Here is a 71,709-nt window from a genome sequence, read left to right on the forward strand (position 1 = left end):
TATATGGAAAATTTAAGTTTGCCACATGTCCAGCCAGCATGACTCTCGTGGGCTTCCCTTGCACAGCTCCAGTGCCTCCTTTTCCTGGGTGTTGGAGTGTCCTGCTGGGTTGGACATGCTGCCACTGTCCTGTCCAAGCCACCTCGTGACTCCCAGTTCCCTCTTTTCTCCCTTGGGCTTTATTTCATAATCACAGCTATAAACTAAATAATAAAAATAAGATGAAACTAAGAATTGAGGTGAAATTCTCCCTCTTAACCCTGCCAGGAAAGGCTGGACCAGGTTTTGGACAGGAATCTGATTTCATCAGGAATAACTGAACATAATCTGTTCATTTTTTGTATTGAAATGTATTATTTCTGCTTCCAGTTTAAGAAAAAATTTGTGGAGACATAGAACAAGCTGAATTGGGTGGAGCTGTGTACCTTGGGAAAGATTAATGGGTGAGAATACTGCAAAACCGGGCAGAATTTGTGAGAGGATTGTGTGCTGTGCATCACTAGATGTCACCCTCGACCTGAATTTAGTTTCACAGACTGACTTGTCAGAAATTTTAATTTGAAATTACTCGTCTTCTGTTCACTACCCCCACCCTTTTTTCCCCCCTTGCACTTAATGCATAGGGGATCTCCCAGTTCAGTGGAGCATAAACTGTTGTGCATCAGTATTTTGCTGGTTGCTTTAAAAAAGCAACTGAAATAAAATTATTGAGAGCTCCTAAACTATGAAATTTCCATGGCATGAGGAATGAGGTCATTCCTTTCTGCTGATCAGCACCCTTGGTATGCTGGTGGTACAAAATCAAAGCTCCCTTCATGTGATGGAATCACGAGGAGCTCTGCCTTCCTCTCATTTTCAGCATCATTCCACAGAAAAAAGAAAGAACTCTTTTATCAAACAGGTTTTAGGCAGTAATTTTCAGGTAAAACAAGTTTTCAGTGAAAGGCTTTGTTTTTTCAACTCTTAAATACTTTCTGAGAGCATTCCAGCCTTGCTGGAACATTTATGCTTGAATAAGAGGCAAAAATGTTTCTATGAAGTTAATGCTTTATTTATTTATTTAAACAATAATTTCATTCAACTCTTGTTTTTTAGTCTGAAATAACTTATTTCATGATGTCTTTTTCTTAGGTATGAAAATATTTGGGAAAATTCTTTAATAAACTGAAAGAGACACATACATTTTTTTTAGCTTCTGCCAATTAAACATATATTTAGGTTAATTAAAAACATAGTGGTCATGGGAAGTTTTTTTTTTAGTTTAACTTCCACAAAAAGCACCAAACAATGAGTTTGCACAGGGTTGGCCACAGTATACTATTTGGAAAACTCCTGGGGACTTAGCATTTCAGAAAACAGGTAGGGAAGTCCCTAATTTCTGGCATGTGAAGTCACTCCCAGGACTGAGATAACACAAGTAGGAGGCTGGCACAGAGATTTACACCTTGTGGCTGGAAGGAAGTTTGGAAAAAGGTGTTTCAGAATTTCTGTTAGTAAATCTGAGACAAGTCAATCTTTTTAGCCTACAGCCTGGGAGGCTGAGAGAATTGGGATTGTTCAGCCTGGAGAAGAGAAGCTTTGGGATGACCTAACTGTGGCTTTGCAGTGCCTGAAGGAACTACAAGAAAGATGGAGAGAGACTATTTACAAGGGCCTGGAGTGACAGGAAAAGGGAGAATGGCTTCAAACTGACAGAGACTGGGAATAGATTAGAGGTTAGAAGGAAATTGTTCCCTGTGAGGGTGGGGAGGCCCTGGCACAGGTTACCCAGAGAAGCTGTGGCTGCCCCATTTCTGGAAGTCTCCAAGGCCAGGTTGGACAGGGCTTGGAGCAACCTGGGATAGTGGAATGTGTCCCTGCCCATGGTAGGTTGGTGCCTTCCAACTCAGAGCATTCTGTGATTCCGTGAAAGCAGGTCAGGAGGACCCAGGTGGGAGTGGGACCAGCCTGGGGGGTCATGGCTGGTCAGTGATGGGCAGCAGCAGTTTCAGAGGGGTCGGGACAAGGCAAGGCAAGGCACAGGCAAAAGGCCCTTGGCAGCAAACACACCTTGTGCAAGTATTAAAGAAGAGGAGAAAGTAGCTACAAAGTCATGTCTGGCACCAGCTTCATTCCCTATTGCCAGAGTTCACGTTTTTCTAAAGAGAAACATGCACTGCTGGTACAACACATTCCCCTCCTGCGCTGGTCAGACAATGCACAAAGTGCTCTTGTTCTTCCACAATGATTCCAAAACCCTTTCCCCCATATTTTGCATCTTTGTGATGTCGTTTATTAAGGAGAGTATTTTATTTCAGTTTATTCCAGCAGTGAATTTTCCCATGTGTTTGTTGCAGCACATGAGTCTGGCATATGTTTGGATCGATTGACTGAGAGGAGAAAAAGAAAATTACACCCCAGCCTTTATTAAAGGGAGGTGTAATTAACGACTTCAGATTAATTGAAAATGTTTGCTCTAAGAGTAGCAATTGAGCTCTATCCTGATTAACTGCTTTCTCTCAGGCTTTGTAACCTTGCAGAACGTGCTGTTCAGCAGGCAGTGGAGGGGAAAAGACCATGTAATATCTCTGCAGAACCTTTATAAAAGAAACCTGTCATTTTCCCAGTCTGAAATGTTCTGTGCTGCTATAATCACATTATAGAAAGGAGTTTCTTGGGATTGTTTAATTTAAAAAGAAAATCATAGTTCCTTGAGGGCTGAGTACTCTAAGGGGGAATAGGTCAGTACTAGAAATCTGATTCTGAGTGAATTGGTTGCTATTTTATTTTAACCAAATGACTTGAGATAGGTGTCAAAGAAACATGTTTCCTATGATTTCTTTTTCCAGTTTATAAAAAATTTCCATCCTCTCATGCTGGACATAGAATAGTCTGAGAGCATTGAAAGACAATCTTTTATTAAATATTCCTACAGAAGATCTGGGCTTAGCCAGGCCCTGTTACAGTACTGGCCTGTGTTAAGTTAACATTCTTTCCAAGAATAGGACTGAGTTTTAATCAGTTAAAAGGATTAAAATCTGTTTATATTAGCACATAGTGACCTTCCATTTAATTTCTTTTGCCTTAAGTAACCGGAAAGAGTTAATTCCTAATCCTTTCTCTCCCACTTGTTTGCTGTTGGGGTCTCTCTTGGCTCCACTGGGTTCAGTGAGTCTGAGTTTAAAGGCTCTTGACTGTGGGGCTGCCAGGACCAGCTCTGAGGCACAAGTGTGAGCTCTGTGTCTGGAATGCTGGCAACCTGCTGTAAGGTGAATGTGTTGGCCAACTCTGCATTGTGATGTTTTTCTCAGCTTGTCTCTGCCTTCCAGCCTGAATTTGCCTCTTTTGGCAGGTAAATCAGTCCAGCTCCTCAGTGGCGGTCCATAACTACATCAGCTGAAAGAGCAGGTGGGATTTATAGCTGTGGGTGTGCTGGGCTGAGCCAGGGACCACCCTCAGCGCAGAGTAGTCCGTTGGCACCTCTTCTGCACTGAACTTCTCAGCTTCCTGTGTTTCCATTAAAAAGCTGCCTCTAGACCAGCAGAGGAAGGAGACCCATCATCAAACCCAAATGTTTCAGCTCCTGTCACCTCTTCAAACCTGTGCTTTGCAGGAGATATACTTCATAGCTTTGGATTTTCCCTTTTGCCTCCATTTGGAGGAAAAAGAAATGTCAAAATATGAAGAGTCCACCTTTCAGACATGTCTATTCAGAACTTTTAGTCTCCAAATTGGTTTCAATGTGAGTTTGTGATGTCATAGAAGCCGCCTTATTTCAGTGGGAAAACTGAGGTGTATTTTCCCTGTAGCTGCTGAACAATTTTTGTCATAGCCAGGGTTAGATTTCAGGAATGTCTTACTGGAAATTCCCTCTTCTAATCACTAGACTCTCTCCTCCAGTACAAACAGCAAAAGCAAAGTTTAAAATGTTCTTTGTCTTTACAGGAATCTTGTACATTAAGGTGCAGGTGCCTTTGTGCTTTCATCCAGTATGAACATATTCATGCTGGAGTCTGAAGACATGTTAAAGATTGTTGCTGTGCATAAAAACACTGCTGGGAAAATTGAGCACTGTATTTGCAGTTCCTCAGGCAAACTTCATTACATTTAGCACAAAATTTGTTTGGGCAACTAACATGTTGGGCGTTCAGATAGTTTCCATGTACAGTAATAAATCATATTTTCAATATTCATGGCTTGGTGATTTCAGGAAGTCCCGAGAACATAAATATCAGTTCAGGAAAAGCAAACAAACAACTTCTACATTTTTTTGTCTTTTCACAGAGCTGCCATAAGGAAGCAAAGCATCATTATTGTTTCTTTCAGTTCTCAGCATAAAAGGAAGTAACACTTAATAAAAGCCATTGGCTGCAAGATTTCATAAGAGAGAAGCAGAGAGAGAGAACGAGCAGTGTGGTGTGGAAAAGCAGGTGTGATTCATGAACAAACTGTACTTTGCGACCCTATAGGATACTGATGAAACAAATAGAATTTTCACAGACATGGATAATACAAGAACACAAGACACTTTTTCACAGGTAAAGGCAGAAACTGTTATGGCTTGTGTGAAAGTGCTATTTGTTGTGTGTAACTGGAGAAGGCATTTCAGAACCTGAAAATGACTTTGTACTTTACTGGCAAGGAATTTGCAGTAGATTGTTTGATGCAATTGATTATTATGTGATGTGAGCTCAGATTGGTCGAATACTTCAGAAAGTGTTTGCAGAAGATGTATATGAGACAATATTTTTCTGTGCTTTATTTTTAAGAAAGCTGAAACTTGTGAGGCTTTCCTGATACAAAAAGAGGGACAGAGAGATAAAATCAGTCTTTCTATTGCCATGCTAGAGAGGATTTATTAATACTATATTTTATCTGTGCTAAGAATTTCCATAAAGTAATTGGAGGGGAGAAAAAATTGGTTTATATTATAGGCAAAAGCAGTCTTTTGATAATCATAGTGGAATCTGAAGTGATTGATATGCCAGAATTGAATATACATCAGCTTGCAGCACTATTGGATTTGTCTGAGTGCCTACCAGACACAGTCTTGTAGCATTCTATTTGTTTCAATACTTGGTTGTTTGGAAGTCTGTTATCTGGAGAACTGAGTAGTGGAAAACTCCTAAGTCTAAATAGGACAGCTGATGGGATGTACTGGCAGAGGTTCCCTAGTGTGTGATTTGGAGGAAAGAGCAATTAGAAAAAAGGATGACTGTGATGCACATGGGCTGAGAAGGTGATGGAGGGGTCTGAGTTATCCTGGGCAGCCACCAAGGGTGGGTGCTGGGGAGGATCCAGCCCTGTTTGCATGATTCCCCTTCTTCCCTGAGTATGGGATGTCAATTGGACAGATTTTCTAGGCAAGACAAATTGCTCTGGACAAACCCAGAGCAATTGAAGGGAGAAAATAAGTTTCTCCTATTTATATTGCTCTTCAGTTTGTCAAAAGGAGGAGGAAGGGACAGGTGGCTCCCTTTGGTTACCTCCACACAACATCAACCTCCTTGGCCTTGGAAGGTTTGTGCAGGGCAGGATAACAGGTGATCCAAACACTGAATCCTTGAGCTGGCAGAAATGAATTGCTGCACCTGAAGTAGCAATACCTCAAGAGTTATAAAATTGCAGGTCCCACCTGGCTCTGTTCAGTGTAATGAGGTGCTGAGGTTCTGGGATCTATTTGGAGAAGCTGTTGATGACAATGGGGTTGGAAAGGCACAAATCCAGCCTGGGAGTGTTTTCCCTTCCTTTGCTCTCTGCAGCCTCTGTGTTTATTGTTTGGCACCAACACACAGGCACGAGTGGCAATGATGAATCATTGCTCTTATTTCTTACCTCAGGTACTGCTGGGGAGGTTGGGGACAGCACAGATGTGGAAATAACCAAATGTTTGCTACCAGAAAGGGCTTTACATGAATGAGAATCTGCAAACAGGAAACCACAACCAGATGGTGTCGCTTCTCACTCTCTTTCACTCCCCAAGGCCTGCAACAAAGCACTTGTACAAAGCTCAGGTTGTACAATCACTAAAACATTTGCAAAGCTAAACTGTGCCTGAGAAAAAGGTGTGTTTTAAACTTTTTTGTGAAATCCTTTCAGAACTTGACTGTATGTCTTCCTGAGGTTTTTCATGTAAGTCTTCTGAGAGCTGGGAAGATCAAGGTGCAAGGTGGAATGGCTGTCAGACCTTTCGCTTTCCACCCTGCCTTACTTTAATCAACTGCTTTAAAGTACTTTATCCCCATGGCTTTCCCCTACAATTTTCATTAGACTTTTTTGTTAAAGGCCACCTCTCTTGAGTGATTTTTTTCCCCCCAATTTTTATTTCCCTGATCTCTTCCAAGATACCTTAAAGCAGATTTTCACTGTATCCTTACCAAGGGATCAATTCCATTTAAATAAGGCCAAATGATCCCATATCTTCAGATATGTATATTCATGGATGTGTAGCCAGCCTTGGGAGCAGCTCCTGCAGCCTTTGAGATGGGCTATTTTTGAAGGACTAGAAACCAGAAATGTGATGCTCTGCTGATCTCTTGGGGCTTCTGATGGTTTGACTGTCCAGAATCTGCTCCTTGCAGTTAACATCAAATGTCAACCAGTGCATAGGACTGGTTCAGCTCCCTCAGTCCTCCTGGCTGTTTGTGGGTTCTGCAGTGAGAAATGGGTGAGAAATGCTCTATCAGTGCAACTTACTTTGAGGTTGCACCTGTACCTGAAGCCAGGATCTCTTGTAGTCAGGCTAAAACATCAATATGAGCATCTGTGTGGGAATCAGAGCTCACCTTTCCTTGATCCATCTAAAACCACCTCAAAACTTGGGAATGTGTTTCTTCTAGACTGAAAGGCCCAGGGAGGCTGCTCTGAATTTTCATGTTTGCTGCTTAGCAGGAAGTAGCTCATTGACCAAAGAGGGTAAGAAATGCCCATGGGACAGGGATAAAGCACATCCTGTGGCATGTCTTCCTCAGCAAAGGTGAAGCCCCTCAGTTAAATTTCTTGCCACTAAGCCTTTTGGAGCTCCATCTGTCCTGTTTCATCCTCAATGGTGTCCAAGTTCCTGAAACTGGGAGCAAAATTAATATTGCCAACTTTTTTTTTTTTTTTTTTTCTGTAGAAGTTATTCCCTGAGTTTAAGAAAGGACTTTAAAACTTATCTTAAATATATGTCCAGAGAACTGATTCTGAGGAATCCGACCCTGTTTGGAAAATGTAGTGTCTTTTTGAAGGCAAGTATTCAGAACATAACATTTATACAGACAAGGATCATACTCTGCTAAATCTGTCAGAGATTGAGAAAGAGAAATAGCCCATTTTACCTAAATATTTTGCTAGGATGATTTATTAACAAACCAGAATCCTGGGAAAAGAAAAAGTTAGGTCAGAGATGATACATGAGCAGGTGGATGCTCGTTGGGGATTTTCCATGAGCTCTCAGACCGTGTTTTGATCAGAGAATAATGAAAGGTTTGCTCATTAAATGTTCCATCTAATTAATGTAAAATTCATGGAGACCCTGGATCCTCAGTTAAACGTGCATGAAATCAGTGTTACATTCTCTGTGTTGCACTTCACACATTTTGCTTAGCAGGTGTTAACTAAAATGATCTAATAAACCTCGAGTATAATGAAATGAGTCTTGTTCAGCATTTAATAATTTTATCAACCTGGTTTCTGCTTGATATGAATTTTCTTTTACAAGACATTAGGGCACAAGATCAGATTGTAAGCCTGTGAGCAGAAAGATGCATGTTTTCCTCCAAGATGATTAGATGTTGGTGTTAAATAGTCCAAGATTAATTTGACTATCACGCTAATAAATAAATATGTATAAATAAATATAATCCTCAATAGTTCTTATCACTGTGGATTATTTTAATTACTGTGGCTAAAGGCATAGAACCTTATTATTTTAGTAACGAACTGAAATATTTCTATGTGATCCACCTTCTGTACTCTATTTCAGTGTATTTTGTAGCACAGCATTTGAATTATACCTCGATATATGTGCCTGCAGGCTGTACCTGCCCCAGCCTTCTCTGAGCTCTGAAATCCAATCCTTTCACTTTTCAATTGCAAATCACATTTTCCCAAAGCTCTGATTATTCTCATTGTCCTGAGCTGGACTCCTCCAACTCTTTTCTGGGGGCACGGAAAACTTCACACCCTATTCCAGCAAAATGCTTTCTCAGTGCTAAGTGCTGCAGAATGACTCCTGTTTTGGATGTGCTGCTGCCTGGAACCTCCCTGAGGGATATTCCCTCTTATTCCAGCAGCATGACGTTGGTAACTGGTGTCACTTTGCAAGCTGCTCTAACTTCTGGGTCTCTTTCTGCAGAAAATTCGTGCTTCGGCCAGTGCTTGTGAAGCTGGTAATTCCTGCTGAACATCAGGATGTTTTTTCCCCTGCTTGCTGAATTATGTATTATTGCTTCTCTCATTTGTCAAGGTTGTTTTGAATTTGAATCCCCCTCGCAACCTGCCTGCAATTCTTTTCCACCTTCGTGTCAAAGCCTGCGAATTTACCATCCAAAATCTCTAGTCAACCACGGGATCACTAATGAAAAACTGAGTAGTACAAAGCAGAGTCAGTCTCCCGTGCAACACCACTCAATTTATCCTCTGAGTTTCCACAGTGAAACTCCAGTAATTACTTTCTGAGTGTCATTTCCTGACAAGTTCTCAGCTCTGCTGGAGCAGGAATGTCCATGCTGGTCTGTTAAGTGGTGATCGAGGGAGAATTTCAAGTGTTTGCTTCATGTGAGACCTATAAAATGTCAGTTTTTCAGGGGGAAATGTTAAGGCTTTGAGATTCTTCAATATGGTGATATTTATGATATTAACAGTAGGTGAAGTAGTTGGTGTTGTGCACTGTGCTGTGGACACCAGTTTATATTTTAAGTTCCTAAATATTTTTGAGAACTCCTCAAAATTTCTTTATGTTGTTATAATCACTCTATACCTTTATACCAGTAAGAAATGAATTACAGGAAAATATCTTCAGGCTCCTCCAGCTCCTACTGGAAGTGACAGAATTTCCAATGGTTTCAAGGAAATCAAGCCACTGTTTGATGAATACCTTCTTCTTTGGATAAATGTTGACAGATACTATTCAGCCAGATATAGACCTGAACAAATAATGCAAAACATTATTCCAGATGGATAATTTATGTGATGAATAGCAGCTCTGTTTGACAAATAATTTCAGTCTATCTCTAGGACTGGCTACAAAAGATGGTATTGCCACATCAAAATATCACATCAGTCACCTGTATTGACATTTCATGTAAATGGTAAGTGAAGACCTTTCAGATACCCAGTCATAGGGAACAGTCACTCTCCTCTAAATAAATGAGAGCACTCTGCACTCTGGGCCAAGTTCAAACCTGATGAAAGTGAATATATTAGGAGATGAAAGTTGATAACACCAAACTGGGACTTTAAGACAATCCAAGTTGTGTCCATTGTCGTTAAAATCGCTTCAACATGCAGGCAGAGTGAGTTCAGCATAATCCATTTTAAACTAAGTCAGTGCCTTTGATTTAACAAAAAACAAAAAGTGCTTTCTTTGAAAGCACAGCTTGGAAAAGGAAGTTCCTACTCTAAGATTCATCACAGGTCAATCACTGCATTACATCCCAACGCTTACTTTTAAGCTTCTCTACTCTACTTGCTTTGCAGAAAGTGCTGTGCACTGTATCTGGGAGGCACTGAGTCAACAGAAAATCCCCAGGAGGCTTTACCTCAAAGACATTTTATCCTGCTGTTCTGGATAGAAACCAAAATTTTCTATTATTGAAAGCTGTACTGAAAAAACAGACTCCAAAAGGAATGCAAACATGACCTGGCGCTGGCTAAAAGATGTGAGGTGTGTATGTTAATCCAGGATATTTCTGACTGTGTGGACAGCACTAATATTCAGATCTATGCCCAGAAGTTCGTGAGATCTCTGTAAAGCAACATGTAGCCACTACTTGACCTTTTTCTCTTGTATTGAGCCACCTTGGAGCACAGAGCTAGAGGAGGGCTAAAAGGGAGATGCTGTGGAGCACAGAGCATGAGGAACAGGCTCCCTCAGTCCAGCCCTCCCTTCTGGGACCCTGCACAGCCAGGAGCTGATGTGTCTCTTGCTCCTTGTAGTGAGCAGATGAGGATGTTCAACACTGTTAATGTTTAATCAGGACAAGTGTAAGGAATCCTGAACAGCGAAAAGCTTCACTAGACTTGAATAAAAATCACTCCTCATTTGTACAGGCAGCAGGATTTCTGCATGACTTGGTTTTGTTGTCACAGGAAATGATAGAGCTGGGTGCACATTAGCCGTGATCTTCTCCTAAGTGAAGCTGAAATAATGTCTCACGAGCTGTGCTGGTGTTTGCAATAGCTGTGATCCTGCACAGAGCTGACTGACAGCCACGGTTCTGGCTTTACATCTCCATGGGTGCATGTGCAAACAATTCCAGGAGTATTTTTGCATTAGATTGCTGTCATATTATGATGATTCAGTCAGGCTGGTCCACAGAACAAGAATAAGCTGAGTAAAAGCCATGTAGCTCAAATTCCTCCTTAGGTAGCGAAGGGAAAGGGTTGTCAGATAACAAGGCAGGTTGAATTGACCCCCTGGAGAAGCCCAGGTGTCTCAGGTGAGTGCACAGGAGTCACAGCCATCCCGTGGTCACCTGGAGGGTGTGAACCAGTGTGTATTAAAGGCTGGGAGTCAGAAAGAAGGGGCAGAGGAACATGTTTGCTGTCTTATCCTTGGGCAGTTACCCATGTGCCTTCCACTGCCTTGCTCAATCAACTGTGAATGGCTCAGATGACGTGGCTTTAACCCTTCTTTCTTGATTTAGGCTCAGGAAGGTCAGGGGATCTTTGTGGAGTCATTACAGTGATGTCTCCACAGCGTGGAGACTACATGCAAAACCTTCCAGGATGTCCTCTGAGGGCTCCTGTGAGACTGTGCTGGGTAAATGGAGAGGGGCAGGAAGCCCTGGAAGGGCTCATGTGCAGTGCTGTGTTGGCAGCTGCCCAAGAATAAGCCAGAAATCTCCTGTCTCACCAGTAAACACATTTTATACCACGTCTAGGCCAAAAATATAAAAACCTCACCTCTCATTTCGGAGAATGTCTGGAACCCCACACTCTTCCTTCAATTGTGAGTGTTGACTTTTCTTTTGAACCACTTGCATGGCTGTGCTGAATTTTGGGTGAGTGATTAAAATGTAATCTGTGTTAAACAAGCTACTTTAACCTGGCAGGTAAATGAATGCATTATTAACACAATCTCATGAATTTCCTTAATGTGCCTGCTTTATAATAGAAACATTTAATTTTTTTCTAAGTTTTGTGATCCAGCCTTGTATAAAAACATTCTCCTTGGGTGCCCAAGTCACATTCTATCAGGCAACATAGCACAGACTGACTTAGTGGCATTTTGGTGGATAATGGGACAATTTTTTTTTTCTTAAAAAAAAAAAAATATAACCAAAACAAACAAAAGAATGAACACTACAAAAATCATACCATGCTGAGAGAAAAGCTCCACAAATACACAGTGAAAAAGGTCAGGATCTGTTACTCAAGTCTTGTTTGCAAGTGAAAATACCGTGTAAACGTCTGGCTGTCAAAAACCTAAGTGAGCCAAACAGACTTCTGACAAATAATTTTGACAGTTCTCATAAGCTGAAAAGTGCCTTTTTTGCCTCTCTTGTCTTTTGAAATGTTTCCCTTCTGCTTACAGATGTGCAGAGAGAAAGAGAGTTAACAGAGGTGGTAAAACAACAGGGTGCTGTTAAAAATAACCTCCCCCAAGCACTGCCTTGTGTGCTCTCTGGGGAATGGAGTCTCTCAGTTCAAAACTAACCTCCTTGAATTTGAAATACATAGAATTATTTGTTCCTCTCCTGTAAACGTTGTTTTCTTCATCCATTATTAAGGAAATTAAGAGATGTTCCCTGCTGCTTTCATGTCTTGGGCAGAGTTTTATTCTAGTCTTAAGGAGACTTTGGTGAGGATAAGGAGAATGAAGAGTTGAGTACTACATAGAACTAAACATGCCTTCCTTTCTGAAATTTTTTTTAAAAGGAAAAATACAATAAAAATTAAATTTGAAAAAAATTGTCATCCTGCTGCAAAAATCTTTGAACCCTTCTCCATGCAAAAAGGCCTAACAGGCAAAAATACTCTACAACTTCCTCTCAAGAGCTGCCATCCTGAATAAATAGGATCTTGCCTTTTAAAGCTGGCAGAGCTTAGCCTTAAGGAAACTATATTTTTCAATTCAAATATATCCATACTCTTGTTTAGTCACCCAGAGCCTGTTCGGTGGGGAATTATCTTGTTAAGATCTAATCCTACACGGTGCAAGTGAGGTTGTAAATATACGACCGTTTAAAATTCAAATACTGACTGTGGAGGTCATTGTAGGAACCTCCTGTGCCTCTGCAAGTGTGAATGAATTATCAGGCTGCTTTCATTCTTCCCGCACTGTTCACATTACTGTTTGCAGCTGGGAGCTATGCCATAATTTACTTTTATATTAGCATTGAAAATTCTGAGGCTTTAAAACCAAAATATTTCTTTTACTCCCGGTTTTATTTGTGGGCTGTAAGAACAGTGGGTCTTTTGGTCAGAAACCGGTTCAGATTTCAGAAGTTTGGCAGTTTGAAGTGGTTGGCTGTTTAGAAGAGGATGCTCTATCTGTGGAGTGACGTAGGCGTAGGCAAAGCAGGGGCAGGTCCCTCATGAGTTCCAGCTCCTGCACAGCCTGGGGTGGGCTGTTTCCCTGGATGTCCACCTGGAAGATTTTGAAAAGAATGATTTGAAAGGAGGACTTTATGGCAATAACTCTTCTCCTGGTGATGAAGTTCATTCTCCCCAGGGAAGGGAATTGGATGTTATAGCTAATTGAGTAGTGGAGCTACTTGGTAAAATATCACAAGTTTCTGAGCTCTGGTGGTAAAACCTACACACTCCTTTCCAATTCCCAGTTCTGCTGCTGTTGAGGAGTGGCTGTCACACATGGGAGCTCTTTGGTCTGTCTCAGAGGAAGGTTTATTCCTGCTACAAGGTCTGTGAAAGAGCTTTGTCAGTGGTGTGACAGCTGTAGCTCTGGGTCTCTGGTGACTCCACCTGCCTTTTTTCTTTGTTTGATTCCTGTTTGCCGTTTGCCTGGTTCTCTCAAGAGTGACAGAAATTTCTGTGTAGGCTGACTGGCAGTACATGAAGCTGTTTTGGTAAAAGAAAGGGGAAGTGTAACACCAGCTTGTTAATGTGGTTCACTAAGTTCATGTGACAGCTGCACCTCCTGCTACCAACAACAATTTGCCTCCGCTTCACCCTGAAAATTTCAAAATTCTCCTGATTTTTCTTTCAGGTTATCTTGTATACAGGACTTCACACTCTGGGTAAGACACAGGAGAGCATGCAAAATTGATGTTTTCACTTCTTGCCAGACTAACTAAAAAAGGTTTCCCCCTGGCAGTTTTTATCTCCAGGTGTTACCACCCCATCCCCTAAAACTGTAAAAAACCCTGTATATTTGCTATCGTGTGGGTTTTACCAGGTTTCAAAGGGAGATTCTATTTGCTGGACAGGTTATCGATAGAACATAAAATATGAATGAAATTGTAATTTTATGGCAGACCCTGGAGCTGTAACTGTCCCCAGCCCTCTGTGTCTTCCACAGCCCGATGCAAAAGCAGCCTCTAAAAACATTTAATTGACTTTTTTATTTCCCAGTTAAGCCAGGAAAAGATCCTCAAAATTATGAACATGGTGAAAAATAAAGAAGTGAGCATTGAGGGGGCTCTGCATTTGGCACAGAAAGAGGTGTGTGCTGAGAAGGTAAGGTCACTCCTCTAATCTATTTTGCAAGATATTCAAATGTATGAGCCTTAGGAGCCTGTCTGTGTTGTTTTCAAAGATAAAATCCCAGCTTGTGCAAACACATGAACTCAAGTTTCTAACAAAATAGGACAGGTACTAATGGCTAATGATACCTGTGTCCTGCGTAATGGATATTCCCTGTAGATGCTGCAAGAGGGGCAGGAACACCTTCCACTAGACCAGGTTGCTTAGAGCTCCTTCCAACCTGGCCTTGAACACTTCCAGGGATGTGGCAGCCACAGTTTCTCTGTTCCAGGGTCTCACCATGCTCATAGTGAAAAAATTCTTCACAATATCCCATTTAACCCTACTTCTGTCATTTTGAAGTTATTCTCCCTTGTTCTGTCACTCTAGGCCCTTGCAAATAGTCTCTCTCCATCTTTGTTAATGAGATTAAAAAGGCCAGGAGGATGCTGCCATGTATCTCCATGTGGAATTCTTCTCCAAAGCCTCCAGAGCTGTTTAAACACTGTCTACTGAGTGACATTTCACCTGAGAAAGTGTTTGGATTTGGGTGGACAAACATTAGCTAGATATATTACTGATTTCTGTTCTGTTTTTCAGGATTCCCAGGATTTGTTAACTGGATCACAATTTAACTTCATTATCTACAAACACAAGCACTATCGGTGGCAGAAGCGAATTTTGCAGGTAACTTGGAAGATTGTCCCTTTTGGAGCAATACATAAGAATGTATTATGCTTAAGTTGCTGGGTAAATGTTAGGAGACAGCTTAAAAAAATCTTGTGGTTCAGCAGCCCATCAGAGAGGCATAAGATAGTGAAAAAAATCTCTACTTTTTATACCAGAAGTATTCTGGGGGTAATATCTGACATTCCCTGTACTGAGGCCCCTGGGAGGGCTGTGGAAGGGACCTGATGATCTGAGAGGTTATTTCACCCCTGCAAAACATGAGTTGTCCCCAAGGTGATGGATGACAATGGGCCCTGCCTGGGAGTTGTTCTTATTAACAACCAAAGTAAATGCATACAAGTGATGTAAACACACCTAAATATCTGTGCCTTTTGACAGGACATCACTTCCACTGCACCCCCTAAAACCCTGGGAAGAAATGTTCCTGGGATACTCAGAAGGTGCATTTGGCAGACTGTGCAGCTTGTCTCTGGTTACTCTACCCTGTGAATCGTTTTTTTTGATATCATGAACCCTTAAGGCTTTTATTGACTTGCATGATATTAAAGCAAAGTTGTGTTGACAACACCTGATGGTGATTTGATTTCATGAAGTCAGGGACAAAGGGTTCATGTTGTTTCCAGGAACCTGGATTTCACTGCATTTTCCTGGAGTTTTGACAAAATTTAAAAACAAGCTGGTCCAAATCATACATGCTAGAGGGTATTTTTTATTTACTACATCCAAACCGTAAAAAGTATAATCTTCTTATTTCCCTCAACATCCACTATGTTTTGGAATTAAAAGATTATTTCTTCAGGCATAAAACTGATGAAAAAAAATGGAGAGAGCAGTAGTAGATGTGGAAGCTATCAGTCTGGAAATCTGGAGTCATTTAATTCCAGTTCTCTAGTTACCAACAGCCTTCAAAAGTCAGAGATAATAATGAGAATGGTTCTGCTGTGAAGGTTTCCAGCTATAAACAAAAGGCAGGGAAAGGCCACAGTGTGGGCATTTGGTTGGTGTGGTTTGCACATACAAGTTTCTAACCCTGAAAATAGAGATTGTGCAGTGGAAGAAGAATGATATTTTCTTGAAGCAAACAATTTTTAATTGTTAAAGCTATGAAACTGCACTGATGTGATTTTATTGGCTATTATTACTCCCTTCATCTATTTGTACATACATATATGTGTGTAAATAGAGAAAAAGGGATTTTTTTACTTGGGCAGGTAGTACCAGAACAAAGGGGAAATGGTTTTCAGCTAAAAGATGAAATTCTTTACTCAGAAGGTGATGAGGCCCTGGCACAGGTTGTCCAGAGAAGCTGTGGCTGCCCCATCCCTGGAAGTGTCCAAGGCCAGGTTGGATGGGGCTTGGAGCAACCCAGGATGGGGAAAGCTCTCCCTGTCCATGGCAGGGGGTGGAACGGGCTGTTCTTTAAGCTCCTTCCAACCCAAACCATTCTGTGATTCTGTGGCAAAAAACTCTGCGTTAGGTAAGATCTAAATCAAACCACAGTAATATTTATATCAGAAAGTAATCCCTCAACAGTCTCTTCTTCTCCTGGACTTGGAAGCTTCTGCTACAACCACCTTCACTGCATTTCAGTACTGGGGCAGAGGCTGAAGGAGTAAATTGAACCTCTGCTGAGATGGTCCTGCCATTAGTTTGGGCTACCACTGCTGCTGAATGGGAAGATTCTGCACTGGGTTGTATGAAACAAGGGGAATTTAAAAAGAAGTAATATTTCAGAGTGATAAATTGATTCATATTCATCAAAAGAGACAGGGAAACAGAGCTACAATGAATATTTTGTAACTAAAGCAAATATTGTACAATATCTTGATGATGGAATGTAATTTTTTTTTGTCCTATTTATTCTGAGCTGGTCCTTTCCCTAAATGCCTTTGCATGGGGATATTGGGGCGTTTTCTTTGCCTTTCAATGACAAGAAGCGATGGAGTCAAGTAACGAAGAATCTTCTATTCCAGATTGATTTCAACACAAGGACCATTTTTAACATCGAAAAGGGAATTATTAAGAAGCAGTTCCCTTTCTCTCAAGTCAAAGCCTGCGAAGACACTGAAAGGAGGCGCTTCAGCATTGTGTTTCATGGGCGACAGGATTATGAGCTGGAAGCTGTGTCTCTTGATGATAAAAGGAAGGTAAGTTTTTACAACACCACAGACAGATTGCTGTAAATAACAGTTGATGTGCTGGTGGCAGCCAGTGGGTCCCAATCATTGTTATGCTGTGCTTTGTGCAAGCAAAAAAAGGAGGGATGTCTTTATTCCATGTGTGTTTGTGCACAGAACAAAGGGAATGGGAGTTCAAGATAAATTTTGGCCTTAGGATTTGGGCACAGTTCAGTAGGACTGGAGATGTAAAGCCAGCTCAAGACACGATATGAAAGTGGATGCAGTTCTGCAACTACACCTTGAATGTAACCCCTCTGAGAGTGTATGAAAACAAGCAAAAAAACCCTGATGATGTGCACAGTTGAATCTTAATTGAAACCTTCTAAGCACTTTTTATTCTCTGTATAAGGTATTTCTTAAAATGCCTGCTTTTAAGAATGAACAAGGTCATCCTGATGCTGTGAAAAGAAGGCCTAGTAATTCATCTTTTACCATCAAAAGAGACTGAAATGACACAATTAGCAGAGGAAGGAAGGCTAGGCACAACTAATTGCTTAATTAAATGATTCGGTGTTGCAAGATTTTGTATGAGCTGCTTCACTTTGAGATTTCAGCTCCTTTTGAGTTCTACTGAAACATGAGAAAGTCAAGTCACGAGCTCTTCAACTGAACGCAGGTGACCAGGAGAGGGCAGCTCTTGGAGTTTGTGTTGTTGAAGCCACCTGCACAATTTAGGCTGAGGTACAAACTTTAAACCTCATGGAAGAATTTGCATCCCAACTTCTGCTGTGACTCATTTTTTGGGAGCTTTTTTTTTTTTTCAGAAGGATTAATTCCCTGTGAAACTCTGCCATTGGCCCCACATGCAGAAACCTTTCTTCCAGATGAGCAGAGCCTCGTGGCTGATAAGTTTAATTTTCAGCTTAATAATTCAAAGATTATTTAGCAGAAGAGCTCAGAAAGAAGCATGTATTTAGCCATAAGAGCATCATATATGGCCCTGTACAGCACAAAGAGCTCTTTAAAATTCACACCCACCTTAATCCATAATATTTTCCACTGTAGCCAAACCTTCATTTTTTACTGGGTTTGTCTGAGGTTTCCACCTAAATCCATGAGGTGCTGTTTGTGCTTGAACTGATCTGAAGAGACACTTTGTCCTAGATTGCTTTGTGTATAAGTTAAAAAAGTAAAGTTAAGTTTTACAGTAATCCCTCTAAAATAAAATTGCATTCTCCTTACACTGAAGGGTTTAGAATTGTGGGCATAAAGCCAAATTGTAGTTAAGTAGTTTAGCCTCAATTATTTATTTTATGTTCATTTATTTTACCTATTTGGCTGCAGCTTAGAGTTTTCCCTGTCATCTTTGTACTTGAAAAATCCAACTATTGATGTCTTATTCAATGGAATTAACATGGAAAGTATTCTCTCTCTGCTGCCACTTTTTATCTAGATAATATACCTCCTGAGCAGAGTTTTACAGAGCAATTCAAGCAAGAGACCAGTGGAATCCTGCTCTGGGAGACCTGCAGAATGTGATGTGATACATGAAGGGCTGCTGGATATGCAGCAAAACACTTTTGCCTCCACTGAATGGGTGAAGTATGAACTCAGGGCTGTGGATTTTGTTAAAATTTCCGAGAAATGCATTAAGACTCTAATTTGCTGATAATAAGTTAATTATTTAATCGCTTTTGAAAGTTAAAAGGTGGATGGCAAATTGAAACGTTGAAATGAACTTTCAGTGCAATAGTGGTCCTTAGAAACCAAAGTTCTGGTGTGTGCTGGAGCCTGCTGGGCCCATTAGCAACACAAATTTGCAATGGTGATGATGCTTAGAGGGATTTCAACGATGGAAATTTACGTTTATGTCTTTATTTTTCCCTCCGTTCTCAGTAATAAGGACAAGGAGAGACTGGAGAAGTGTAGGAGTCCTGCTAAAGAACATTGAGTCACACTGGCCAAATGGCTGCCCCAAAATACCTAATTCCTGCTCATAATGTTCTGAACTCCCCTCCTGGGAGGTGACCAGCCATGGAGGCCTGATGGGGTGGTGGATTTGGAGATGGGAATCATTATTCAGTAGAAAATGGACTGTCATCACCATTTCAGCCCCTAAACCATCCCAGATCAGCAGAACTTTTGCTTCTACCTGTTCTGTTGCTGGGCTAGTGAACCAGCCCCGATGGTTTTACATAGTTTGCTCCCCATTCCACAGACAAACCACCCTTCCCTGAGCCAGCTCCTAAAATACCCAGGAACTGCTGATGCTATCAAAGGAGACAAAGAGAGAGGGGAAAAAAAAATCTGTCTAGCAAAATCTAATGAAAAAATTTAACGTTGTAATTATCTGCACAGGGCAATTATCTCAACACCCTTCACAGAAAATGATTTTAATTGTTTTTAAAAGGCTACGCCTGTATGTCTTGTAAACACCATCCTCGAGTGTGTCCAGGATTTGTTACCCTGCAACACTTAACAAGTTTGTTAACAAACAAAAATTGATTTTTATTTATCTTGTGAAGCAAAACCCTTGTTGTTTTCTTCTTTATATTAATCCTATCTCTTTTTTTCCTTTTTTTTTTTTTTTTCCCAAATAAATAATGGTGGAAGCATCTGGAGATCCGATTAAACTATAAGTCTCTGACTTAAAGAAAGAAGAGATCAATATAACTGCCAGCTCCATTAAACAATTCTTATCACTTTGACTGTTTATGTGGGAATAGATGCAATTTATATTTTATGTTTAATTCTTCTGGAATGGCTAAACTTATTTAAATTCCTCATAGAACACCTTAATCAACCAGCCACACCTTGAAGAGAGAGTGGAGGAAAAGGGAGGTTTGATAGAACTGTCAGAATGATAAAGAAAGGCAGAAATCCTCAAGAAAAATGAGAACACAAATGCTTAAATAAGAATAAAACCCACATACAGTAAAACCCTGCCTGCTGTTGAATGGGGGACCTTTGTTCTGAGCAGTGGAACAGAATCCCAGAGGGGAGACTAAAGCAGAAGGTTCTGCTGTGATACAAGCTGTGTATGGTCAAGGCAATGCGTTTCCAGGATTAATTTATCATTTAAATAAGTTTTACCCAAATTTTGGCACAGTAGTTTCTGATGGAAGCCCTTGAGCCTTGTCCCTTTCCTGCCAAGTGACTTGTGGGACCAGCATGAGTTTCCCTGGAGTAACAGGATTTCTAAGAGGGAGGGATATTGGACTACATGACTGAGAACTAAATTTGGTGATTTGTTTATGGCTTGGGGGCAGTGAAACCTGGAAGACACAGAAGCTCTGAAGCCTTGTCATGTTATGCACTGCTCAGACACACAGTGGGTTCCTTTAAAAGCTCATAGTCCAAATGATCCACCCTCCCAAGCAAACAAGAGGAATAGGTGGAGTGGGAGGGACAGAGCGTGGCTAAAAAATTAACAGGACTTGGGTGATTTTTAATTGATGGTCAGATCTCAGTTTTAGCTCTCATGGGCAAGCTGTTCACAGTTGCTGTCAGTTTACTCATGTGTCAGATGAGAATAAGAAGCCCTCAAATAATAAGAAGAATATCTCAAAGGTTTTATGCTTTAGCATTGATACTTTTTGCCTGTTCCGGGGAAGATGCTGTAAAAATGCGGAGATTTATTGATTTTTGGAAAGTGCCTTAACAAAAGCAGGGCTTGTGTAACTAAGTAGTCAATGAAGAATGAGCTGTATGTCCATTCCTTGTCCTTCAGGTGCTTGGTGCAACTACGTGAAGGAGAATTGACTTTATATTGCATAGGTGTGGGAGGAAAGCACAGGACTGCAGACCCTGGAGCAAACACAATTCATTTGTCAGGTGGTGATGTGAGTGTCAGCAGAGAGAGTGGATGCAGCACCTTTTCAGTTCAGACCAAAGATCACAATTATTTGTAAGTATTGTTAGTAATTAATAATTTATTACAGCAGAAGTACTGAAAACAAGGTCAAGCAGCAGAGGATCTCAATGTCTCAGAATAAAATAACAATATTGGGGAAATGAAGCCATCAGAATTATATAGATTCCTGCTCCCATTGCTCTGCAGTGATTTGATGAGGATTTTAATGAGGAATCAAAAGGACCACATAATGGAACTGAGAAGATAAGCTGAAATACAACCCACAGCAACTTCTCCACGTGTCACATCAGGAGCCAGGGAAGAGGAGATGCACATTCAGCTTGGTAGGACAGATGTGTGAGCAGGTTCTGCTTGTGCAACAAGCACAGCAAGGTGTAACAAGCTATTCACCTTCCCCCAGGGTAGAGAGGAGGAATTATGAGGTAACTGCACTGCAAAGTCAATATATGGCAAAACTTCAGCTCTCTAACCTTAGACACATAAGCAATTAACTCTGTCTGAAAAGGTCAGAGTCAGCTGCACTGGGCTACTTTGACAAGTAAAGCTGCTGAACATCATTCTGCTTAAATCAGAACGATCTGAGACTGTGTTAATCAGCACGTTATTTACACTGCCTCGTGTTTATATATGACATTCTTAAATTTCAGGTTTCGAATACCCTTTACTATCCAAAATAGCAGGCCAGAGGATGTTGGCAAGCTCCAGAATGAATGGGTGTCACTCCTAGAAAGGTACTGTCAGCTGGGCCAGGAGGCCTCCCTGCCTCAGGAGGGATCTCAAGGATGCACCTCCCCTGAAGCTGATTATGAGGAATTTATTGTACCTCTGAACGAACAGAAAGAGGAGACTTTGCACTTTGGTGTGAGTTCTGCAAGGACCAGTCTGAACAAGTCTCCAAGCCCCCAGACAAAGCCTGCAGAGGGGGAAGCAGCCCCAGCATCACCATCTCTTCCAATTCCCATAAGTAGGGCAGAGGTACCACCAGCCCCTCCTGCCCTTCCACAGCCCTGCAGCCTCTCTCCAGCAGCAAAGAGAACCAAAGCCTTTCACTGGGATGTTGTTCCTTGTGATAAGGTGAGGATGAAACTGATGGTGACTGTTAAGGAAAAACAAAAATGATGTATTGTATTGCATCTATAGTTATAAAAGTACAGCTGTGCCACAAAATGACCTGCATGCCCTTCTCTGTGTTTGGATGGAACAAAGTGCCTCTGTTCTGGCTTTCTGTTTACCCTCTGTCACTCCTATATTTTTAGATTCACAAATCCGTCTGGGGATCATGTGACCCATGCAAGAAGAGAATTGATGTATCCAGACTCTGTGAACAGTTCCAGATCCAGGACACAGCAGTATTTTCAGGCAGTGAGCCTTCAGTGAATCAGCACATCATGTTAGACCGAAAAGTCGCACACAACTTCAGTAAGTGTGTTAATAAGAACTGTGTCCTCCTCTCTGAGCTGGGCTGAACACTGCCTACATTTTCTGTTTGTGCTTCCTGCCATTCAACAGGCAGTGAGACAAACTTCTGGATCATGTTTTCATTCAATGCCTCTCTAGTAATTTATAAAAGAAGACCCCATGGCTGAGTTGCTCCAAATGTGGTCCTTAATGATGTAGAGGTGAAGCCCAAAGCTTTGTCTCCTCTTGTACAAAATATGTGGTTGTGCCATTGAGCTGTGATGTTGTTGTCTTAGGGCAGATATGTGAAATGATGTATGTCACCTGTGAGATCAAGGTAAGACTGACTTCAGAGGCTTTTCAAATTCTATGGGTTGTTCAAGTGAAGAAAAGTCAACAGGAGCAGGTTGGGAGCCAGAACTTTGAGTGCCGTGCTCAGTCTCTCTCCTGCATTGTGGTCAAGAAATTTGTGTAGGTGGGTTGGTCTAAGAGGCCTTTGAGGCAACTCCAAGCCAGGTTTCAGGAATTCTTGGCCTTTTTCTGGCTGAGGGCTCAGGCTGTGAATGACTGTCTTGAACAGAATCCTTTTCTCTCATATCCCAGGTAGGATTCTACCAAAGACCTGACCTAGAACAGTCTTTCACAGCTAATGAAGGAGTTCAGCACATAGTTCTGCTCTTCCTAATAAAATGATGTAAAGGTCTTTCCATCCCTTTAATGAGAAGAGGTAGATATTAAAGGAGCAAGAGTAATTGTTCTTCAAAGACCACTGTGATTTCTCTTACAGAGATGGCTTTCCAAAAAAGTTCTATAACCTAGAGATGTTTTAAGGAGTGTTACACGTGTAAAGAATTTGGGGCAGTTAATTCTGAAGTTTTAATGATTTTTTTCTCTATGAATATTAATAAGAAAGAATGTATTATGGAGATCCTGTAAAGTTTTAATTGGGAACTTTAAATGGGGATAACTTGGAATTATTGCATCCCTTGACTAACAATTTGAAGGGTTAAAAGGAAGAGAGAGGTACAGAAGTGCTGTTGCAGATAAGACGATCTTGTAATAGCACTTTTATCTGCTAAATTATTGGAGTTTCTTTGAGGAAATTTCTTTCTTTTGGTTTGCATATAGCACCATTCCTCCTTTTGATCCAGTTCCTCTTACAACTATTTTTTCAATGGGACATTTTACATCCCTTTCTTAATCTTACCCTTAAAAGTTCCATCAGTTAGATTTTTGACATACACTTATTATAATGGATGTTACTTAGATCAAAAGTTAATTTGATCCTGAGAATTCTGATTAATCTTCCTGCAAGTGCTACAAACTGCAGTTCTTAAATTAATGAATAAAAGGATGAAGCTCCAAAATTGCCAGTTGGTTAAAATTTCTTGACAATTTGAGGGGGTTTCTAAGCACAAGAGAGAAATGAGAGTTCTGATAGTAGATCTACACACTAAATTCAAGTCCAATGTGTGAGAAAATACAAAACAATCTAAGTTATCTCGTGGGTTCTTGGAGACAAAATAAATTTCTGTCATACAGAGAAAAAGTATCAGTAAGAAACAAGAAAAATATCCTCAGATTTCCAATGATAAATTTTGGGAAACACTATAATGTATATGTTAACCCAAGAATGTGAGATCTAATAGGTGAAAAATTGATTTAGGAGTCAAAATACCAGCCTTTGTGTCTTGTTTCTCTGTGTGAGTTTCACTTTCCCACATATTATCCTTATTTTGCCTGGGAAAATACTTTGACAAAGTCTGACGACTAGAATTTATTCAGTGTCTTAATATCAGTCACTGAGAACATTCAAGACAATTTTAAATGCTTTGTAGACAGATTGTGAAGATTTTAAAATCGACATTTTACTGTGAGTTATTCACTGTTGTGGTGATTCCCCACAACTGAAGAGAGATACTGTTTAAAAGGCATAGGAAAGCAATAGATTTGAGGCATAAAAAGCACAAGAAGGGAAAAAAAAGAAAGTTCTGCCAGGCTTAGCACTAAAGCACACATCTTATAACAAAATTCAAAGGATGTAGAGTGTGCCAGAGGAAGAGTAAATGGTCTATACTCCACTGGCCAACAGTCTTTAGAACCATTAACAGCTGCTCTGGGCCACAGCAAGTTCCTCTAACGTGAAAATCTCTGTTCTTTATAGAATTGAATTAAAAGGAAGGTAAATCACACAAATCCTCCCCAAATTCTCCTTCACAATGCCCTTTTGCTGCTCAGAGGATTTCTGGTGTAGAGACTCCAGGGCAAGTCTCGTGCCAGCAATGGGAAGCATTTAAAGATTTTCCCTTTCTCTGCTGCTGCTCTTTGTTCACTTCGTTGTGATTCCTTTTTTTACCTGCATCCTTCAGCATCAATGAGGGAGACAGACAGTAAATAAAGAATAACTGGCAAGCCAAAGTGGCCTTTTTGGGAGTAACATCCTTACAAATTTATACTTGCCTAAATAATGACCTTCACCTCTTCAGGGAAGAGGCATCTTATTTGCATTTTCCTGTCATAATGCATGTTACGAGCCAGCCCTGTATCAGCACAGAAGTCTTAAACATTACAAAAACTCTTAATCAGATTTTAGGATTTTAAGAAGAAGCGAGCACTTCTGTTTCCCAGTTTGCCTTCATTTGGGAGTAAGTTTTCCAGACGGAAATTAAACAAAGCAAATACAAAAAACCAAAACAAATGGAAGATGTAATTCCTTTAACCTTCAAAATACTATGCCAATGTATTGTATTGTTATTTGGAAAAGAATGATTTAAACTGTTGAGCTGAGTACAAGAGAAATACATATGAGAAAGTACTGAGTACCTTCCAAGAATGGTATCTTGATAGTTCTGTCTTAACCATTGACTATCTTATGAAAGAAATTTGGTTTTCCTTGACTACTGTTACATAAATTTAAAGAAAATTACAAAGACTGCCTGACTGACCGACTTATTGCTTGGTTGACAGCAGATGAGGAATGTTTTGGGTTTTCTTTTCCTGCTTGTTTGTTATGTTTTTATTTATTTTTTATTTATTTATTATTTTAAATATGATAAGTACAGATGAGATATTTTGGTGATTTTCCTTCCAAGTAATCTAAGAATCCTTTTCCTCTAGACATTTTTCTTAAAAGTTTCCGTATCAAACCAAGTGAGCTGAAAGAAAAACTGTACATCATCCATGAAGAGAGTGGTGGACTCACAGATGAGCAGATTACAGCACTAAGGAGGTAATTTTGGGGGTTCAGCTGTTTGTTGATGTTATATGGTACCTTTTGGAGAAGGCAGAACCTTCTGCAAATAATGTGAAGTTCAGGTACGACTGGGACATTGGATTTATCCTGACTGTGGGTATTGATTTACACGCAGAAATCAGTCCTTGCAACTGAGAATTTTGAGTACGGCCCCAAAATATCACTTTTCCCCATGTTTGTAGGAAAGGGGGTTGCAAAGTGATGGCAAATCCACCAAGATTTGGTGAACTAGTTACAAAGAGCAGAGTTAGGAAAATAATAAGTTGTGTCAGTGAGCAGGTGTTAACTTGAGACGACTTTACATCATCTCTTACTACAGCCTTACAACCTATTGTGGGATGAGAAATGAAAGATTTAAGACTGGTTTGGAGACGAGGGGGGCAGACAAGTGTTAAAGGAGCTTTATGAGGTGATGGGATGTTAAGAATATCAGTATGACAGAGATCTGTGGTTTAAAGCAGAATGCAAATTTCTGTATCTGTAGCAAAACTGAACAGATTTCAGGGTTCTAATCAAATTATATGAAACTCATTGGAACTGCATTGTGTCTTTTTGAATAGTTTAAGACATAGAAAGAAAGGAAAGAAGTGGGATCCTAGAGTAGTATGTTATACATTCCAGGCCCCATGTGCTACTTGGGCCACTTTAATAAACATATTCACACATGAAAACTTGATGTGAAAATGTTTCTTGCTTCAAAATGAGAAAAGATTTGAGTGTCTTGCTAAAGTGAGCTGGGAAAAAGATGAGGCAGACAAAGAAAGTGAGGAAGTAAATAATTGATGTTTCTACTTCTCATGGAATCAGTTTAACTTTGGCCTTAAAATCCTGATCCAAATCAGTACATCAGCAGTAATTTTAAAGTCTGTAGGATCATGTGTGCACTTAGGAATTGTGAGCAGGAAGAAGAGGCAGGTAACATAGAATTAATGTTGTTCTGTGACATGGCTTGTGCAGAGCTTGCCTCAGGTGTGAAGGAACGTGGGCAGGACCCTGAATATTTACATGTTTTTCATGTCCCAGTGTTCTGGTGGATGTTTCCTTGCTGCCCTAGTGCTTTGCCAGTTATACCCCACACTGATTCATGATTATGAGCTGGGGAAAGGTGCGTGGCCCCACTGAGGGTGATGGAGCTCTGCTGCCATTCAAAAACTGGTCTGAAAGGCTCCTTCAAAAAAGAAACATCTTCCTGCAGCGCTGCAGGTTCAGTCCAGGATCTCCACACTGCTGAAACCGGTGTGACAGCACTGAGATCCCTGATTTACAGCATCTGGGCTCCTTGCCATCAGACAATGATAGCAATAATGATGGCAACAAAGCTTGAAAGATCCTATTTTTTTCCTTGAAGTCTTTCTTTGAGAGCAATAATGCTGAGGAAATTCCTCTAGCAATGGAATGTGTAAGAGATATTGGATGCTGTATTTGCTGTGTGTTATATAGCTTCAAGGATTCAAGCTGTGGGTTCAAGGATTCTGTCCCTGGGATTCTTATTTATTGCCAAAATCTAGGAATGCATGTACAGATCTTGCAGTGAAAGGGAGATATTTTTTTTTTTTCCACCCTGGCAGTTTTAAGTGTGAGTGAAATAGATGAGATGCATCTCAGAATTAAGGCTCGGATTTCCAAGTGGAAAATCAGAGGAGCAAGCAGACATTCTCATGGAACATCAGCACTCCCAAGTCTCTCTGATACAAAGCACTGTGGTGGGTTTAGCAGGACACTTAACACTTTTGAAGACCTTTCCACTTGATTTAGGTGTCATTTATGTGTCAGTTTTACCTTTGAAAACTGTGGCCTCCGGTCAATGGAGAACCTGTGGTCAGGACGGGAGTTCAAACAGGATAGTCCAGGGCTGGAAAATCCCTCTCTGTGCAAATTGCTCCTGTCAGACTGTCTGAGCCTGAGCAGGCAGTTGAAATTCTACTATTGTAGAATGAAAAATATTTAAAGTCAAACCCAAGATTACATTTTCAAGACAGTGACCAGTGAGCAGAATGTTCTGCTCATGTATCCAGTGGTGGGATATTATTAGAAACTGCAGGACTTAATTTGATACGGAAAACTTTCCATAATTCTCTGAATGATTCTTTATCCTGATGTCTTAAAATCAATAGCAAAACAATCCTTGTCTCTCTAAACTTAATTTTTCAGAGGAGTGGGATTTTTTTCATTGTGCAAATTCCATTAGAGTTGCATTCATGAACAAAGATATTTATGGAATACATTCACATATTCTTGTGCTTCCTTTTTCATGGCTTCCATTGTTCAGTGCTTTAAGCTTTAAACCTCCTAGATAATCTGCTGGTTTCATTTTATATACATAATACATATAAACAATTTTATGGAATATCAGACATTTGATTAAATGAAGATATTTGCTGTCAGCTTTTAAAAATATGCTCTTTGAATTTGCTTAAAAAGTCAAACTTTTTTCAGTGATAAACACCCTTTCATTTGTCAAAAGTTAACTTATTTTTAAATGAGGATTCAATTATTTCTTGATGATAAAGGGTGACAACAGTACTATTTTGTAATCTGCTTTAATATAGATTTAATAATTCAAATCCCAGCAATTATTGAATTGAAATGTCAAATTACTGACAATAGTAAAAAAAAAAAAATCTTACTTTTTGTCCTGTATTTAACATACTAAAATATTTGCTTTATTTTTTCCATCTCTGAATAAATTTCCTTCCTTTTAATGAAAATGTAGAGCTATGCCCATGAATGTTTAATCACACTTGCTACAAATTTAGTAGGTTTCTTGAAGAGAAAAAAAGAGAAGATAGACCTGAATACTTATTTAAGATTCTTTACACTCCTCCTCATATGTTTGCTATAACATCGATTTCATTTTGCTGATGATATGCTGTGAATTCCCATAGTGAGCACTCAGAGAGGCAGGAAGATCTCCAAAGGAGAACTGTGGTGATGTGTTTGTTTTTCCAAGTGGAGTCAATATTTGAAGACATCAATTTTCTAAAAATCTGTGACCCTGGAGTTCCGGCCCTGGAGAGTATTCTGTGGCCTCGTGCAGGAGGGAAGTTGTGGGTCTGTGTTATGGGCTGTCATTATTTAAGCAAGTAAAAAATCCTGCAAAAATAGGGGTAAAGAAGACTGTTCCCAAGCACAGGGAAGGATTACTGGGGTGTCTGTGCAGGGCCAAGAGTTGGACTGGATCATCCTCATTGGTCCCTTCCAGCTCAGGATATTCTGTAACTCTTTAATAACAGAGATGAGAAATGGATCTTGAATGTGATGCGGCACTTTAAGAGACAGAAATGTCCTGGGCCACTCCTATTTCATGGGCAATTAAAAGAGTTTTAGAGGTAGGAGTAAGTCAGACTGTGCAGGGGTGCACTGGTTAATCACACCATAACATGAGACTGCTCTGCTTCAGGGCTAATTTTTCAAAGTCAGTGCTAGAGAGAAACTGAGCCAGCATGGCCTAAACTCCTCAAAAAGTGTGTATTGTTTCTATGTGGTTTGGAAAGGTTGTTCATCCAATCAGTGAAAACAAGGCACGTGAGTATCAAGCACAGAATTAATGAACTTCTTTAGAAATTAAGGCCTAAACTCCTCTGTCACATGATTTTACCTTTTCTAAAATATTCAGTGTCTTTGTAAATCACCTGTAGATCTGCAAGATCACTACTGCCTGTTATTTTCAAGCCTTGGGTACAAGCATTTCCAGGTATGCAGATGTATCTGCAGATTTTTTGCTTTCTATCACATAATTGGTTCAAACCCCTATGAAGTTCCACTGATTAAAGAATTAATATGCAACACATAAACCCCACTAAATGTAAGAAATTCCAGTGCATGGAATGGAATGAATGTTTTATGTTACAACAGTACAGAATGAAGAGGAAGAGGACATTCAGTTTTAATTTCTGTTTTACAGGTACATGCCAACAGCAAAAGATGCAGAAAGGTACCAGTCATTCAGGGGGTTGTGTTCAGAGCTGCATGTGGTTGACCAGTTTATGTTAGAGGTAAGAGGCGTTAAAAGACACCACACCTAGAAAAGTGCCATTTCTAGGGCATTCTCTGAGGTAAAACCACTGTTGTTTGGAATTTGCCTTTACAATCTCACCCAGAATCAGCATAAGAGGTTTATTCTGATAAATAATCAGAAGAGAGCTCTGTGGATTGCTTTGCTTCTCCAAGTCACGCCCCCTCCCGGTCCTCCAAAGTAGGAGCTGATTTATTCTGATCTGGTTTTCCAAAACATACAAGCAGAAAATTGTATGTAATTAAACATTCTTGTTCACAAGACGGGAGTGTCATTGATTTTAATAAAGTCTGGCCCTACCAGCACATTTGAATTTGCATATGCAAATGTGCACAGTCAGGTGTGGGCCATAGTAAATCCACAGACCTCAAATAAAACCAATAAATGAGCACAGAAATTAGGAAAACTATGGTATAGCTGAATTTCTCAATAAATTACAATGTACATATGCATATTTTGGTATAAACATGAGTTTTGATTCCATTTCTGTTCAATTCTGTGCAGATGTGTAAAATCCCTCACTTAGGCCAGAGGTTGGATCTCCTGCTCACTGTTCGAGAGCTCCCTGAGAGCATGAGAGATTTGGAGCCTGTGAGTAACATGAGTCCTTTGTCATCAAAATCTACCACTTTGATAATAGAGGGCCAAATAACCTTTTTTTTTTCTAATATGTATATAAAGAATTTTCACATTTTTTATTTAGTGGTGTGAAACTTTCCTCTTTCTTTGACCAGTGAGAAGTGAATTTCACCATTAAAATTAAATTTCCTTTGTGGGGAAGTCCTTGCACAAGCTGAAAGACACAGAGCGAGTTTATTTCACCAGCATCTCACAGAGAATTTCCTCTTTCCAGAAGAATGAAGGAGACTGTTCCTCCTGAGGAGTAGAGGACTGAACTAAAATATCAGGAACCAGAGCTCAAGTCCCTCTCTGCCTTTTTTCAGGATGACCTAAGGGTGGGGGGAGGCAACTAAACAGTCCCATGACTGGATCTTCCTGTTCCAAGGCGCTGCCTTCCCTGCCAGGTTTTGTCTATGCTTTGGTTCAAAACAAGTATTTTGACGTGATTCTGTTTCTATGATAATATTTCAGAGGTTTTGCTCTCCTTCTGCATGGGAATGAAAACAAAATTTGAAAGTTCTGCAAGACCAAATTGTTACCCTTTGTCTGGCTGTGATTAAAATCATAGTAACAGTGGACAAAGCTCAGAAGAGGAGCAGATGGAAAACACAGGGGGGATGCCCAGATTTCTGTCCCTGCCTGGTGCACTGATACACCTTTGCTGTCCTCCACTGAAGCCAAATACTTGAATATTTAGAAGTTATTCTGTGTACTGTTTGATTTGACTGATATTTAATCTTCATTCAATGTTCACTGATCAGTTGTCTAAGTATTTTCTTACTTATGCTCACTAATGCCTGTTTTTCAGTCATAGAATATACACCTAAAATTCTATGGGGCAACCTGAATATTGGCTTTCAGCCCCCTCTGGCTCTGAGATGGGCTAGAAATGTTTTAACAACAGCTTTCAACTCTCCCATGTGTTTCCACCTTTCCCTGTTTTTTAAGTTTGTGTGTTGGTGACTGATGAAAAGAGGTGTGGTGCTAAAAAAAAACATAATTTTCCTAGTGGAGAACAAAACCACCTCTTGTGTCCATAGCCCTAGAAGGGAGGTGGTTTCCCTGGGAAAACAGAATTATATTGAGTTTGATTACAGGAAATCATTATTCTTCCTTGTGGGGAAACTGTGCTAAGAATGTTGATAACAGTTTTCAGCTGGTATAAACAGAAGGGAGGGAGGGGGAGGCTGGAGGGCCCCACACTGAGCTCCAGGCTCTGCTTCCCCCGGTACCTGACATTTGGTGCAATCTGGTGCCTTCAAACAGCAAAACACTTCTTCTTCAGAGGCATTTTGAGAGATGAGGTTGAAGTTGTTTTGGCAACCAGAGAGGATGTGACCTCCTTTAGGGCAGAGTAACTGTGCCAACACAGCTTTTGTCTTAGGAGAATTTTAACTGGTCCCGCCTGAAAACCCCTGGCCTGTTTCCTTGGGGGAGTTGGGTAGGAAGATGTCACTGGAAAGGTGTGACTTTGCTTCAGGTGGGGACAGTGAGGCTTTGGCACAGGGGCCCCATGGATTTACCCACATTTTCAATCTGAACTGAGGGAGGATCTCTCTGTGTTTCAGCTGATAAACCAGAAGATCCAGGCCAGTAAGCAGCTGCAATCCAGCCAGAAGTTTGTTGCTGTCTTGGAGTACATTTTAGCCATTGGGAACCATCTAAATGAGAAGGCTGGCAAAGAGGTGGCGAAAGGATTTCGATTGTCGTCCTTGGCCAAAGTGAGTAAAGATTTTCTTGCTGTTAAAAATCCTGTTTAACATTGTATTCTTGAATGTCTTTGATAAAAAGGTGAGTTTCCCCATTTCAGACAGCAGAACTGGCTGGGTTGGGGCTTGGTCACCTTCAAGTACCTGAAAGGGAACTACAAGAAAGATGGAGAGAGACTTTTTCCAAGGGCCTGGAGTAACAGGACAAGGGGGAATGGCTTCACACTGACAGAGAGCAGGGTTAGATGGGATATTAGGAAGAAATTCTTCCCTGTGAGGGTGATGAGGCTCTGGTGGGGAGATTGATCCCTTCCAACCCAAACCACTCTGATTCCATGAATCTAAGTGCCTTTTGCAACAAGTGGTGCATGGCCATTGTAAGGTAAAGTTTCAAAAGCAGAATTTAAACAAATTAATAAATTGAAAGTGAGTGAGATTTCTTGCAATGCTTTTAACTCCTCATCATTGCTCTGCTGGATGATTTAATAGGGGATGAAGGTGGGAGTTGCGATCTTCACTCTTTCCTGACAGAGATCTGCTGTACAACAAGCATCATGTAGTTCCTAATTCTCTAATTGTCTCTTCAACGACCTAATACTTGTATGACATTAGCCTAAGTTTTCCATCAGTTTTAAGAAACCTGCTTTCCACTCTTCATCAGAATTTGCCATCAGAAAATGCTGCTGCTGAAAATAGGTGTTTTTTCCTCTTCCTCCATCCAGCAGTTGCAGAGCATAATATTCTTATCCTAAAAAGTAAGAAACAGATATGAATTTCCCAAGCTGTCTTGTGCCTTTAATAGTATTGTAAAATTATGCCTCATCTGTAAATAGAAGAGAGAAGGATTTTTATTTTGTTTTTATAAGATATCTTTCCCATCTGGAGACTTTAATATATGAGTGAATGATTTATAACTCTAGTGACAATTCTGAAGCACAACTTACATCCTTTTCTTTTATTATTTTTATATATATAATGCCTGTAACACACATCTATCATAATGAAAAATGCCTAAAAAATCGTTTTCTGCCACAGAACATCTTCCTAGATTCAATTAAGGAACTTTGCTCTCTTCCATGAAGACAGCACACTGCTTCTAAGTGGAAAGGAATAATGACTATGGTTGTTTGGAGGTCCAAAATCTCAGTTGGGAGACCTTAAGTATAAAAAGATCTGTGTGAATAAGACATAGAATAACAAGGAAGGTCAAGGGATATGGAAGTGGAAAGCTGATCTTAATCAAGAATGAGTGTGAAATGGCAGATTGAAAAGGAGAAGTTTAATTTTGTTGGTTTCTATTCTTGTCAAACTTACCTGGGAACTATCAACAGCCCTGCTGTTCCTTTTTTTTATTCATTTTTTTTAAGGTGTAACAACTCAGCCTGTCAATCATTGCTCTGCTTTGTTTGCAGTTACCTCTGCTGAGGGGTAAAGAGAGGACGTTCACTTTGCTTCACGCCCTTGTGGAACAGATCCTCTTACATGAGCCTGATCTGGCCACATTTTCTCAAGAGTTGACAGAATTTGAAGCTGTTCCTGATGGTAAGAGGAGGGAGAGGGGGAAAATAGTCAACCAATAAAAAATGAAGTCCTTCAGCTTCTGTGGAAACTCCCATCCTCACAATATGAATGATATTTATTAATATGTTTTCCCCCCTCTCTCCCTTTCCAGCTTCCATGAAGGGCCTCAGTGCTGAAGTTGATGGTATGTAAATGTGGGCTATACATTCAGAGAAAGGCTTTCTTACATTGTGCAGTCATTTGGAACAGGCTTTCATTGCCCTTCTGTAGTTTGTAAAGAGAGGTAAAGGTTCAAAACGTTCAAAACGTTGAGGTGAAGTGTTGCTATGGTAATACTTAAGCTGTCATGTTACCTAGAAGGATTTTAAAAAATTTAAGTGTGTCCAGGTGGTTTAAAAATTAAAAAAAAACAAAACAGACTGCCCATGGTAAATAGAATTTATCATAAAGTACTAATGTTAAGTGGTACAAGTGCTCCATCAGAGTTACAGCTGTAGCAGATTCCCTGGGAGCTGGGAATGCACCAGGAGAAAACTTCTGCAGCTCATTCCTGGACTTCAAGAACTTCTTTGAACCGAACTGGTTTCCTTCTCTAGAAAGGAGTCCAACACCAGTGAAGTTGAGAGGAGGGAACAGAATAAGGTTGTTCAAGTGTAAGATAGGTTTGAGGAGATATTTACAGCTCACTGTTGAACAGTGTCATGAGATGCCAGTGAGTTCAATGGATTTCAGACTGAACTCTTGAAAACTGATAGGAATGGTGTCTGAGTTGGATGCTAATGACTTGTATTGTCTGGAAAGTTTATAAAAATCTGTCTTTTGAAGATGTGGAATGTGTGTTGACTGTAACTACAGATCAATATATCACATTCCAGCCTTTGATAGCATACCTGTATTTATATGTCAGGCTTTGGGTTAAAAAACCCTCACACCCCTTCTGCTGGGCTTTGGGAGTCAGCCAGGCATGTATCTTGAGGCTACTGAACTGTTTTATTCTGCTCCCAGAAATTCCAATCAGCTTTTTAGGAGACAGAAGTAACTAAAAATAATGCTATCTACCTTTAGTCAGTTGTGATCTTCAGGGACAATGTTGGTAGCAATTCAAATTCATGAGATATTTTAAAGACAGTTTTAGAAAGTCATGGATAAAGTGGTAAAATGTGCATGGAACCAGAAACCACTTGTCAAAGGAAGTGGTTCATGGGAGCTGGAGGAGATTCACTGGCCTCTTCTCTTCCTGGATTCCTGGTGGGCCCAGCTTAGTCACTCCTCTGGGTCCCATTCACCAGGGCAGAGAGGGAAGGAGATGGACCAAATGCCACTGCACCAGCCTTTCTCACTGTGTCGTTCAAGGCACATGCTGGAGCTCCTCTGCTTCAAGTCCTGCACGAGCACAGGGGCAGGAAGATGTCACACTGCAGCCTGGGTCAGTTCAGGACCAAACCACAGAGCCAAGGCTTTATTTTCTTTTCCCCCATTTCCCAGTGTGGAAGCTCCCAGGGTAACAGCCCAGTGTTGTGCTCGGTGCCAACTGACAACATTTCTCACTGTTCCAAGAAAAGAATTTTTGTTCTTTTATCTTTAAAGCAACCCTGAACTTTCTACACAAAAAAGTAGGTTTGAAGGGGGTTATTTGCATGGCTAATCCCAATGCCCAGAGCTAGGGAAGGTCAGATTTATGATCGCTGCATTGCCATGCTATCGATCTCTTCATTATTCTGCAGCAATGTGATGTGATCACATACTACTTTTTCCATAATAAAATGCCCCTTTCAGGGTTTCTACTTCAAAATAGAAAGTTAATATTCCTGGATGAACATATTATAGGCCCACATTCTCTTAAATTTTCTTTGTGTCCTAAATGAGACATTTGCAGTCCTTTGGTCACATCTGCATGCTGGTGAAATTCCCCCTTTTCTTTCTCTTTTGTTAGTTTTAAGAAAAGAATTGGAAAACATTATTCAGTGCAGGAGGCTTATTAAACCCAAGACAATCAAGGCAACACCCCAGGAATTACAGTTCTGCAAGGAATTAAAGGTAAAATTACCACAACTTTCTTGGGGGATGGAAGTAAATGATGAGTCACCTGTTAGTTTGTCTGAGACCTGCCCTGACAAGGGAATCAGGAGCATTTGAGGGAAAGTGGCTTTTTATTCCCTTCTGACAGTGTCTCATAGTATAAGTTGCAGCATGGGAATGGTTTTCAGAGTTTCTACATCTGCTGCTTTTGCTTCACCAGATAAACAGGATGGAATAGATGAGGAACAGGAGGTCCCATAGAGGCCCATGACAAGCACTTTGCAATAAGAGGAATTTTTGAGCATCTATGAATTTGTAATGATTTCTTCTGCCTTCAGATAAAAGGGGAGACAGCACAGACAATCGGAATCATTTAGATTGGAAAAGACTTTTGAGAGCACTGAGTCCACCCCTAAACCTAACATTACCCAGACCACCACTAAACCATGTCCCCAGGTCTCCCGCCTACACGTCTTTGAATCCCTCCAGGGATGGTGACTCTACTACTTCCCTGGGCAGCCTGTTCCAATGCTTGATAACCCCTTCACTGAAGACATTTTTCCTAATATCCAATCTCAACCTTCCCCGGTGCAACTTGAGGCTGCTTCCTCTTGTCCTATCAATGTTACTTGGTTAAAGAGACCCTCCAAGAAACACCATCCAAGGCCACGCCCAAAGTGTGACTATAGGATGATCTAAGTTTATTCTGCCCTTGCCAGTGACAGAACAAGATGAGTTGGAGGACACAAGGGAGAGGAAGCTGAGCAGGCTGAGGGAAGCCCAGCTTTGGCCAGGAGTCAGCAGAGGGGTTGATAGCTCAGATACAGAGAATTAACAACTCAAGAGCACAGCTGTGCTGGTTGTGAACTGGCCTAATGCCAGTTCAGGGGTTCCCACCCTGGTGTGGGCACATCCACCTCTGCTGTCCCAGGTATCCCTGTGCTGAACTTCACCAAGCAGTGCCAGCATCTGCTCAATCCATGTGTCTCCCTCTCCTTTGGAACAGCTTGACAGGTGCTTCTTCCATACATATTCAGCTGTCAAAAATACATATGTTACAAAGAAACCATAATTAAGAAATTTAACTCCAAAACTTCAGTTTCTAAGGTCCTATTTCTGCCTCCTTAAGAACTGTCAACTGGGAGCATTTACTTCACATGCAGAAAGGCCAAATGTGGTGGAAATGAGGACCTTCTGATGCTTATCTAGTTCTGCCAGTTTTAATAGATTTAGGTAATGTCATTGGGTAATACAGTTAAAATTCTCTAACCTTGATGTTTCTTTTTTTTTTTCTATCTTTGATGTCTTAATAATTGCAAGGAAATGTGTGTGCTTGATGTAGGCTTCTCTTTTGTGAAATGTGAAATTTTTGTGACGTGAAAATTTTGACTTGAATTGTTTTGTTTTCACTGCTGTTTAATTCCTGCTTTAATATTATGCTCCTATAGCAAACTAAGAAGTTTTATTTTATTACAGGATTTAATTCAGAAATATGAAGGGGATCTATCCCAGCTGTCAAAAAGATGTGATGAAATGAAGAAGCTTTATAGCAACGTACTGGTACATATCATATTAAAATGCAATGAAAATAAATCTACCTTTATTTTTTTCTTTAAAAGAGGGGGAAGAAAAAGTGGAAAGAAACACAAGAAATTCCTATATGCTTGATATATATACAGTCTATAGAAACAGAAACAAAACCCCCTATCTAACAACGGTCAAAGGCTTTAAGGAAGAGGGTTGCTGAAATGCAGTGCTGACCTCTGAAACTGGAATGATGTTCTGGTTTTGGGATTGGGACATGTCTTTAAGTGTGGTGGTGGGTTTTGTGGGTTTGTGGTTTTTTTTGTTTGTTTGGTTGGCTGGTTTTGGGGTTTTTTGTTTGTTGGTTGTTTTTTTTTTTTGTTTGTTTGTTTTTTTTGTCAGGGGGAGGGATGAAAAGTAGAGAAGTTCAATAATAAGCAAATGTTACAGAGAAAATGCAGCCAGGAAGACCTTTGGGGACCTACCTGAACAAATATGGCAGATTAGCAAGATGTTTGACCAAGGAAATTTAATTAGTGATGTTTTACTAAAAGTAATATTGTAAGAATGTACAGGGGTTTCCTTATGGCTCTTGCAAACTGGAATAATGCCACAGTTTAGGGCAGCAAGCCAGATTAGTCTGCAGCACATGGAGAACTCAGTCCCAAGCCTTCGAAGGGGTTGAAAACCAAGAAGAACATCTGAGACTCCTTTTGCATCTCAAGAGGATTTCATTTTCCATGTAGCTGGACGTTTTCTCAACCTTTAAGCCAGCTGCTTTTTGCCTTCCTTTCCCTGTTATTCTCTAAATAACTTTTTTGATGGATTTCTCTCCCTTAGAATGGATCTTTTTTTTCTTCTGAACAGTGTTATTGCCATGCATGTTTATAAAATCTTTTACATGTTTACAAAGCAGCAACAAATGTAAAGCAAATATAAAATAGGATGGGTGACCAAAGAGCAACTTATCATCCCAATAGCACTAGGAAGGTACAGTCCTGCTCACCTGGAATAGCTGATCTGGAATTGTATTGGAGTAGCTGTGGAAATCATGTTGCACATAACCCAAAACTCCACAGACCTACCTTGATGCTTTTATATCCTCCTTACAAAATCAACAGTGACCTTGGCATGTGACATTTCTATGGGATGAGCAATAAATTGGGGATAACTGCCTGTGGCATAGCTGTGGGCTATCAACTCCTCACAGATGGTCATTAGCTCCAGGAAATGCCTCTCTCATTACTCTTTAACTGATGGCACACCATGGGCCAGATGTGCCAGAGATGAAGGGCTTGGAGCACCCAGGAGTGCAATTAGGAACATACAGGCAAAACTATTAATCAGGTGTCAGTGCTTAATGTTAAAGTTTTTGTGACTGGATTATATTTGAGTGGTTTCTGGTGCTGTGTTTCTGGTTTCCAGACAGGGGGTTTGCTCCTAAGAGCTGTTAGATAGTGTCTAGGTGGACAGGTTTAGGGAATGACAGATCTGCCCAAACCTCCTCCTGTACTGCAGCTGCAATTTGAAGTCCTGGAATACAATTTCATTGCTGTTCTGCCTTGGGAGAGCTGATCCCACAATTACAGGGGAGCTCTCAATTACAGCCAAGATCAGCACTTGGAGTCTCTTTTTGATGAAGCCTTTGGAGCATGTTCTTAGGATTTCACAGAATCACAGAATGGTTTGGGTTGGAAGGACCTGGGCAGGGACACCTTCCACTAGCTCAGGTTGCTCCAAGCCCTGTCCAACTGTCCTTGGACGCTTGCAGGGATGGGGCAGCCACAGCTTCTCTGGGCAACCTGTGCCAGGGCCTCCCCACCCTCACAGAGAGGAATTTATTCATTTTTTTTTTCCCAATATCTTTAATATCTTTTTAAAAAACTTTCTATCTGTTCACCTTTTTCAGGTGACAGAAAGAAGAGAACAGGGAAAGGCTCTTTGATAAATTACTTTCTCTCCCAAAAATGTTTGCTTTCCTATGAAGAATTTTAGTTTGTTTGCAAGGCGAAATGACAGAAAAGGGAAACTTTTTGGCCTGCCATGAAATATAAACCATATTTAGGATTTCAGTTCCTTGGAGATTTCAGACAGCTCAAAGTTTTCTTTCTCCTCCTCTTCCCCTTCTTCTTCCACCTCTTCTTCCTTTTTATATTGATATTAACAGTAATGAAGGTATTTAACTTTTCTCTTGCTTTTAAAAATTTCATTAAGATCCTGGACGTGGTTTAGAATACTTGGATATACTAATATTAAATACTTTTGTCTTTCAAATTTACAGGTAAAGTTTGGGGAGCCACAAGACCTGGACTCCCAGGAACTCTTTGGATGGATATCTTCCTTCATCAGTGAGTTTAGGAAGGCCTGTGCTGAAGTCACATCATAAGGAGAACACAGATCTTATAGAGAGGTGAGGGAAAGAGGAGTCCAGGAAACAAGATTTATTTGTTTTGTTACTTACTGATAAAAAGCACGAGACCAGTATCTGCACAGCAGAGCACCCTGATTTTGAGAGACTTTCAGTTTATAATGTGTAATTTGTAAGTGGTATTTGATCTGTAGAATCCCAGATCACTTAAGAGCCTCTGTCTTAGTTTTTCTGGTGTACATGTTATTGTACCCTGAGATTCCTGTATATTTAGAAAGGAAACACTGCTGACATTTTATAATTTCTCTTTTCAGTCTTCTCCTTTGATACTCAGCCTCCTGACTCAGTTTTAACCATTATTTTCAATGAGTAAGTTTCTGTATGGTGATCTAATTTCTAAAATAATACTTTCCCAAGTTTAATAATGAAATGGGAAGATGTTACCCACAGAGAAGAAGAATATTTAACAAAAATTCTTGTTTCTTTTTCTGCTATTAAAGCATTGCAGCCTTAGTATGGAATGGAGAAAGTATCTGGCTGGGTGTTTTGTTTCGTAGTACAATGAAATAGTGCTTTTCATGGCTAATGTCATGTGTTGGGGTAAAATGCTACAGAAATCAATCAATATGTGAGATTTGCATTTGCAGGAAGACAAAAATGTCAGAGAAGCAAAATAAAAAGGTGTCATGAAGCATCTAAGTAATGGGTATGGGAGGTAATTACCCACAATTTTCAAAAGAGAAAATACTTCTCTTGCATTTTTTGGCTTTTACATGTTTTTAATTAGAATAATTATCTAGAGCTCCAATAAATGAGAGGAAAAGGAGACCTCTAAATGCAAAGACAAAATGGATGTGTTTAACATTAAAAGCAGAAAATAGCTTAAAAGGTCATAAAAAAAAAAAAAAAAGAAAAGTGGCAATTTCCCTACCAGTTCTGCAAATAGTGTTTGAGAAAAAGTGTTTTACCTGATTTATTTCAGGTCTGACTGCCCAGGTCTCGCGGTGTTTGGGCTTTGATGGAAATGCTGAACACTCTCCCTGACTTCAGTGCTAAAAGGAATTGGGGCTAATCCCTCTGAAAGGGTTAAATCTACTTACATCTAAAAACTACAATATCACAGCTCTCTCTCAGCTGGCAGATAACATTGCTCCATATCCAGCATGTCCTTGGCTGTTCCAGGTGGGACCACTGAACATCCATGAGTTTAGGAAAAGGGCCAGGATGGAGCTGGGCACCCACCAGTTGGGTGCTGCAATACACAGATTCTTGGTGCTGGTGTCAGACAGGTAAAGGACAATCACCAGGAGTGCAGAGACACTTGGACACTGGAAAGTGGAGATAGAAAAACACCAAGATTTTCTTTCTTGTCTTGGCCTCAGTGCTTCAAAGAGCAGCACAGGCTGCAGTTCCCGGGCAGTTACAGCCATGACTGCCAGCCCAGCCCGCTGGGAAAAGGTAGAAAAGTGTTCTTGCAGCTAATTAGGAAGAAATCCTTCCCTGTGGGGGTGGGGAGGCCCTGGCACAGGTTACCCAGAGAAGCTGTGGCTGCCCCATCCCTGCAAGTGTCCAAGGACAGGTTGGACGGGATTTAGAGCAACCTGGGCTAGTGGAAGGTGTCCCTGCCTGTGGCAGGGGGTGAGACTGGATGAGCTTTAAGGTCCTCCCAACCCAAACCATTCCATGATTGCAGCAGCAGCCAAGTGTCCAGTGGGATCCCTCAGCTTCACTCCCCTCCATCAGCTCTTCCATGTCTGCACTTGCAAAGGGCACAGTTCTGGCTTTTCAACAGCCTTGTCAGGACTTTTCTCCCAGTTAACCACACGCAGTCATCTTTCTCAGAAGCAAAAAGAGTAAAAGGAAAGCAAAATTACTGCCTCTGATACTTATTTTATATAAAAATATTTACAGAAGCAAACAAAGGGATTTCATTTTACAGAAATCTCGGCCACATGTGCTTCAGATCAGCATCAGAGCAGTGAGGTCTGGTTGACACTGAAGTCATGGCATGTATCTGTGTGTCAGGAGCTGTAGCTTGCACCCCTCATTTCTGGCTGAAAGGGGAAAGTGAAATTCCCTTTCAGTTTCTTGCCTCTCTACCCCACAGTGCTGTATACAGGACATGGACGTGCACTGTAAACACTTGCAGGTTTTGATGTGTGTCATTACTGCTCCAAAATCTGAACTATCTTCATTTGTATGTGAATCATGTAAGATAATCCTGAATACAAGAGCCATTTCCATGGTATCAAGATCCCTGCATCCCTGAACAATGTTCGTGATGGTTATGATAAGTTCCAGGTTTTTTTCTACCTTGGCTCGAGAGTCCTGGGAAGTCTCTTTTAACTAAATAGATTTTTTTTTTTCTTTTTGACAACTCCCTTTTTTCCCCCAGTCTTTTTTTGTTCTATTATTACATCTAACAGCCTGTACTTGTTTTATAGCTCAGCTGGCATGGCCTCTTCCAATTAAAAATATATCCTACATGGGAGTCGATATCTGTGTCTTTGTGTGAATATCCTGGAGCATTAACTAAAAAAATTAATGTCCAAATATCTTCTTGTCAAGAAGTTCTCTCCCCTTCAGAGAGGAAACTTTCCTCTGGAGTGGGATCTTCCTGAGGAGAAATGTTTCAATTTTTCCAAATAAACCTGTGAGTTTCAGAGACCTTCTGATTTATATGTAAAATAAATAGACCCTGTTCTCTACCTCATTCTTTATTTCTTTAGTGTTATTTAGCATAAGGCTGGGTTTTTCAAGTCTAAGAGTCAACGGTATCACTAAGTTTTAGTGGTATAAAGAATAACAGTTTTTATGCCGCAACATTTATTTGAAATTATTTAGACATATTTAGAAAATTATTTTGAACCAAAAATATAAAGAGCAGAGATTATCCAACACTAGACTCAGTGGAAAAAAATGAACTCCCATAAATGGACAATAATATCCTAGGGGAATGGCTCAACTTTGCTTTCCAGTTTTCCTCTTTTTTTTCCCTTTTCTATTTGCATTACCAGGCAACAGGTAGAGTGCTCCTGCTAATTTGTATAAATGAACAGTCAAAATGAAAACTGTGGTCTTTTGGAAGGTGTTCTGTGCATGAAGGCCTTGATGTCACTTATGTGTGCTGGTCTTCTAGTTTAAATTTAATGCTTTTCAATTCGAAACAGCAATTTTAGGAGAAGGGAAAAAATGGTGTTAAGACAAAGAGAATAAAAACGTGAGGTCTCTAAAAAGGAGCCTGTTGGGCACTCGCTGTACAACAACTAAAGCCTCAAAGTGTTCTTAGGAAATGCTTCTTTGCTTAAGAAGTTGCTGCTAATGATGATGCTCTGAAAAACCACAAACAGGTTTCAAGCTGCTCGTCTTAAAGAAGAACTTATTAAAAGTTTCAAGCCAAGGGGCTGCTTAAAGAGCCCTTGGAGAGATCCTTCCCTGCCTCACCCACAGATGTTTGGATTTGGATATTCACAGAACCAAGATTTGAATCCCTGATTTTCGAGATGTTTTCAAGCTGCCAAAATGCTCAGATAGTAAGTTTTCTCACCAAACTAAATGTAAATATTCATTTTTTCGCCCTTGCTGCTCATTGCCCAGGGAGAATATTCCAAAAGTTGAACTAACTACTTTCTTCCCAGAGTAGAAAAGAAAAGGAGAGCCTTTGAAAACTCTCAGACTTATGCAGGTATGAATATTTTGTGCAAATAATAATTTTATTTAACATTAACTTGAATATTTCACGTCACAGCATGTTATGAGACATGAGATATCTAAGCAGAACAGTGGGGGTTTTTTTTGGGTGCACATTGAACTAATTGCAGGGAATGCTAAATGGCTTAAGCCTTTACATTTGCTGCCTATTTACTAAGGGATGAGTTTTTTCCATTGAAAATATTTTAGTCAGGGCAGTCGGCAGTAATTTAACAACAAAACCCCACAAAGTATCTAAATATTGCTTTAAGCACATTTTACAAATGAGACACTTGAAACAAAAGGTTTCAAATGTAAAGTTGAAGTCTCTGGATGCAATTTAAAAACGCTGCAGTGTGTTTTGAAACATCAATAACTGACACTCTCTTGCTTGCACAAGAGTAAATAACCTGTGATCTGTGCTCTGGTGATGTCACTTGCTCATAAGCATTGACCTAAAAAAACCCCAAACCCCAAAGGTTATTGTCCATAAAGATCAAGTACTGATGAGCAGATTTATACCAAAATTCTTCTTGTAGCTCCTAGAAATTTTCCTGAATGACCTCTATAGGACGTGGCCTGAAATGAAGAAATTACAAATAGAAATTTGCTCAACTCTTTTTCAAACCAGGAACTTTTCTCAGTCAGTAAATAATTCCCAGATAATATCCCAAGTTGCTGGCATTAATGCATACATTGAAGTTTGTTGCTTGGAATCCTACCACTTAAAACAATCTGATCTCTCACTTTGTTGTCAGGAATTAAGCTGATTAGGAAAATTAAAGCCCATCCAAATCCCTTAGATTATGGATTTACTGAACTTGCCCTGTGAAAGGACAATGTGGCTGTGATGACTTTGCCCTCCAAGCCTTCGGTGCAGTTGAGGAAGCAACTCCCCAGTTCTCAGATCAAACGCCCCAAAGTCATGCAGAGCCTGGTTTTAGGTGCATAAATTCTTTCTATCCATTTGTCTCTCTTTTTGGAAGCAGCAAGGCTGTTCTGACACCCTCCCCAAAGGGCTGGAATCACTTCTGTCTTAAAGCTTTTTTATCTGAATCCTCTGAGACTCAGCTAAGTGCTCATTAGCTTTTATCTTGATCAACTGTCCTGAGGAAGAACTTGGAGCAGCCACAGAGAAAGCTCAGTGCAAAGCAGTCAGTGAAATTTTGTTACCTGCTGAAAGCTAACCAGTGTTTCCTGCTGAAAATTCCATGGGCTGGGATTGGTGTAACGCTGGGAAGCACGACAGGAAATGACACAAGGAATGGAGGTCTCGGGGAAGGACACCCTTGTCAAGTACTTGGAGCTCACAGTGATTATTGAACATAAACAGCTCTTCAGAAGTTTTGCCTGTTTGGATGGCTTTTAATTTTTTCTCTCTGTTTTGCCTAGTATTTCTTCTATGTATTTTGATATTATTAAAGGAGTTTTGTCAGAATCACAGAAAGCAGGAGGCTGGAAGGCACCTCTGGAGATAATTTACTCCAGAAGAGGGTGTCCAAGGCCATGTCCAGAGTGGGTTTGAATTTTTTTTTGCTGATTGAGAAGATGGAGATTTCACAATCTCTTGGTGAATTTAACATTTCTGGAGGTTATTACCAAAACAAAGGGTGAATTTGACCTCAGGAGCCTCATTTCCTTTAAAAATGGGTTAAAAAAATGATGAGATTATCACTTGGGAAAGACACAAAGCAGCCAAAGGAGAAAAATAGGGGGGCCTAATGGAACTGGTTCCTTAGCTGTGAAATATATGTATTGTTTTCTTCCCTGCATCTTTTTAAAGTGTTCACTATGACAAAGATATATAACAGATATTTCTTGTTCTTGACATCTTTGCTTGGGCAGAATCAGAAAGGTCTGGTTAAGAATTCCTCAGTGACACATCCAGGAAATTATTCCAACTTAATGGAAAATTACTCTTAAAAGACTTGATCTTTTTCCATCCCAGAGGTGGCTGCAGTTTATCTCTAAGGAGTTCTAGGTTACATATAATTGATTACATAATGTTGGGGTGCTTTGGGGTGAATTTGCTTCCTGTAGGGAGTTTGGAGGGGATTTTGAGGACTTCTAACCCAGATCTTGCAGTGCTGTGCTCCCCATGCACATCATCATCTTCAATGGAATTGTCTTTGTCCTTATCCACATATGATATTACACCAGGAATATTTGAAGGAGTCTGATATCAACATCTGGGAAATGACTGCTTATGTATTGCTGTGTCTTACAGAAAACCCAAACAACAAAAGAAACAAAAACTAACATTGTAATCCCCACAGCTTTTCTTGACACAGAATTTCTGTGGCAAGAGCAGTTTTAAACATGTCTGGGGACACACAAACAGAAAGCTGAAATGTGAAATCACTTAAACTATGTATTAAATACCTAACCAAGGAGAAAAATGGGTTTCTGTCAGGATTCCATTTTAAAGAGATGCAGGAGAAGCACTACTTGGGCTTGCTGGAGGCAAGTAAACCTTGGAAGCAAGTCTTGCATTGCTTTGCTTTGATTAAAAATCATCACAATATTTACCCAGATTCATCAATTCCCATCTGCTGCAGAGGTTGGGTTGCTCATACTTTTTGCTTATCTCTAAATATGTTGCCAAATTATAGCTGAAAGTTATTATACCAACTAACAAAGTAGAAATATTTCCTGGAAATATTTTGAATAAAGGCAAACACAAGACATACTAAGCTATTTGTGGATAACTTAGTGAAAATTAAAGATAAAATTTACTGGCCTGTAGATGTTGCAAGCAACTGAATCATACTGAGGATCTATGAAGGAGCAAAAAGAATCTACAGGGTCACATTTTGCTCTCATTTTCACAGTGATGTAAACCCAGACCGAGTCGCTTTGAGTCAGTGTAACAATATAACTGTGGAATATTTCCAGACATCCATCAAGGAGTAACTGCAGGACACGCTGCTGGGAGGACTCGCAGCATCTGCCCAGGAATGTTTCAGACCCTGACTTGCACTTGGGCCTTAAGTGTGCTCAGCTTTGCAGTGTTGGTCAAATAAAAAGTCTGGCTGCATAAGAAATGCTGAATAAAGACCTCAAATGCCAATGCAGTCAGCATTTCTGAACAGTTTTACCTTTACACATGCAGGCATCCTGCTGACTTGTTTTCTTAATCACCTCTAAAATTCACAGGGAATTTTAAAATTCCATTTCCTGAGAAGGCCATCAAAACACAAATTTATCATAGCAGAGTGTCAGAGAAACTAAAGCAGCCCAAGAAATAAAAGTAGACAATTGTTTTTCATTGTTTTCTCTGTTCTGCTGCTGCAGAATGTTTAAAAAATACTTGAAGATGGTTTGGATTGAGGAGAGGTACATTAAAATAGGCAAACATACAGAAAAAGCTTTACTTAAAATTCCAGGGAAAGTTGGCTTCAAGACAAAAATAAAGCAAGGAAAAATCTAGGCTTGATTCTGCATCTGTCTGAATTAAAGACCAAAAACTTCTGTTCATTGCAGTCATTCCACACTCACATGAAGATTTTATTATATTGCTATAGGATCTCTTTACATTTTGTGCTTATGTAAATGAAGTGAAATTTACTTTCTAAAACATTTAGGGAATCTTCTTAAGAGCCACTAAGCTCATTAGGCAGGTGAATTTGTCTTGGATTTGGCCAACAAACTGTTTAACCAGGGGAGAGCCACTGGCCCAGCTGTCTGGAAGAGGAGCTGGTCTGTACGGGAGCCAACAGCCAGATGGAGACGACAGCCAGCTCAGGAATTGCAATACCCACCCTGAAAGGATGTCAAAAGATGGAAAAAACTCTGACCACTGAACTGATAAACACAGGCTTGAACTGCCAGCAGTGTTCTGGCTTTGAATCCACCCCCTGTGCCCCCTCATCCCTCATTAGGGTGAGCTCAGCACAACGTGGAGCTGGGGGGTTAAATCCTGGGAGGAGCTGGGGGGTGCTCAACCTGCTCCCTGCAAAAGCCTGCTCCACACTCAGCAAACACAGAGCTCAGCCTGACAGAAGGGAAATATAATTAGGATAAAGAAGAAAGAGAAGCAGAGGAAGGAGGGCTCCTGTTACCGAGGGGTTATAGAATTCATGAGGCCTCTAGACACCAGCAACGAGCTCAAAAGCAGCAGAGGAAGTGTGAGGCAGATTATTTCTCCCTTTTGTAAGGCAAATGACTAATTACACAAAGCAAGTTGGTTTTTTTTTTTTTTCAAAAGAGATTTGAAAGGTATCATGCAATATTGATACAGAAATTGTAGTTGATGCGGGTTTACAAGGCAAGTGGTAAAAGAAAATGTAAATGCAAGTGTCGTGTTTTTTCCTTATTCTCCCTGTGGCTCTTCCTTTTGTCAGAAGCTGCCTCGGTGTAGAAAGTTCTCTGTGAAAGAGCAAAATTCTTCCAACTGGAGACAGTTTTAGGCTTCTGCAATATGTGTCCAGAAAGGGGAAGAAGCAGTGAGCTTAATCCAACTGAATTTCCATTGTTGAGTATTGCTGCTATTTATTTTACTCATTTTTCTTTCACAAGGAAGAAGGAAAAAATAATCCCTGTTAGAGGGAGCTGGATCAATACTAAGAAATTCTTGGTCAGATAAAATAAGAACAATCATTAACCTTGTTGCTTATGAATGTAATGCTAACTCCTGTTTTCAAGCTCACCTTGCCCACAGCATCCCCAGCAAACTTACCTCATTTTGCTCAGCAGTTAAATCCCAGCTCAACCACCCAAACAACCACTGTTATTAATAACCTTGGAGGTCTCTTCCTGCTGGGTGGGTGGGAAAAAAAGGAGGAGATGTTTCATGATATGGTTCAGGTATTTTGGTGATAGAGACTTTTCAGTTTGTTTACTTAGGCCTGGATTTGAGGCTGGATTATGGATATTATTTATGAATCCAGCCTCTCTGAGAGAACACATGGAGACAGTTCACAGCCATTTCAGCAGAATATCTATAGAGACACTTGATGTCATTGTCCACAACAAAAGGAAATTAGAACCAACTTGTCTGAAATTACTGTAAAGTTTTTAATCTCTGGCAAATGATTGATCTCTCAAAAATATGAGAAGTTTCCAATTCCAATTGAAATTTATATGCATGGTATAAATAGATTTGCTGCTACTTGCGCAGAGTTAAAAGGCCACTCAGCAGCTTGAGGTGCAGAAGAGTTTTTAAGCACAAGATGTTGAAATAGTGTGAAAGTATTTATACATTTGTATTTATTCACAAAATATTGTAGCACAAGATCTTTTCCTGCTTTCACACAGCTTTGTTTTGTAGGAGTTCCTTCAAAGGGGTGTTCCGTCTTTTAATCTGCAGATCCAATTTCTACAAATGGGATAAGGTTTTGCTGCAAGTATTTGCTTTATTTCTAATTTCCTTTCCTTGCAGTGAGTGGTACTTCTCAAAAGGACTCTTCTATTCATCTTTATTGGTGTCACTGAGTAAGAGGGTATTGATGCATTCCTAGAAAACAGTAGTATGTTTTTTCGTCTCTTACCTGATCAATGGGATTCCTTAAAACTTTGAGTCTAGCCTTCTGAATTTTAGAGAGTAATGCATTTGATGCTTGCTAAGAGGAATTTTGCCTGCTTTATGGCTTCTCAAAGACTTTGCTGAGTTCTGCAAACTTAATGCTTCACCCTCAGTTCTCCATATCAGCTGAAAAAGTTCCAGCCCATTTGCCCGCAGGAAGACTTGGTGTTCAGTAGGGAGTGGATTTTGGTGCTTTTTATTGCTCCCTTTAGTCTCCTGTTGCTTCTTCAAATTGTTTTGTCTGCTAGTGCCCAGATTTATGGCCAGCATTAGTTAGTGCACAGAGCTGAGGTGCTGGGTCTATATCCCAAGCCTCTTCCTCGGCAGAATAGGAGGCAGCAAGATGCTGGATTTCTAAAAATCATTTGCTTGGTTTCTCGCAAACTATTGGCCCTTTGCTGGTGATTTGGACAGAACCTGTTTGGCCAGTTCTGCTTATGGGAGGACTTGGTCATTTCTGCCAGTCCCTGAAGTGGGTTGAGGTTTCACCACAAGGCTATTTCAAATGGGACCAGCTGATGTGGGGAAGATCCTCTCTGGAAGACATCAAGGAGCACCAAACCAGTCATGGTTTTAATAATGTTGAAATATATGGGAGTACTAAGCTACCTGCTCCAATCCTTCCAGCACACATCACAAAAATAAATTAGCAGTAGACAGAGGTTTAATCAAATCACTACCAGAAGCTGCCATGTGGCAGCACCATGAGGTGGTACCTGGCCATGTTAATGCTCAAAGAGCAGGTAGCAAAGTCCTGATGGTGATGTCAACGTGTGTGATGGGTTTTAGGAAAGCTGCTTCCCTCATGGCTGTGACGGGGAACCAGCAGCAGAGCGCACGGGGTGGAGGTGTCACACCCAAATTCAACCTGCAAATCCTTGCACAAGAGGTCTGTGTCCTGGAGACTCCTCCAGGTTTAGGGGCTGCCTTTCAAGCAGGTTGCAGTTCTTTCCCCCTCCTCCTTCTGAAAATAGGGGACATTGCAAAGCACTGGTGCTTTCCCTTCAGTTTTGTAGCTGCTTACAAAGTTGCCTGGGAGGACTGGAGTGTGTGTGTGTGAGTAGGGGGCAATTCCAAGGGGAGGGTCTCTAGTAAGGAAGCGTCGCATGTGCCCGGCTAGGTGAGAGCTGGGCAGGTTTGTTATGACATAACTGCTGGAAGAAGGAGGGTGGAATTTGTGGCAGAGAGAGCGGGGGAAGAGAGAGAGAGAGAGAGAGAGAGAGAGAAGTGGAGTCTGCAGCATCCTGTCAGTGCTATCAGAGACAGGATCTGGCAGCTTTGGGGTGAGCTACCACCTCTCCGCTCCACCACTCCGAGCATCCTGGATCTCCAGCTAGAAGGAGAGAGAGAGCCTAGCAGCGGCGATCATGGCAACGCCAAATGGCTTTATTTCTTCACGACCTCTCGTTTCTCTCTCTCATCAGTAGTTCACCTGAGGGCTTTTGTTTTCCCCACTCCCCTTTCTCACTCTCTTTTCTGATCTGGAAAGGGGGCCCCGGCCAGCGTGTGTTTTGTCCGGCAGCTTTTTGCAGCGTGTTTTAAAAGAGCTCGCGAAAGGACCCGGGAAGAGAAAAAAGACGAGAAGAAGAAAAAAAAAAAAAAAAAGAAGGAAGAAAAAAAAAAAAAAAGAAAGAACGGCACAAAGTGGTGGCGGGGGGAGGAGGAGGCCAAGAGCGGGAGAGGAGAAAAGAGACGGAGGGGAGAAGGCGGCGGAGAGAAGACTTTGAGCGCGGCGTGCGCGGTGCGGTGCCGGGCGCGGTGCCGGGCGCGGTGGCCGGAGCGGGGCGCGGAGCGGCGGCGCGGGCGGCCGCGGGTGCGGACCATGGGCTGGCGGCTGCTGCCCGCCCTCCTGCTCGCCCTGGCGCTGGGCGGCCCCGCCGCATGGGCGCAGAACGACACGGAGCCCATCGTGCTGGAGGGCAAGTGCCTGGTGGTCTGCGACTCCAACCCGACCACCGACCCCAAGGGCTCGTCCTCGTCCCCGCTGGGCATCTCCGTGCGCGCCGCCAACTCCAAGGTCGCCTTCTCGGCCGTGCGGAGCACCAACCACGAGCCCTCCGAGATGAGCAACAAGACGCGCATCATCTACTTCGACCAGGTGAGCGGCGGCCGCCCCGGGGGATCCCCGCGGGGCCGGTGCCTCCCCCGCGAACCTCAACAGGTGCCGCCGCTTCCCTAAATTCCCGCACAAAGTTGGGGTGCAGGGGCGGCTGCGGGGACAAGGAGCCGGGCAGGGGGGAGCTGGAGGGGCTGCAGCAGTGCCCCGGTTGCCCCCCGGGGATGGGGAGGATATAGGGGGGGGGGTGGTACCGACCCCTCCGCACCTGCAGCCCCCTGGCACCTGTCGGATAGAAGCCAGTAAGTTCCCGGGGTGACGAGGGGACCGAGCACCGGGAGATGCCGCGGCAGCAGCGCTCGGGGGGCACTGGCTGGGGGACGCGGCCCCAGGGGGGCTTGGGGGCAGGGAATTCTCAGGTGTGTAGGTTTTAGACAGTTTGTTCACCCTTTGAGAGGGGAAAGAAGAAGGAATTTCAAGGGAAAATCCTTAAATTTTCCCAGAACACTCCCAGGTTCACGGCACAGCCCCGCTCAGCTCAGCACTAGTATTAACGGCAGGTGCCAGCACGCGTTTCAACACCGGCTCCCGTCCCGAGGCAGGTCCAAAGTAATCGAGACTGGTGGTTATTCTTCTTCCCTGTTGTAATGAGCAATAAATTGTCGTGACAGTTGGAGGAAGATATGTCACACAGCCTAATGGTGGGAGTGTGAAAGGGTCATAACTCCACGGACATTCCTAGTGGCTTTCTAGGGCTATGCCTGGCATAAAGGAGCCTGAAAATACCAAGCAAAAATAAAGCATAACTAAGCAGAAAGAAAGCACAATTTAGTCATTAGAGAAGATGGGCAGCATATGGGTGAGGCACTCATTTAATATGTTCCCCTCTGTTACTTGTCTCTGATCAAACCCAAATTATTATTAGTGCTTACAAAAACAACCGAAGCAGGAAAAGCCCACAGCCAGTTTCTGCTGGGATGTGCCACGTATTTCTGGCTGTAAACTGGGAAATGAACTATTTCATTCATATATATCCTTCCTCACAGCTTGGCATTTGAAGGAAGACAGTGTTGGCTTGACCGTTGCTTTTTAAAACCATTTGCCACTCCCAGAATTAGTGTTTTGATTACATTTTTGGGGAACAATGAACAAAAATGCTTTTTCTTAATCTCCTCTGAACATGTATAGAAGAAAGGACTTGAAGGTATGACACAGTAGCAAAGTAGGAAACAATTTCCACCATGGTTTGTTTGTAGTAGAGTTGTACTATAAATACGACTAAATATCCATAGTATGAGCTATTCCAGCTTAATTGAGAGAACATGAATAAACCAGCTTAGATGTAGATTAAAAATTTTCCATGGGTGAATGGTTTCTAAAGTTATAATCTGTGTTTTTATTTAGCACTCCATCCCAGTACTAATTCCCATGCTCTGTTTTTCTGTTTGTAGATCCTAGTAAACGTGGGCAATTTTTTCACATTGGAGTCTGTCTTTGTAGCACCAAGAAAAGGAATTTACAGTTTCAATTTTCACGTAATTAAAGTCTACCAGAGTCAAACAATTCAGGTACGTCAATCAAGTATGATTGTAAAATCTTTTACCTAAATTGTTTGTTTGGAATGGGGTCTTGACTGAACACAGGAGTATTTAACACTCTTCCAAGGAAAAATTGCTTAGTTTACAGCAACCTGTGGTGTGGACTTCCTAGCAGCAGGCTGAATTAATTTAAACTGAATAGCTGAGATGATCCAGGATCCTCACCTCAGATAAACTGCCACAGTTTCACTTCTGTCTCCTAAAACTGGAGTGATACAAAAAATTCAATAGAATAAATGATCCAAGAGCAAAAGAGAGCTCTGAATTTCACTTAATTGCATAAATACTATTGAAGAGTCATATTTTCCTACAGGTTAAACTGTCTGGAACACAGGAATTCTGGGGATTCACACCAGATTTGACTATTTTTGTAACATTTTGACCTGGCTGATGCCAGGTTATGCCCTCAGTCTGCTGTGGGCCAAGATTAGTCTGCATGGTCTACTTATTCTGTAACCACACCAACATGCTGTATCTCTATAGGGATGTCTTCTAAGGAACATTTATGGCAGTTTAACCTTTCTTTTTTTTCCCTCCCCCTCCACCATATAGTGTAAAAAAAAGTGTCATATATTAGAAAAAAAGGAGTAATTTTCTACTATCTTCTGTAGCTTAATAGCAAGTGAACTGCTAATTAAATATAAATATGTACTAGCTTAGAGGAAAAGCCTCTGAGTTCCTGAATATCCCTTTGCTGAGCCAACAGCAAATTCCTTAAAGGGCATTCCCTAATCTTCATGCCAGGTCCCGCATTTTCTGTTACATACATCCTGGCTTTCTAGATCTAGAGTAAAATCTGTGGCTTCCTTTGTTTCCACTCATGAGACCACCAGATTCAGAGAAGTATCTGATGCTCTTCCCTGCTCTGTCTTGCTCCTGGATATGATTTTCAGTGGATATGTGCAATCATATCTAATCCTGGATATGATTTTCAGTGTGGATATGATTTTCAGTGTGCAGAAATCCCTTTCATCTCAAGGCTGAGATGAAAGGGATTTCTGCAGGAGGAGTGGTCAGACATTGCTTTGTGGCAGCTCTGGCTTCTGGGAAAAGTGTAAATGGTGAGGATGGCAGAGAGCTGGTGGAGGACACAGTCACATCCCTGGTGAAATTCTCCTTCAGTTTACAGTGGGAAATCCCAACTCCCTTCAGGGCAATGGTAAAAGCCTTAAGTGAAATACTGACCTAGTGAAAATCTCTATAATGAGCTTGTAAGCTGTTTAATGTTCCCCAACTTTGTTCTTTTCATTCTCTTAAGTGCTGAAGGTTGAAATGGCCTTGAATAACTGTATTCCAGCCACTTCATTGGATTTAAAATGCATATTGCCAAGGAAGATGCCAAGGCTTGGTTTCTGGAAGTCCAACACAGGCTGGTGTTTCACATACCAGGACTCAAACCTGGGAGTTTGGGGCTGGTGACAGGGAATGTTACAACCTGTGACATGGCCTGAAATATTTAATACATCAGGAGTTTCTGAAGTAATGGAAGTTTCAGCACAGCTAATGTGGGACCATCGGGTGCAAACCTGTGATGTGTCTTCTGCTGTGATTAAAATTGCTGTGAGATGCTCTGCAGGGGACCCCAACCTAGAGAGATGGTACAGAAGGAGTGGGATAAATCAAACCCAAGCAATGAGAACCAAACCCTTGATGCCTTTTTTCTGCATGTTTGATACCTAGGAAGGAGAACCAGAAACCTTTGCAGTGGAACAAACTGGCTTGAGCCTCACGCAGACTTTAAACACCACTAAATCACCTGCAGGCTTCCTACACAAGTGATATTACTGTGCTCCTGGAACATCTGTTAGTGCCATTAAATATCATCAAACTGCAATTTGTTCCCTAGGGACATCTGATTAAGTGGATTTCCCAGATAGGTGAATCCCAAATAAGGGCCAGATTCTGCAGCCCTGGCTTCTGCTGAGCAGTGATTTATTCCGTGGTGACTCCCATTAAAATTAATGGGAGCACATGCAAGGCCAGTACACTCCATATGAATGAGCATTTCACAGTTCACCCCTGTGAGACTGCTTTAGAGCTGTTTAAGAAGAAAACGCAGAGCTCATAGTTTGCCATGGGGGAAATAAAAAATGCCTGGATTTGTCCATTCCCTCAGCCCTGCCCATCCTTGTTTGCAGAGTGTCTGTGATGCTGCTTTCATAGAGCAGAGGCTGTGCTGACTTTCAGAAGGGTTTTACAGAAAATTGGAGCCAGTACCATGGCTTATAAAGCTAAAGATTGGTTCTAGACTTTAAAACTAAGCTGCCAGCAGTGACGGGAGGGACAAAGATTTCACTGCCAGTGAAGTGTGAGCTCCCAGCCCACTGTGGTGCCTCTGACACCTCATTAGGTGCCTGTATCACATCTCTGGGTGCCCAAGTTTCTTGAAAATGTCTTCTTTGTTTGCTCCTGAGTGACTAAATAACCCCTGATGTAGGCAAAGTGACACAAACTGAGGTGATACCTCCCTCAGCTGCAAGTCCGGCCCATGGAACGCCGATGCACTTGTACACACCAATTAAATGTAATTATTAGTTTTAAACAACCCAAAACCCAGTGAAGACTGGGACCTTAGCAGGGCTCTTACTCTACAGTTAATATTCAGGGGTAGTTCTTGGAGTTTTGCTGTTAATTGGAGCTTTTCAGTGGTTGTTCTCTTGCAGGTTAATTTGATGCTGAATGGAAAGCCAGTCATTTCTGCTTTTGCTGGGGACAAGGATGTCACACGTGAAGCTGCCACTAATGGAGTCCTGCTCTATCTGGACAAGGAGGATAAGGTTTACCTGAAACTGGAGAAAGGTAATCTGGTCGGTGGATGGCAGTATTCTACGTTTTCTGGCTTTCTGGTCTTTCCCCTGTAAAGTCAATTTTCCTGTGACATTCATCCAGGTGTGGACTCATCGTTGCCTCTGTTACATGAAGATCATTTTATCATCATGGGATTGATGTTTTGTTATTGGTTTTTCATGGGTGAATATGGATTCTCCCTGTGGATTTTGGCCCCATCTGAACTACTCGCAAGTTTCGCAGAATTTTGTGTGTTTAAATACAATGTATTTGGACTGAGACTAAAGCAGACAATAAATATCTATGCTTAAAGTTACAGTCTAAAGCTGCCTGCAAGATTTATTCCAATCACATTTTCTGGACTTACTGGATTCATGGGAGAAGCGGATTTTCTTTAATTATGAACAGACTGGCAACCAGGTCTTTAATGTAGGAGAGTTTGAGTTCAGACTTCAATCAAGAGTTAGTGTGTTGCTGCCAAAGAACTGTATATTGATATATAGGTCATACATGTTTTTGTCACTGGGACTTTACTGCCATGATCTATTCCATTGTCTTGAGAGAGGTAATTATCATTGATAAGTGGTTGACTTTAATTCTCCTCTGAGTGTTGTGTGTTGGATGGTTCACCCAGGTGTTTAAGCTCTGTCACTGCTCACATCAAGTGTAGCCCACATAAACTAAAGGGTCGTGGATGTATTTTAGTCGGTTATGAAAGATATTCCTTTTTTCCACGTGCTGATTTCTAAAAAGAATAGCAGTTTATAACCATTAAGACGAAACTTACTGAGGTTAAAGGTGATCATTCAGGCACAACTTTGCAAAACAGCTTTGCCCTGCAGGAAGAATCACACTTGTTCTTCAATTTTAATTAACATGAATGATAAAAACTGTTTTATTAAAATCCTAAGGGATTCCTTCCTTAGCCACAACCACTTTGTTAGCTGGAGACGAGATCCCCCTTGTTTGTATTTTATGTGTATTTTTCAAACCTTCTGTTGTGTTAAAGGTATCATCTGGTTTTGCCTTAACTCCACAACTGTATATAATTTTAGATCATATGTTTAACAAATATTAAATCCAAATAGCTGGTACCTAATTTGGTACAGAAGCTTTTCAGCTTTTTGTACGGGTCACATGAATTCATAAAGTTATTTATTATATCATTGTTACATAATAAAGATTAATATATGTTAGCTGAATTTTTGACCTTTGGATTTTGGACGTTGCTTTATGCTATTTTTTTATTGGATATAATTATTATATGCAGAATGTAATCTTTTGGGATTCTCAGAAACTATCCCAGGAGGCAGGAAAATTGCCATAAGTTAGTCTGGCAGAATCCTAGAGGTAACCAGAGGGATCTAGAAATAACCTATGCATTTTATTAAAAAAAAAAAAAAAATATTTAGGCAGAAATCCTGACCTCACTGAAGTTAGTGTTAAGAATCACATTGATTCCAAAGGGTTTTGGATGAAACCTGTGCTTTAGGTTTTTACCATCAGCATGAAACTCCACTGCCATCAAATTGAATATTAAATAAACTGATTTTCACAGGAGCTGCTAATTAAACCTTCATCCCTCGTGCCCAAAATAGACATTGAATTGGTGGATCTTTGTGCCTTGCATACCATGAAGGAAATGGTTTTAAATTAAAAAATACTGTGTACTTGAAAATGTTTCTGGATGGAAGCACCTGCAGCAACTGGGACCTTCCTAAGAGGCAGTTTAGGCTGGGATTTGCTGCTTTAGGTGACCTGGTTCCAATTTGTTCACTTGTTAGTCAAGTGCAGTGTCAGGTGCATGTTGGTCTAACTGCTGTAAATGGATATTTAATTGACTTAAAGTCAGTTGGTTGGTTTAAAGTTGGTTGGTTGATGCTCCTGATTAAAACACCAGGGAATCAGTGGCACAAGATTGTGCCCAAACTCCTTATCATTCAGCACCCAACATACAGGATTTTTTGGGCCATTTCAGGAGGGTAGGTGGGAATATTTCCCATCTATGAGATAAGTCAGATGAGGAGGTGATTTTTTAGACACAATACTGAGCACTGTAGTTTGGGAGGAAGTGCAAATACATGTCCATGAATGATGATGAATGATTTACATGGCTGAAAAATATAAAAAAGTTATTATGACCAATCAAAATGTGTTACTGCTGTAGCCCAAAATGTCTGTATAAATATATATATATGTATATCTAACCCCCTGGGATTGCAGCACATAGTATGCATGATGTTATAAAGAGGTTATTTGTCATAAGAGTTTATTTCAGAGGGGAACATCAATATTTTGTATAAGATTGGTAAAATCTGAAGTCTCACCCATTGAAATATATGTAATGTAAAAGACATGTTGCTACACGGACAGAAGAAAAATGGCATTAAAGGTGTCAGTATACTTTCAGAATGTTCAAGTGTATCTAACTTCTTTAATTTGTAAACATGTGATCTTTAAAAGCTGCCTTCAGTGTTCAGCAATAGCCTAAACTGCTTTAATATAGTGGTGATTTCCCCTTGGCAAAACGTTTGTGGTTCCTTCAGTCCTCAACAGTTACTTAAACTTTAGCTAGAGAGGCTTGGAAGTTATTCAATTAAGGAGCTACATTTTGATGGAAATATCCTAAATTTTTGCCATCAGCTTCTAAAATCACTATTTTGCCAGTTTAAGGAGAAATTTCATTGGAGTCCCTGGAAAGCAGCTCCTGTCATTGGCACACAGTGCTGAGCACTCAGAGGTGGCCCTGGGGATGGGCAGGGCTCTCAGCTCACCTGTAAATGTTTAAATAAGAACAAACTGTGGGGTTTAGATCACGTTTTGAGCTACTCTGCAGATCTTGCACTGCTTTTTATTGTGTTGCCCCAGAGTTATGTCAGGAGGAGCTGCTCCCAGAAAAGAGGGATAAGCCAGGTCTGGAAAATCCCATTTGTCTTCTCTCTCCTCATTCCTTTGTTTTTCCCCTCTGCCTTCCCATGTTACTTTTACAGCAGTTTTCCTGTTCAGCAGCAACAGCTCAGGAGACACTTCACATTTCAAAAGGTATTTAAGATTAGAAGTTTGATTTTTTTTTTTTTTTTTAAAGGACTAAAACCTGCTCTCAGCTGCACTGTAAAGGTTAGAGCTGCTTTTCTGATCTTGTTCAGTTCCATGATCCAGCCCTACTGGTGTTGGTGAGGGCAGAATTCCTCCCTCTGTGTGTCTCCCTGCTGCAGAATGTGCTGAGGATCTACACTTACAGCCTTGAGCATAAATCCACTTTGCAGTGAACTTTGTAGCTTCCAAAGGTTGACTGTGCAAGAAAACCTTTTAGCCACATGCGGTAAGGACAAAAGAAAGAAATTACTTTGTTAAAACAACAGATATATTGTTGTTATCTGTGATCTCTTTAATTTTTTATCAGTTTTATTTATATTTTATCCCTATTTTATTGTAAAACTAAGGGAAAAAACCCTCTCTGTTTTCCTTTCTTTCACTCCTGAGTGATGTAAACGCTGTTGGTAGAGCTGGGTCTCCCTGTCCTCCCGGGTTCACCCAGTGCAGAAACCTGCTCTGTTCTCTGGAATCCTGTGGGCTGTGAAGAGTTTAGGATGCACATGGCAAATGCCTGCAGAGCCCAAAAAAATCCTGTTCAAAAGAGCCTGGGAGCAGAAGTGTTTTTGGAAAAGGCACTGAGGTAGCTTTGAAATTTTCACAAGCTCTTTTGTCTCTACATAAAAAGGAAAAAGTAGCTTTGAAACATAGGGAAAGGAAAAAATCCTCTTTTTTTTTTTTTTTTTTTAGGCAACATTTCATATTTGTTTAGTGTTATATCATTTTCTAGTAGTATCTGAACATTTTCTGAATGTTAATTAAATTACTTTGGCCAGGTCATGGCAGAGTAAGTATTGAAACCTTGGTGTTACTACTGAGAAAATGGAGAGAGGGTTTGGGAAATGACAATTCTCAGAGTGTCAACACATCCAGTACTAGTGATTAGCTCTGTTCACTTTGCTGGATCAATCTTTTTTCTGATATGAGGCATTTTTAAAAAACAAATTACAGTTTTGGAGTAAATGGCATTCTGGTGTATTTCCTCTTTCATATTATATTTAAATAATATTCCTAGAAAGATGAATGCAATGGAACAGTTTTAAATGCTCCAAGAATTTCACAATTAACGCTACTTTTTTTAAAATTTTTTTATTTAAGCCTCTAAAGCAAAACATCTGCTCATACAGTACATTTACAAACAGGTTTTAGAGAGAGAAATGCAAGAAGCTGTTTGTTCATAACCACAACCAGGAAGCCAAACCATTAACATGAAATATGGGCTGAAGCACAGAGACACATAAATGTTCTGCTCCTTTGAGAAGGGATTCTGAGTTGGAAACCTTAACAATTCATTGCTCTTCATATTGTAAGAAGTCTTTATAATATTCAAACTCTTTGTATTCTAAAGACAACATTAACCAGCTGACTCAGTGTAAATAAGTGAAGATCCCCAGTGACAGAATTTACTGGCTGGCACATGCCACAACAACATATTTTTTGTGCTCTTGCTGGCCAGCCAGAAAAGGCTCCTTTGAGAAAAGAAATTGTCTTAGACACTGAGCTAAAGTTCTTTATCTGTTGCTGCTTAGGAATGAGGAGGGGGGGAAAAAACCTCTGTCCTACCCTGAAGCACTAAAGAGAATGCATACAAAGAATAGTGATAAAATCAGTCACTGTTATATAACTGATGATGAGAATAATGGGGAAGTGGCTTGAATAGTCTGTTTAGTGAGAGCTGTGATCTGAGGAGTTTGATGGAAGTGATCACTATTTTAATCTTCACAGTTTGGGGGAAAGGAAGAGCCAGTTGCATCATGTTTAACAGGCTCTTTTCCTTTTTTTATTCCTCCCTCCCCCTCCCCCCCATTTCCATTCTGTCTCGTGGTTCTGCTTGGCTGCAAAGGAAAAAAGTGATCAGGAATGGTCTAAGAAAAGTTCATTTCCGAAGAGGGATTGGAGGTTGTTTGGGGTGGGGTTTTTTTGCTGGTATCTGATGTGGGGGGAAAACACAAAGAGGAGAGGAGGGTAAAACAACAAAATTAGCCTAAATACGTTCCTGACCCAGCATCCAGTTCAGTGAAATACCTAAATATGTTCTGCTTATACATGTAATACTTTTCTATAGTGCATGATCCTGACCTGTCCCACTACAGCCACTATTTGTCATCTGATAGCTTTTGGTCCTGCTGGAGGAAACTGGATGTAGAGGTGTAGTGCAGAGCACTGGAGATGCTCAAATAAAACAGCTTTATGTGTGTGTCTGTGCCTGGATTTACTCCTGCACAGCAGGTCCCTCATCCCTGGGGCATTTCGGTGCCAAGGGCAAACGTGCAGATGAACATTGACACACCTGAAAACCAGCTGTGAGTGTGGATATGTTGGAATTGCTGCTGACAGAAGGAAAACACTGTGTCCTAAACCCTGAGTGAGGAGTTTTAGTGGTGCTGTATAGTCCTAATGCTGGGAGGAGGGAGATCTCCACGGCACCTGGGCAGAGTCACCAGAGACAAGACCTGCCCAGGTGGAGGGTCTGTATTGACCCAGGTGGAGTTGTAGGAGTCTGAGCAGTCTGTGGCAGCCAGACAGGCTGTTGGTTGTCCTGGAGTTCCACTCAATTTAAAAACCAATATTTGGGGGGATTATTTTGTCCCTTTCTTTGTAAAGGTCTATTTGCAGTGAACATGTGGATTCTCGAACAAGGACCGTCTTTAACACTGACTGAAAATAAATGTTAAAAAAAAGGTCTACAGCAAGGCTACATTTCTCTGAAGTTGAAGCCATGCAATTAAGTAGCAAAATGAATTAAAATAAAGATATGTCTGTGCCCTACTACACAACTAAATATAATGAAGCAAAATTGATTCTGGCCTCTCTGCCACGTCTCTTCAAACCAGCTTGGAAGCTCAATATAACAGAGAAAGAGCTCGTTATTCCACCTTTTCCCACTACCCAGGAGTAGGAGCAGCTGCAGGGCAGCATTTTTATGAGAGGTAAGTTAGTGCCAGTGTTGGAGCATTTTGCTGGGACAACAGGGCTCAGTGGAATTCCTCCAGAGCCTCCAAAGCATCTGAGCAGCAGCCTTCACAAGGCTCCCACCTACTGCAGGTTGGAAAACTTTACTCAAAACCATTCTGAACCAGGAAATCCTTGGGACTCAATTAATATTAGCAAAAAGCTAATATTGATTGCATTAGATGCATTCTGACTTGCAGGCTGCAGACAAGTCCCTACTTTTTATTAATCATATTAATATTATGCCCGTACATCTGGTGGAAAAGGCTGTGGGGGTTCTCTTGTGCTTATCATTGTCAGTCCTGGCTAAGGCACAGACTTGTTTTAAATGGGGTTTCCAGTAAGGATGACATGCAGGATGCCAATTGTGAGCATTTCTAAACTTGATGATTTGTCAGCAACCCACCCTGAGATGAGAGATTTTGCTGAGCAAGTGATCCAAGTGTTTCAAGATAAAAGGCTGCTCAGTAGAGCTGGACAAAATGTAGCAAGTACATTTTATGGAGACAAAAAAAGATGATGTCTCACAATATTGTTTTTTTTTTCAGATGAAGGAAAAAAACTCCACAAAGCCTAGTGTGCAACAGCACCTGCAAAACTTGCAAAAATAACATCCAAAAAGCCTTTTGAAGAACCTCTCAGAATACCATGATACTGCCTGCAGTTAGGTCTGCTCAACTGAGGCATGGAAGAGTCAGGTCAAAGTTTCTGCTTTGCTCTGGTTTTGCATCTTCCAGACCCCAAATGTACCCCTAAAGCCAGTGGGTTATTTGGTGGTAATTGCCAAGAGAAAATCTGCAGAGCAGTGATGTCCATCCAGATGAGTGGAGCAATCGCTCCAGCACGATATGAAATAAAAACCAGCCTCTCCTGGTGCTCCTCTGAGCTGTTGGAGCTTTCTGCTGAAAGTGGGTGAACTACCTGCCCGTTTTGGGTGATGGTCAATGGAAACATCCTCACCTCACACATTCTGAGTGACACTTTAAGCAGTAAATAAATCAATAACTGTTTAAGCACTGCAGTTGCGCAATTTTAGGGGCAAGCCACAGATGACTATAAGCTTGGTTTTTTTCTCTATAGTAAATCTGAGTTGAAGGTGTTCAAAAGGCATTGTTAGATTCCCCCCCCCCCACCCCCCGTTTTGTTCTGGAAAGCTCAGCTAAGGAATTTGGTTTTCATGATGCCCCTTAGGGTCCCCACAAAGGAATAAGTCAGCATCATTTTCTAGCTGCAGTTAATAACATTTATTGCTAATTCTTTAAACCCTTCTTTAAGAGAAAACAAGTCTGCAACCTGCATTGCACCCACAGGAATAATCTTTCTTTTCCTCAGTTTGGTAATTCAATTGTGACTTGTAAACTTGTGCAGTTGTAGCAAAAAAAGTATACAGTCAACTCTAATATATCTTGAGGAAAGTAAAAAGTGCTTACCAGCACTAGTGTAGTAAATCCTGGCTGCTTTATTAAATAAATGTAGAATTTCTCTCAGAAGCCTTAAAAAAGAAGAGTCTTAAAATATCTGAACAATTTAGCACGTTTGGAAGCTGAATAAACATTGATTGAATTTTGGAGTGAGATTTAAACTGATGACATCCCAAATCCAACTTAAATTAGCTTGAAAAGTATAGGCATTATTGACACCTTGAATGGTGAAGGACAAACCACCTACTGGAGAAATTGTGGAGGATCATAATCTTTCTGGTACTGGCAAAATAAAGACTCTAAAAAAGATCTCAAAGCCATTTATAACTCTAAGTCAGACCCTGAAGAGTCTTTACATAATCACTACACATGCAAGCAGGACAAGATCCAGCAGACAGTTAAGCACATGTTTAATGCCCAAATCTGAGGCGATTTCATGGATTTTGCTGCACTTGCTTCCATGTCTGAAGTTATGCATCTGCTGAGTTCTTTGTTGCACCAACAGAAGAGATTTTAAACGCTTTCAAAAGGAATTTGACGTGCAGGAGGCCAAGCAAATTCCTCTTGCTGTGCTAAACCCAGGGCATCTCTCGCAGATGAAATCTCCTCACCTCTTCCAGGAGGCTCCAACTGAACTGGAACACTGTGGGTGGATTTGGGCACCTTCAGACAAGGACAAAATCAGAATGAGCCACATTAGTATTCATAAATAAATAGATAAATCTGTTTTCTGGCAAAGGAAGGGATATGACAAGATAATAAATATTAGAAACACATCCCCCCCCCCTCCATTAGCCCAGGTAGGGTTATGGGAGCAGATGTTGCTTTAATCGCTGTGCTACAGCCCCCACCTCCCACTCTTATTTTGGGGTACTCCTCATTGCCCACCCAGTGGCAAGATGGGCCCCAGTGATTTTGTATTTGCTTTACCTTGAGGCCTCTTTCAGTTTCCAAGAAAACTATAGTGAGATTTTTTTCCAAAGCACTTGGTCTCTTGGATGTATCAGAACTGGAGTCTTCTCCTGGGATGCTCCTAAATCACTTTGGATGCTCCTGAACAAACCTGTGTCTAGGTGGTCTAAGATTTGGGTTTGATCCTGGTGGATGTTCCTGCATATTTTTAATACCTTTTGTTGATGGAACATGATGCAAGTGATGAAGCAGAGTGTTGTCACACACCTACTGGGATTGACTGGACTCTGCAAGAGTGGGAGGCTGCAATTCAGTCCTTCCCCCAGTCTAGTCCTGTATTTTACAGAGAGAGACACAATAGATTTCATACATCTGAGTCATTATATAGGTTTTGGAAATTTAAACTTGTTTATCATCTCTTACATTTCATGTATTTTTAGTTCCTCGAATAACCAAGAGCAGAAGTGCCAGCATGGAGTGGGTTACAAAATATATTACCCTTTAATGTATTAAAGATGCTTTCTCAAAATTCATACTGGCATTAGAAATACTCACATTCCCTTTGGCATTTCCTCTGATGTTGTCTACACAGATTGAGGAGAGTGGTTAGTATTCATCTTTGAAATGGTTAGGAACTGGATTATTTATGTATTTATGCGTTTCTAGATACCCATTCTTTCTTTGCCAAGAGATAAGGAGCTCTCCCTTAGACTCAGAAATATTAGTTTGAGTGAAGTTGTAATACTGCAGAATATGACTACACTACTAGGAACTGGTTACAGCAAGATTAATCTATGTGGCAATGAGCTCCCAGGTGACACAATACTGTCATTAAAATGTGGTTAAAGCAGTAGCTGTGGTTAAAACAGAAAAGCTTTCAGTATTGGCCATATGACTGCTTTTAATTCACCTGCAACATGAATTTTCAGTGGGAGGAGGCTGGAGATCCTGGTTAGTTACAAAAACTGAGGACCTTAAAAGTAACAGCATTAAATCTCTTTATTTAAGGCAAGACTCTAAATTCAAATCTAACAGCTGTAGGAGAGGGAGTGAAATAACTCCCACCCTTTAAAAACTGAGTAAGGTGCTCAAAGGCAACACAAAATATAACACACCAACAGTGTATTTTTTTCCACTTTGAAACTGGAGATTTTTGGAATTGGTCACAGAGGAAGTGAGCACCAGACAGCACAGGGATGTTTCTTTGCTCCCAGCTCTTTTCCAGCTGCTATTTAACAGAAATATTACAGATTCCAACAGTGCACTTTAGCACAGTTTTCCTGAGCTCTGTGCTCATTACTGTGTTTCTGTAGGCTGAAGAAATACCTGTGAGCCACATAAATGCATTAATGCACTAAGTGAGGGTCAGGGCTCAAAGTGCTTAAAACCTGGGTCTAGTTCAGCCCATCAATTTGGGGACTGGTGGCTACAAAGGGGGAACTGGAAAAGGCTCAAGCTGAGCCCAGAGGGACACACTCACACTCACCTTGAGGACTTAATTTGCAAGCCTTGGGGAATTTTTGTCTGTGAAAGGAGCACAACTGACTGTAGAGTCTGGGATTCAAAATACAGAGAGCTAAAGAGTGTTTATGAGGTGACAAGACCCTCTGCTACCATTCCTTTTTTTTTTTTTTTTTCCTAATACAGCCTCAAGCACACAAAAATAAGAAAACCTAATGCTTATTGCAATGGTCTGGCCAGAGCTGAGCTACTCAACAGATGATAATGTGTGTCCAACAGATCCTTAAAATACAAAGTTCTTACCTGATATATGAAACTCCCTTCAAAAAGTGGTATGAATTGCAGAGTGATGTGAGAAGAGAGTTCTAAGTTGCAGTCTTGAATTTCAGATTTCTAATGATGGGGGAACTGAACTCAACACACAGAGTTCTCATTCATCCCGGAGATTTTAGTAAAAGTCACATCCAAATGTAAAATGGAATTACTTCTACAGAAATTATGGGAGAAAATCATACATATTTCATGCTGGGACTTGAGCTTGTTTCAGTGTGAATTTTCAGTTTAGAGGTAAAACAACCTTAGAAGAGGAGTGCAGATGAAAGTAGCTGATCAACCCTTTCAAATGCAGGATGCATTTGCAAATACAAGGGGGGGCTCACAAGAATTGAACTTGCTGACCTGTGAACTGGGCCAGCTCTGCCTTGTTTCCACTTTCCACTGGAGATGGTTAAAATTGTCTCACTCCCTTTTGAGAGGCTTTGACTTAAACCCTTTCATTCACTGTGTCTGCAATTGCTCAGGAAGAGTGTGAGATACTTGCTACTGAATTTGGATCTAAAACCTGTACAGACTCAGTTCATCTCCAATCTGGAGCTGAACTGTATATTCTATCTCCAAACCTAGATTTGATGACATTTCAGCATCATAGATACGAACTTAATGAGAAGGGCTGCAGAGCCTACACAATGGAAGTCAGGCTTAGAAACATGGAAACAGAGAATTATCTCCTAATGGGACATTCCTGTCTAGGGGCACTGGCACTTCCCTTCCTTGCATGGTGACAACAAAGCTGTTTGCTTTGTCCTTTTTGGATACTTCAGGCATTTACTAAGTGACCACAACTCAGAAAGGCCTGTTTTCAAGGAACTCAGTTGATAATTCTTCATTCTCCCACACGAAGAAAGCACAGGAACAAAATTAGTCCTGACTGTTAATAAAGATATACAGAGTCAGTGATGAACTCAGCATTCCCCTCACAGCCTGTTGACTGTTCTCATGAACTCCTACTCACTCCCTTTTGCCAAGATTTTCTGGATGTGTTGTGTAGACACAGGTAACACAATCTTAAATAAATAGCACATTAGTGTGATAATTTTCAGCCTATTTACTAAGGCCACCCTCCTTCAGATCTACACAATGAGGAAGAAGTGGGGATAAAGGGTAGGAGAAAGCAAAGAGTGTGATGTACAAGGAAGGAAAGCAGTTACAGAAAATGGGATATATCTGGGAATCTGGCTTGTTTCCCTATTTCCATCAGCTCAGTGATGGCCAAAGTCAAACCATAGGTTTGAGTTCTTGTTTTAATTCAAACTTGAGTTCAGTCAGCAGAGCCACAACTACCACGTGCCAGAGAGAAAGGAATTGAGGCTGAGGCAACTTATGAATGATCCCGCTGACTTATAGGATAGACATTTTGTTATTTGAGAGGGATTGTAAATGCCATAAGGACTGTAAACAGAGAGAGATCACATGTGACAAGGAAAGTCAGTGCTGATATAGGAAAAATATCCTACTGCTAACAGAAATCTTAGTGTTGGATCATACTCTGCCTGCAGCCTGGATCTAAACAGGTGGATTAAAGGTCAAAATAGGGGACTAAAAGTGGAAAAATAACATTTCTGGGTAAGCTGCTAAAAACCTTTATGAAGAGCAGCTCAAGGTTGTTCCTATAAAAACCTCCTATAAATCCGGATTGCTGGAAATCTTCAAGCTGATGTTTGAAAAATACCAGCCAGTGAGAATCTGGAAATCTGAGTCCTTTGGAAGGAATTTGTTACAAGCTGAAGTTCTCACCCCTCTTCTCCCTGTCCTCACCCACACCAGGGGTTTACTGCATCAGGTCTTTAGGATTCATCCCCCTGTTCGAAGCCGCAGCCTGTGTCGATTTGGGTAAAAATAAACCAACTTATTGTCTTTTATGAAGCAGCAGCATCTGGCAGAACAGACACTGCCGTGTGCTGTGCTGCAGCTTTCTCACGTGGTGCTGTCTCACCTTCCCTGAGCTGCAGAGAAGTTTGGTCACACAGAAGCTCCCCCCTGAAACTCTGATGAGACCCTTCTGAGCTGTGCCCAGCCGGTCCCTGCAGCTGCCTGATGACATCGAATTGCTTTAGAACTCAGAGGAAAATTGTGTTAACTGTGCTGCAAAAGAAGACTTCTCAAAGTGCAGAAGCCTGACTTGCTTTCTGCAGCATTTACTGCCTTTTTTAAATTTCAAGTGAACAGCTCTCCTGACAAACGTGAAAGAAATGTGTTGATGACATGATGATCTCAGTTCTTAGATACCTCAATCCTGGAATGTGTCAGCACTTTTTACTCAAGTATAGCTTTTGTTATAAGTTTCCCTCATTCTAGTTTTAATGAAAATTTAAGAATGGAAGGAAAATATAATCCAGATGTTTAATTATGGCATAAGCCTAATCAAGTTTAGGCATAACAAAAAATGTCAAGGCTTGTATATTCTGCTAGAAACCCTCACTTTTAAGCAATGCAATTAATTATACTTGAATATCCTAGAGGTTTATTGCTTCAGATAAAAGCATTCCCAGAACTTTCTTTACTATTATTTCTAGAAGAAAAACAATGTAAAATAAAGATAATTGAAGTATCTCTGACAGACAGGTTGTGTTTTTTTTTTTTTTAAAGGAACTGTGTGGCTTTAACAAAGAACCTCCTTAAAGAAATTTATGAATAACTACTTTGCACACAAAATTTTGGTTTATGTCAGCCTAAGTCATAATTTACTTTATTCTGTGCCTTTAAATATAACATTGTGCATTTACACTGGCGATCTGGATGCCAGTTTAATTATCCAACGTCAGCTTCCGTAAGACTGATAAAACCATTAAAACAGAAATTCAGTACTAGGCTGGAATAGTGCTACTAAAATTGAGAAACAGCCCTTTAGTTCTGTCAGCAAAAATGGCACAGCTGGATTTCCTTCCTCTGTGGAAGGTGTTTGGTGCAAGGATTGCTGGATTGCCATATTGTGAACACACACAGAGCCAAATCTGAGGGCTGTGCCTTCGAGAATTGTACTAAACTGGCTATTCTGTTGTGATTAGGATATGACACTAATTTGATTGACTGCTGTATGCATCTTGTGGAAGAGCAAAAAAAATCCATTAAAATGTTACACTTATATAAAAGCCCCCAGTGAATTGCTTTGCTCACAGAGCTCTTTGCATGAGAAAGGAGTAAGGACGTAAAAAGCTTTTTCAGACTCCTGGCATATGTTTTCTTGATAAAATGTGTAATTCCCTCTTACTCATTGTGCATTTTCAGCATCATGTCTGGCTGTAAGAAACTCACCTTGATTTTTATCAGATTTTAAAACAATGGGTTTTTCCAACAGCCAGATTTAGCAATAGCTTCTTATTGAGCAGCTTTTATTTTGTTTAATCAATGATATTGATTTCCCTTTAAACATAAAGATTGCACATTTCAACACTGGATGCAACAATAGTATTTTAAAGATGAAGTGACTGCCTGATTTGTTAAGGTCTCCCCTCAGTAAATCCACCTTTGTTTAACAATTTTGTTTAGAATGAATCTTTAAGAATTAGGTGGTTTTGATCCTTAATAGTGAAAGGTTTCTTATGTGCTGCAACAAAGGTTTTATCAGTGTTCAAGACCCCCTATATACATAATGGATTATTTTTTCTAATTGCTCTTTATTTAAGTAAAATACCATTGTATAAGTTTATTTTTATGTGCTCATCAGCAGGTCCTAATGTTCACCTCTTTACCCTGAGTTGCAATTTCTTGTATTCACGGGCTTGTGGGGTGTACAAACACTTCTCAGAGTAATTTAGGTTATGCAATCTGGCTCATTTCTCCCTGCATAAATAAAATATTGAGATGAGGAGTGTGGCTCCTGCCAGGCCAGGCTGGACCAAGTGTATGTGTTGCTTTCTCTTGTGGCGTGCTTTAATTTTTTTTTGCTTTATTTTCTACAATCTCTGTGCTTCTTTGGATTTACTTCTCCTATTCTTTTAAAATATTCCCTCTTTCCTTCTTTCCAATCTTGAGGGAATGACAAACACTTAAGAGCCTATGAACAAAGAACAATTCAGAGCTCCTCCTTGCTCACTTTTCTCAGTATTCTCCTTGAAAATGTTGCAGGAAAAGTCTAAATCGAGGAAGCTCCAAAAAACTCCAAACCTGTCCTCTAACTGTGTGTTAAGTGCTTTCATTCAGAGTATTTTAAATTATTAACAAGTAAGAATGCATTCTGATCCACCCCATTTCTCATCTATTTCTTGCTTTCCATGAAGTTATTCCTGCAGTAGAAGAAGCCAAAAATGAGAAAAATATCTTTACATTCTCCCGGTTTCACTTTGTTACAACTTTCTTCAAAAGAATTTAAGAAATGTTGTACACTGGGAGTGACAATGGGAATCTGTTCCCCAAATAACTCCTATTTTCCTATGGAAGAAATGAATAAGACCCAAGTTTTTATTTCAAATTGTTAGGCTGGAATGCAGCTGAAAGAAGAATGGCTGCTTCATTCTGGAGCGAAACTTTTGAGAAACCTTTAATGGAAAATTCCTGAATGGATTTTGAACACCAAAAAAGAAAGATAAGAAAGAGAAGGCGAAGCATTTGACCATCTGCAGCATGAAATGTTGAAGCCTGATCTTTTTATCCTCTCTGTAAAGGCTGTTGTCTCCTGGGGTGAGGGGTTTCTCAGCTTCTCACTGCTCCCCTGTGCTGCTTTTGCCTGAGCACAGAAGGCTGGAAAGCTGCTGAGGATCTTAAAAATTGATTCTTAAAAACATTAATATTTCTTCAGTGCAATTAATGCTTTCACACACTGTTCACACCTAATAGAAAAGATTTCCAAGCTTGCCACAGTAGGTGAGATGCATCTATTTGTGGCAGCCAAAAATATCCCAATTTCTTTCTCAGCTTCTCAACAGAACTAAAAAAAAATAAAGCATCTTTAAGAAACCAAAACGCCCCTTTCCAAACACTTGAATGAATGCCTCCTGCACAGAGGGGTGTGTTCACTGGAGGATCAGAGGCACAGAATCCTTGCTCTGGTGCCATGCAAAGGGGTGGAATTCAGGATGGGAGAATTAAGGAAAACAACTTGAACTAATAGATAGGGAATTATGCTGCTGCATAACATGGAACATTTTAACTCCAAATGATACTTTCAGCTTAAAAAATTTTTTTAAAAAAATCTGTTTCTGACTGAGTAAAATACTAAAAAATTATCCTGACAACATGAATTACTGCCTATTATTGCTGGAGATAAGGCAGGAATAGGTCCAGGCCCACAGGTTATCACCCTTTCCCTTGGAGATATTTGTCTTTGCTGAAGAGGCTTTCTCCCAGTCCCTCTGCTCTGTGCTGTCCTATTTAGAGCTGATTATACTCAGCTGAGAATCACTAAAAAAAGCTGTCAGCAAGACATGAAGTGGGAGTTGGAAATGTTGTCTCTGCACGCTCCATGAGCTGAGAATATCTTGGAGTGTGACCATGAGTGAGGGCTGAGTGATCCATCCCGGGGATCACGAGTTCCAGGGAGAGCCACACATCCTGATGGGAACAATTCAACCTCTCTCCTCTCACACTGAGTGTTCTGCCTGTTATTCATGGTTTCATTGAAGCTACAGGGATTTTCCCCACCTGGGAATACAGACTGTTTTACAGTCTCAGGAGAGAGCAAGATCCCAGAGCTCAGGATTTTAACTCTCTGTTTGTGCTCGTGGCTTCATGTCCTTCCACTTTGTCCTGAGACCCTCAAAGTTGCCTTTCCAACACATCAAACCCTATTAATGTTGTCTCTGTAGCATAATACCTTTGATATCCTATAATGCAATAAAAGTCAGCTGCTCTGCATTTGACATCTGAATTGTATTAAGAAAGGAAAATCATTATAAAATGAATATGGTGAGACTCCAGTGCTCTGGATGCTTCCCCACTGAAAGCTGCCCATGTGCCACTGAAGCCAAGGAGAAAGAAAGGACATCATAAATGCCATAAAGAGATTATTTTTTTTTTCCCATGGTCACAGTGTTGAAATATAAGCAGATTCTTATTTACTTTGTTCAGTGCCACAATTAGTGAAAATCAAAGCGTCTGCAACTGTATTTTATACTGGAAATTACTGGGTAATTAACCTTAATGCACCCTGCTCAGAATCTCCAGCTTTCCAACATTGAGAGCATCCTTCAAATGCAACAATACACAGGACTGCATCACTGCTTAATTATAAATAAAATGAGCCTCTAATGAAGTGTAAGGGATTTGGATGATACTAATGGAGAGTGTACAAGAGGAAGAGAGAAAAAGAGAGAATGAAATCATCTTTCTTCAGAATAGAAAGACAAAGATTTATATCACAAGGATGCAAATAAAACAGTATCCAACCAAGGGATGATTTACTTGCAAACGGTTTTATTTTATTACATTTATTGTCTTCCACGAGGGATTGTGTTTGTTCTCTTTCACAACCAAAACTGTTTTATGTTTATAAAAATAGGGAAAATAAATGAACAAACTAGATTACCTATAAATAAAATTGATACTGTTGGAATTACATCAGGACTGCTCATTTCTGTCTTTATGGCAGGAGTGGATCCCAGCAATGTGAGAGACCATAAGACCAAAACTCGTGCTTTTCCTTGTATTTTCGGAGTGAAGTGGGATTATCTTGAAGGCTCCACAGAGATTCCTGCTTCCCAGCAGATGGAGTTTGCACAAAGCAGCTGGGACTGCTTAGACTTCCCACAGAGTGCTGATGTATACCCCTGGGAGCTCTAAATATTTTCCACCTAAGAATGTCAACTGTGTTCAACAGGAGAAAGAGAATATTGATTCTAACTACTGGATCCTGTAGGTACATGTGTTAAATAAAATGCTATTTAATGTTTTATGTTAAATATCATTATTATTATTGAAGACATGAAGGGGAAGGAGTTTTTAAATTGCTGCTACCTGTAGAAACCTGATGTAGGTTTGAGGCTGTGAAGTTGCAGAACAC

At 40.7% G+C, this 71,709-nt stretch overlaps 2 protein-coding genes across 2 annotated transcripts; both read left to right on the forward strand.

The window, feature by feature from the left end:
- Positions 1–4,393: 4,393 nt before the first annotated feature.
- LOC114056206 (disheveled-associated activator of morphogenesis 2-like) lies at positions 4,394–39,651 on the forward strand. The gene is made up of 17 exons (XM_027881219.1): positions 4,394–4,517; positions 13,720–13,824; positions 14,431–14,517; positions 16,494–16,667; positions 18,094–18,242; positions 20,371–20,547; positions 21,162–21,588; positions 21,771–21,933; positions 25,030–25,141; positions 29,070–29,160; positions 29,685–29,771; positions 31,370–31,522; positions 32,923–33,052; positions 33,183–33,215; positions 34,965–35,068; positions 36,527–36,610; positions 38,856–39,651. The coding sequence occupies exons 1-17, from the start codon at positions 4,482–4,484 to the stop codon at positions 38,958–38,960; spliced, it is 2,217 nt and encodes a 738-aa protein (XP_027737020.1). The 5' UTR covers positions 4,394–4,481; the 3' UTR covers positions 38,961–39,651.
- Positions 39,652–49,877: 10,226 nt separating this feature from the next.
- Positions 49,878–55,797, forward strand: CBLN4 (cerebellin 4 precursor). The gene is made up of 3 exons (XM_027881301.1): positions 49,878–50,254; positions 51,664–51,780; positions 54,474–55,797. The coding sequence occupies exons 1-3, from the start codon at positions 49,979–49,981 to the stop codon at positions 54,669–54,671; spliced, it is 591 nt and encodes a 196-aa protein (XP_027737102.1). The 5' UTR covers positions 49,878–49,978; the 3' UTR covers positions 54,672–55,797.
- Positions 55,798–71,709: the final 15,912 nt, after the last annotated feature.

The sequence above is a fragment of the Empidonax traillii genome, unplaced genomic scaffold (genome assembly GCF_003031625.1).
Source record: "Empidonax traillii isolate 1590-97213 ecotype Southwest subspecies unplaced genomic scaffold, ASM303162v1 scaffold86:size2944007, whole genome shotgun sequence".
NCBI classification, from domain to species: domain Eukaryota; kingdom Metazoa; phylum Chordata; class Aves; order Passeriformes; family Tyrannidae; genus Empidonax; species Empidonax traillii.

Coding starts and splice junctions, on each gene's coding strand:
- LOC114056206 (XM_027881219.1), top strand. CDS start 4,482: ATGGATAATACAAGAACACAAGACACTTTTTCACAG. Junction 29,161..29,684: donor TTGACCAGTTTATGTTAGAG/GTAAGAGGCGTT, acceptor AATTCTGTGCAG/ATGTGTAAAATCCCTCACTT. Junction 35,069..36,526: donor AGTTCTGCAAGGAATTAAAG/GTAAAATTACCA, acceptor ATTTTATTACAG/GATTTAATTCAGAAATATGA.
- CBLN4 (XM_027881301.1), top strand. CDS start 49,979: ATGGGCTGGCGGCTGCTGCCCGCCCTCCTGCTCGCCCTGGCGCTGGGC. Junction 50,255..51,663: donor GCATCATCTACTTCGACCAG/GTGAGCGGCGGC, acceptor TTCTGTTTGTAG/ATCCTAGTAAACGTGGGCAA. Junction 51,781..54,473: donor ACCAGAGTCAAACAATTCAG/GTACGTCAATCA, acceptor GTTCTCTTGCAG/GTTAATTTGATGCTGAATGG.